Genomic DNA, 72,089 nt, shown 5'->3' with positions numbered 1-72,089 from the left:
TTCAACTCACCAGTACGACTGGTACGTCCGTATCTCCGGCCCAAAGGAATGCCCATTAAAGAATATTCTACTCGGCGCTAAAGCCCACAGCTTCTGAATAGTCCCTTGTGCTACTTATACGTGGCCGCGCGCTCCTCAGCCACCGAGCGTGAATAACTTTTCTCCGCCTGGCCGCAAAACTGTCCCTTTCAGAGGGGCGAGCTAAGTCTGCTGTGTTTCTTTAACATAAATTACTCTCCTCTCTCGGATGTTTAGTTTGACGGCCGCAGACCGGAAAAGATGGCTCCAATGAATTACGTGAGCCAGCAGCCGCGCTCATCTAGGAGGACGGCGAGATGCGGTGCGGTGCTGTGCGCTATCACCAGCGGTCGCTACGCAGGCCACGCGAGAGGCTCTTTTAATTTTCCGCTTTCTCCTGTTGCGTGCCTTAACTGCTGATATATGCATGGGAGACGGACACAATGTGCGCCGCGTTATGAGGCGAGGCACTAGGACTTCATTAAATCCGGTTAAAGATATCTGGCGGCGGCCGGATTACGGTCGCGCCGCAGACGCGCTGCGGTAGGACGGTATCTTGCGGAGCGCCTCAGGTGGCCGCCGGGGAATGAATAGCGCTGTGAGGACCGGTGGGTGGGGTGCGGGTGGGGGAGGGGGCAGTGGGAAGGGTTGAGGGAGGGCTCAGTGCCGGCACCGGCGCGACGCCTGCGGAATTATTAAAGGCAGCCCACGGGCCGCGCGTGCACCCCGGGCTGCTTGTTAGGCGTCGGTGCTGCAACCACGCCACACACCGCCAGCACGGCCGTCACACTCGTTCCTTCCGCTCGCGTATGCCTTCTGCATGCTTGGTGTTGAAAGTACAGAGTGCCCTTCCTGACTTCCAGATGCAATTAAAAAATAACTATGAGACATAGGCACTTGCGGGTTTCGCCATCATGTAGGGCAACTCAACTAGCTTCTTGAGAATTTTTTTTTTACAAACAATTCCGTTTCTTTTCCTTCAGGTATTAGACAATTCAAAACTCTACCATCTGGTGAGCAAGATGTATGAGATAGGCGAAATACCCTCAGACTTCAAGAAGAATATAATAATTCCAATTCCAAAGAAAGCAGGTGTTGACATATGTGAAAATTACCGAACTATCAGTTTAATAAGTCACAGCTGCAAGATACTAACGCGAATTCTTTACAGACGAATGGAAAAACTGATAGAAGCCGGCCTCGGGGAAGATCAGTTTGGATTCCATAGAAATGTTGGAACACGTGCGGCAATCCTGACTGTACGACTTATCTTAGAAGAAAGATTAAGAAAAGGCAAACCTACGTTTCTAGCATTTGTAGACTTAGAGAGAGCTTTTGACAATGTTGACTGGAATACTCTCTTTCAAATTCTGAAGGTGGCAGGGGTAAAATATAGGGAGCGAAAGGCTATTTACAATTTGTACAGAAACCAGATGGCGGTTATAAGAGTCGAGGGGCATGAAAGCGAAGCAGTGGTTGGGAAGGGAGTGAGACAGGGTTGTAGCCTAGACCCGATGTTATTAAATCTGTATATTGATCAAGCAATACAGGAAACAAAGAAAAGTTCGGTGTGGGTATTAAAATCCATGGAGAAGAAATAAAAACTTTGAGGTTCGCCGATGACATTGTAATCCTATCAGAGACAGCAAAGGACTTGGAAGAGCAGTTGAACGGAATGGACAGTGTCTTGAAAGGAGGGTATAAGATGAACATCAACAAAAGCAAAACGAGGATAATGGAATGTAGTCGAATTAAGTCGGGTGATGCTGAGGGAATTAGATTAGGAAATGAGACACTTAAAGTAGTAAAGGAGGTTTGCTATTTGGGGAGCAAAATAACTGATGATGGTCGAAGTAGACAGGATATAAAATGTAGACTGGCAATGGCAAGGAAAGCGTTTTTGAAGAAGAGAAATTTGTTAACACCGAGTATTGATTTAAGTGTTAGGAAGTCGTTTCTGAAAGTATTTGTATGGAGTGTAGCCATGTGCGGAAGTGAAACATGGACGATAAATAGTTTGGACAAGAAGAGAATAGAAGCTTTCGAAATGTGGTGCTACAGAAGAATGCTGAAGATTAGATGGGTAGATCACATAACTAATGAGGAGGTATTGAATAGAATTGGGGAGAAGAGGAGATTGTGGCACAACTTGACCAGAAGAAGGGATCGGTTGGTAATACACGTTCTGAGGCATCAAGGTATCGTCAATGGCAGTACTGGAGAGCAGCGTGGAGAGTAAAAATCGTAGAGGGAGACCAAGAGATGAATACACTAAGCAGATTCAGAAGGATGTAGGATGCAGTAGGTACTGGGAGATGAAGCAGCTTGCACAGGGTAGAGTAGCATGGAGAGCTGCAGCAAACCAGTCTCAGGACTGAAGACCACAACAACAACATCAGACAATTACTGGAAATAACTACAGATCAAGAGAGAGACCAATACATGCTGAAAGAAATCTGCCATAGCTGCCTAATGGAAGTCGGACGTGTCGCGAATTACAAATATATCAACCAGAAGTTAAGACGATAAAGATCGGGTTCGCACTGAGACGATACGATATGCTATAGGACTCGTTGCAATAAAGGTGGCGCGACGCGAAGCTTACCGTTGCGCTACTCCCATTCCGACTGGGATGAAACGATATGTGATACCACCAGGTGATCCATGCGAAATTTTTAAGCTTCCATAGTTTTAAATATGACAGTATTTTGAATATGTGTAGTCGTTGGCATAAGGTTAGTTGTGGTAAAGATGGGAATACATCTTTAAAAACGGACAGAACAACGTTCAATAATAATCATGAATTTATACATATTTCCGTGTGTCAAAAAATGTGTTTTGCAGCGGACGTGTTTGTCCTAGCTTGTACGACGGCCAGAGATCAGGAGTACCTACAACTTTAGCTGGATATACGTTTCCTTTTGGGAAACAAAATCTGTTCAGAAAAGTATGACTGGCAGAGATAATGGATACCACAATGGTCACAGTTATTATCTATGACAATGCTGTATACAAATCATCCAGTTAATAAGCGCTTTAAAACAATTAAAATGGTGTTTGTGATAATATGAAAAGGCAGTCACTTATTCTTGATTAATAAGTTAGCTCCGTAAAATACACTCCTGGAAATGGAAAAAAGAACACATTGACACCGGTGTGTCAGACCCACCATACTTGCTCCGGACACTGCGAGAGGGCTGTACAAGCAATGATCACACGCACGGCACAGCGGACACACCAGGAACCGCGGTGTTGGCCGTCGAATGGCGCTAGCTGCGCAGCATCTGTGCACCGCCGCCGTCAGTGTCAGCCAGTTTGCCGTGGCATACGGAGCTCCATCGCAGTCTTTAACACTAGTAGCATGCCGCGACAGCGTGGACGTGAACCATATGTGCAGTTGACGGACTTTGAGCGAGGGCGTATAGTGGGCATGCGGGAGGCCGGGTGGACGTACCGCAGAATTGCTCAACATGTGGGGCGTGAGGTCTCCACAGTACATCGATGTTGTCGCCAGTGGTCGGCGGAAGGTGCATGTGCCCGTCGACCTGGGACCGCACCGCAGCGACGCACGGATGCACGCCAAGACCGTAGGATCCTACGCAGTGCCGTTGGGGACCGCACCGCCACATCCCAGCAAATTAGGGACACTGTTGCTCCTGGGGTATCGGCGAGGACCATTCGCAACCGTCTCCATGAAGCTGGGCTACGGTCCCGCACACCGTTAGGCCGTCTTCCGCTCACGCCCCAACATCGTGCAGCCCGCCTCCAGTGGTGTCGTGACAGGCGTGAATGGAGGGACGAATGGAGACGTGTCGTCTTCAGCGATGAGAGTCGCTTCTGCCTTGGTGCCAATGATGGTCGTATGCGTGTTTGGCGCCGTGCAGGTGAGCGCCACAATCAGGACTGCATACGACCGAGGCACACAGGGCCAACACCCGGCATCATGGTGTGGGGAGCGATCTCCTACACTGGCCGTACACCACTGGTGATCGTCGAGGGGACACTGAATAGTGCACGGTACATCCAAACTGTCATCGAACCCATCGTTCTACCATTCCTAGACCGGCAAGGGAACTTGCTGTTCCAACAGGACAATGCACGTCCGCATGTATCCCGTGCCACCCAACGTGCTCTAGAAGGTGTAAGTCAACTACCCTGGCCAGCAAGATCTCCGGATCTGTCCCCCATTGAGCATGTTTGGGACTGGATGAAGCGTCGTCTCACGCGGTCTGCACGTCCAGCACGAACGCTGGTCCAACTGAGGCGCCAGGTGGAAATGGCATGGCAAGCCGTTCCACAGGACTACATCCAGCATCTCTACGATCGTCTCCATGGGAGAATAGCAGCCTGCATTGCTGCGAAAGGTGGATATACACTGCGCTAGTGCCGACATTGTGCATGCTCTGTTGCCTGTGTCTATGTGCCTGTGGTTCTGTCAGTGTGATCATGTGATGTATCTGACCCCAGGAATGTGTCAATAAAGTTTCCCCTTCCTGGGACAATGAATTCACGGTGTTCTTATTTCAATTTCCAGGAGTGTATATGTACGAAGGTGCGACAGTTAAAAGTATCTTGAAATTTTCCCCAGCTAGTAAGTTTTGGCGCAAACTCAGTGTGCAATGTCACAAGACGCCCAAAAAACATTTATAACGATGCTACATTCACCATGTATTTATTTGTACTTGTTGAGGAAAAGGACTGTTGATTTGAGAAATAATGCATATGATACGCAATGCAACTCGTCATTCGGCGAGCTGCAAGACAGTACGAATCACGTTTCCGTTTCAGTTTCAGTTGAAACTAAGAGCTGTTCTGAGAGGGCGTTATTGTGGCTATCATGGTCTAAATCTCAATAAGCGGGAGAAGAAGAGGAAGTATTTGGAGTACATGTACAGTGCTATAAAATATTGTTCCGCTTTGGTTTCTCGTGAGCTCTCACAAAACAACCACAAATCACACGAATTCTGTAGAATGAAACCAGACAGTTTCCTCTTTTGAACCAACTTGTATTAGCTACTCTGCTAATGAAAGATACAATTTTCCAACTTGCTAGTCTCCTGTTGAGAAACTACCCACTACAAGAGGCAAGTTGCTGCAAGTGTTTGAGTGGCGCTAAACACGTCACTATGAAAAACTAATTTTAGTAAGACCACCCAGTTATTGTTGTTGTTGTTGTTGTTGATGATGTTGTTGTTGTTGTGCTCTTCAGTCCAGAGACTGCTTTGATGCAGTTCTCCATAGTACTCTATCCTGTGCAAGCTTCTTCATCTCCAAGTAACTACTGCACCCTACATCCTTCTGAATCTGCTTAGTGTATTCATCTTTCGGACTCCCTCTACGATTTTTAACCCCCCACGCTTCACTCTAATACTAAATTAGTGATCCCTTGATACCTCAGAACATGTCCTACCAATCGATTCCTTCTTCTAATAAGGTGCGCCACAAATTATTCTTCTCCCCAAATATATTCAGTACCTCCTCATTAGTTACGTGATCTACCCATCTGATCTTCATCATTCTTCTGTAGCACCACATTTCGAAAGACTCTATTCTCGTCTTGTCCAAACTATCTAATCACCATGTTTCACATCCATATACGGCTACACTCGATACAAATACTATTAGAAAAGACTTCATGACACTTGAATCTATACTCGATGGTGGCCGGCCGCGGTGGCAGTGCGGTTCTAGGCGCTCCAGTCCGGAGCCGTGCTGCTGCCACGGTCGCAGGTTCGAATCCTGCCTCATGCATGGGTGTGTGTGATGTTCTTAGGTAAGTTAGGTTTAAGTAGTTCTGAGTTCTAGGGGACTGATGACCATAGCAGTTGAGTCCCATAGTGCTCAGAGCCATTTGAACCATATACTCGATGGTAACAAATTTCTCGTCTTCAGAAACGTTTTTCTTGCCAGTGCTAGTATACATTTTAAATCCTCTCTTCTTCGACCATCATCAGTTATTTTGCTCCTCAAACAGCAAAACTCATCTACTATTTTAAGTGTGTCATTTCCTAATCTAATTCCCTCAGCATTACCTGATTTGATTTGACTAAATTCCATTATCCTCGTTTTGCTTTTGTTGATGTGGATCTTATATCCTCCTTTCAAGATACTGTCCATTCCATTCAACTACTCTTCCAAGCCGTTTTCTGTCTCTGACTGAATTACAATCTCATCGGCAAACCTCAAAGTTTTTATTTCTTCTCCATATATTTTAATTCCTACTCCAAATTTTTCTTTTTTTCCCTTTACTGCTTACTCAATAAATAGATTGAATAACATCGGGAATAGGTTACAACACTCTCTCACTCTCTTCCCAACCCCTGCTTCCCTTTATGCCCCTGGACTCTTATAACTGCCATCTGGTTTCTGTACACAATGTAAATAGCCTTTCGCTCCCAGTATTTGATTCCTGCAACCTTCAGAATTTGAAAGAGAGTATTACAGTCAACACAGTCAAAAACTTTGTCTGAATACATTTTCTAGAAACATAGGTTTGCCTTTCCTTAACCTATCTTCTATAAGGAGTCATGGGGTCAATATTGCTACACGTGTTCCAACATTTCTACGGAATGCAAACTGATCTGCCCCGAGGTCGGCTTCTATCAGTTTTTCCATTCGTCTGTAAAGAATTTGTGTTAGTATTTAGAAGCCGTGACTTATTAAAATGATGGTTCGGTAATTATCGCACCTGTCCACTTTAGAATTGAATTTGACCACCCAGTAGGGTAATTTATTCGGTGTGGCACGTACACAAAGATACTTACAAATTAATAACGCTAGGAGAGTATTCTTCTCACTGATCAATTTCGCAAAGTAATATATCCTTTGCTTAAGAAGTATTTAGACGAAATGTTCCCGGAATTGAAGAAAGAGCGCTCATTATCGATGGTGTAGCAGTGACTGGTGAATTCTGCATTGGGGTGCTTAGTGTGTCAGAAATATTGGAAGAAGCTCGTGATGTTAAGGAAAATCTCGACGTGTCCTTGTCACCTCCGTCCAGTAACACAAGTTCAGTTTTCAGATCTCATTTACGCCTGTCATCAAGTGTCCTGAAATCAGGGAGTGTAGACTGAAGAAACATCCAATCAGCATCATCAGCTGATAACCCCCGGTGTCTTTTCATTTCAGTAAGTTTTTCATTTCCAACTTCCGCTTGTATCGGTAGCATACGAAAAAGAGAACCACAAGGCGCCTCTCAGCTGACGCCTAGCTGTCAGCCTCGTCGGTAACAACCTCCGGTGTATCCCATGTATTTTAAAAAGAATTTCGGTATGTTAACTACATATACTATAAAATACAACAAACGTAAAGTGGACATTGACCATATTTTCACTACAAGCCTTTCAAAATATGCGCGGTATGTTACTTTCCTTCGAAGTATCACAGTTCACACTAGAGTGTCTGCAGAGGATTCATCAGCCCACTATCACACCATTTCTCTATCAGTCCACTCTCGAACAATACACGGGAAAAATGAACTATAATATATCTCTGTGGGAGCTCTGATTTCCCTTTGATTTCTCCCTATGCAGACGGGCGTCAACAAAATATTTGTGCATTCAGAGGAGAAAGTCTGAGATAGGTATCACGCCGCAACCTAACGCGCCCTTCTTACATACCACATCCGTGACATTCTCTCCCATATTTCGCGATAGTACAAAACGAGCTGCCCTTCTTCGTTCTTTTTCGATGTCCTCCGTCAACGCTATCTGGTACGGATTCCCTACCGCTCAGCACTACTCTAGCAGAGTAAGCAGAAGGTTAAGTATGACAAGTTCCTAGCCACTGGGAGTATAAATAGACGGTCAGGCTCTAGCAAAAAAACGATAGTTGATGGAATGGAGGAGGAGATCGGAGACACCTTGCAAAGAAGCTCCTCAAAGGCAGTTCGACGAGCATCATGAGGACCAAACATCCCTGATTCGAAATTTCACAAGGTGCTGAATAACTATTTCACTTGCACGCTTACAGAGTTCAAATCGTGCAAGCAATGATGCTGAACTACTTGCAGCTTCACCAAGAAGATTCTGTTGAACTTTTGGACTGGACTGGGATAAATCCCAAATATATATGTAAGGTCCTCTCTGATGGAGCAACCTTCCAGACATGTAGGAAGGTTAATCGGCACAACATCGCATCTGTGTTCCAGAAAACCTCACAGTTTCCGGGAATATGTCAGAGATAGAGTAAAGGTGAATGTGTGCTTTGCTGTGTTGAACGACAGCTTACTTAGACGATTTTTCATCATCGAGTTATCAGTAATGGGAACCGTTTATCTGGACATTCCTAAGCAGTTTGCTGTCCCTCAGCTTCTTCCCCTTCAGCCAAATTGTGATCTTCCAGCAGGATGGTGCACCACCGTACTGAAACTTACATAAGCGTGAGTTCCTGAACCTTACAGTTCTACAGCGAAAGGTAGGACTTTGTGAACCAAGAACTGGCCACCTCGGCCTCCGGAAATAACTGCTACGGATTCATTCTTCTGGGACCACGTAAAATAAATTGTAATGTTGGCCATTTCCGCCGAGTAATTGTGGATGCGATAGGCTCCATCACCTCAAAGGTCCTTGGGCGTACTTGTTACGCGTAGAAATTTTGCGGACTTTTGATAAAAAATCTTATGAATTACTTTACACGATACCACAAGTATCTGTGTCTCGCACTTTTTTCAATTACAGTAGGAAATCAGGGGCCATAAAGTGGACATATTGTATAGGACAACAACGCCTCAAGAAGAAGGGAACCAGCAGGGAGTGGAGAAGGTAAATAACTGCAAACTGCTACACTATAAACACTTCAGTGCGTGTCTGATATGTTGATTTACCTTTTAAGTGGAGACAACAGATATGTCCGCTCTCACGAGGTTTCACGGATCTATCAGACCTCAGCGTCCTGGATGCGTAGCTAATGCGAGCGACGAGTTTCATACTAGCAGGTGTTCAAATACTATTTAACGCTGCCTCCAGTACCTCTCGTTAGTAAATAAATGGTATCCATAACATCCCATTAACATTTCAGAAACTGATAACTTGGAAAGTATTAGAGACAGAGAATTGTGGTCTGTTGTGAAACGTTCAGTAGTACTGAAAGTGTCTTTTACTGTGATGCCAGAATTGCAATGTGTACTGTATCCGTAACTTGTAAAACATCAAGACGATATTCGGGTTCTGCCTATTTACAGGGCAGCACTGTAGCATCAGCTGTGTTTTTGATTGAACCGTTGCTTCGCGCACGAAACGTAGTGATGTCATTGACCTTGTGATGTGTAAACGCGATCCTTGACGTAACTCCAGAGAAAGAAGTCTAGTGAAATGTATCGGGAGAATGCCGGGGCCATCTGACAGGACAACACGACCAATCTATCTCAAAGGAAATGTGTCTATCAGCACATGCCGCGCGTTAGGCTACACAGCCATACTGAAAGATGATGGACGGCTGTAACTCTACGATTAGTATGAAACCGCGAATACGTACCGGAGAGAACGATCGTTTAGCTGCAACGCTTGGACTGTTTGCATTTTGTACATAAAAATGATTAATTCCTTATGCTACACTTTAAGGGCAGCTGAACGTGCGTCCTGAAATTCGCGTGATGCACAAAGAATTGACTTCTGGAGGCTCCGTTGAAATGCAGTTCACTTTCCGTCATTGCGCTGGAGATGCAAGACACCATATCATTATGTTTGTCTTTGTAGTGGGTGCCCTCCGATAGTAGCGTCGATAATTCCGCAGTACCGTTGTCTGGAACCGCGCGACCGCTACAGTCGCAGGTTCGAATCCTGCCTCGGGCATGGACGCGTGTGATGTCCTTAGGTTAGTTAGGTTTAAGTAGTTCTAAGTTCTAGGGGTCTGATGACATCAGAAGTTACGTCCCATAGTGCTCAGAGCCATTTAAACCATTTTGAAGTACCGTTGTCACACATAAATAAAACAGTTCTCTACGTCAGTCAATGACTTATTTTGCCGCTCCGTGTTTTGAAGATTCACATCATCTTCTTCAGGAGGCTAATTGTGTGGTTAACCATACCTGGTGTTTGTGAAGAGCACAGGTGCGTATTGCACAGAGCACACCAAGGGTAATGTGGGTTATATTACATCTTTTGCAACTTTTTTTTTTTTTAGAAGAGTCACTTTTGAAATCGAAAAACTTGAAATTGAGAGAGTAAATTTTACTTACAGGGGAGGTAGAGTCGAAAACAATCTGCTTACTGCTACTTATGGCATATGCTTTCCACTGCATATTACCTCCAACTTGTATCACATCTTTGAAGTGAAAGTAATGCTTTACTATAAACTATTAGTACAGAAACTGATATGTTATTGGTCAATTTTAATTTGTTCATTATGGCCACCATATATGATTACGTAGACTTCCCGAGTGTAATGATTGATGATACCCTTCTCGGATATGCAGCCGGATAATGTAGTAATCTTGACACAGTATTTCAACGGACTACTGGCGCCATCTTCAGGTGAGTATGTCGATGCGAAAGCGAAGCGAAATATAGTGTGAGGAGGGCTATGCGAGAAGCATTCAAAGAATTCGAAAGTAAAGTTCTATGTACTGACTTGGCAGAAAATCGTAAGAAATTTTGGTCATGTCAAAGCAGTAGGTGGATCAAAACAAAATGTCCAGACACTCTGTGACCAAAATGGTACTGAAACAGAGGATGACAGACTAAAGGCCGAAATACTAAATTTTTTCCAAAGCAGTTTCACAGAGGAAGACTGCACTGTAGTTCCTTCTCTAGATTGTCGCACAGATGACAAAATGGTAGATATCATAATAGATGACAGAGAGATGGAAAAACAATTAAAATCGCTCAAAAGAGGAAAGGCCGCTAGAACTGATGGGATACGAGTTCGATTTTACACAGAGTACGCGAAGGAACTTGCCCCCCTTCTTGCAGCGGTGTACCGTAGGTCTCTAGAAGAGCGTAGCGTTCCAAAAGATTGGAAAAGGGCAAGGGCCATCCCAGGTTTCAAGAAGGGGCGTCGAACAGATGTGCAGAACTATAGACCTATATCTCTAACGTCGATCAGATGTAGAATTTTGGAACACGTATTATGTTCGAGTATAATGACTTTTCTGGAGACTAGAAATCTACTCTGTAGGAAATCAGCATGGGTTTCGAAAAAGACGATCGTGTGAAACCCAGCTCGCGCTATTCGTCCACGAGACTTAGAGGGCCATAGACACGGGTTCCCAGGTAGATGTCGTGCTTCTTGACTTCCGCAAGGCGTTTCATACAGTTCCCCACAGTCGTTTAATGAACAAAGTAAGGGCATATGGACTACAGGACCAGTTGTGTGATTGGATTGAAGAGTTCCTAGATAACAGAACGCAGCATGTCATTCTCAATGCAGAGAAGTCTTCCGAAGTAAGAGAGATTTCAGGTGTGCCGCAGGGGAGTGAAGTAGTACAGTTGCTATTCACAATATATATAAATGACCTTGTGGATAACATCGGAAGTTCACTGAGCTTTTTGCGGATGATGCTGTAGTATATCGACTCTGAAGAACACACATCGCCATTTGTGATGGTCACACATCTTACTAAGAACTATGACCCTCCTTTTGTAAAGTCCGGAGGACCGTCATAAATCGCGGTTACAGCAGTAATTATTGCCTTTGAATAAACGTGTCATTTATTCCTGTTCGTCTTATTGCGTTTTTCTTTAAGTTACCATGATTTCTGTATTGTAGCAGTTCATTCTATGTATGGTCCAAGTTTCAGCGAGCTATGTTGCTTGACAGTAGTACATCATGCGAAAGCTACATTCGTCCTTAAATACAGTAGTATAAAGCTGTATACCTTTTTGATGTGTACATCATCATCCAGATATCTTCTTGAATAATTCCATCGTTTCCTCTGTATAACTTTGTAAGAAAGCGTTGCTTCTCTCTGGCTTCCTGTTGGCTGGACCGGAAAGAAGACAGGGCGCTGCTGAATTAAAGAAACACGAAATATACTCGAAACTGTATGTAGTAAGTGTAGGTGTTAGGTGCACTCATGCCTCTGTGACGATTACAACGTACATTGTAGCATTAATCTTTCTGTGTAACAAAACTGTATTTCTTATGAATTTGTCAATGACTCGTTCGAAAAAAGTCACTACGATGAACATAAGTGGATTCATTCATTGTTTCGGATTCTGTTGTCACACTGTATACAAAAAAGTCTTGATCGTTAATTCAAAATCAACCGCTGGCTTCTGTGTCAAGGGACATCTTAAGAACATTCGAGTTTATAGGAAATTTATAAATGTAGGACATGTGCTTGACCTGCATATGTTCACCTGCGATGCCTAAAGAGAACTGTAGGTTCGTAAAACAAGCCACACTTTCACTTCCTTGGCAGTCTTGCCTTAGAGATAAATGGCTCTAAGCACTATGGGACTTAATATCTAAGGTCATCAGTCCCCTACTACTTAAACCGAAATAACCTAAGGACATCACACACATCCATGCCGAAGGCAGGATTCGAACTTGCGACCGTATCAGCAGCGCGGTTCCGGACTGAAGCGCCTTGAACCGCTCGTCCACAGCGGGGGCAGAGAGAGTCTCGCATTCCCTGCAGACATTTCCTCCGCGTGCATATGCACCAAACGTCTCCTGTTGCATAACTAAAGGCATAATGTCTACAGAAGACCGCTACCACTTTCACTAGAAATACAAAAACCGTCTATACTACTTTTATATTTTACTGGATAACCGTTTTAGACCGTTCTCTGGTCATCCTCATATCCATTAATTACGAATTACCATGGCTCGTTGGTCATCTGATAGCAAAGATTGACTTAAGCTACCAGCTAACGACCTGCTCTTCGGGATAATTCATAGTTAATGAAATGCTAATAACCAGGAAAGGGTCGAAACTGGTTATCCCATTGACGAAAGTGGCCAAGATGGAATTTCTCTTTTCTTACAGGGAAACGTCCTTTGATATTTTTGAAACAAGCCTTTTCAGTACTTTAATGTTACTTCCATTTTAGATGTATCTGCTCGAATTGTATTCAGTGCACTTTATAACATCTTTTTTCAGTGGGTTACATTAATTTCTTAACTCTTGACTTTTCTCTCGCATTACGAATCCTGTGAAAGCTAGCAGGGACCCGATCTTCACCGTCCAATGAACTACCATAAACCAACCTCTTGCTTTAGCTTACTAGAAAGTGTTGTACTAAGCACTGGAAATGCCCTTGGCACTATAAAAAACAATATAGTGAGAAAAGTTGCATGGACAGGCAAGAGACGAAGCTCAGATGCCACGAAAGAAATTTATCAGAAAGGTCAAGATACGAGGTAGCGACAAGTGAGTGTGGCATACAGGAAAGCCAGAGGTGGCACCGATCCGGCGGGCTCGGTTCGCAGCAGGCGCCAGTGTGTCGCACTCCAAATTGTTTTTCTACGAACAGCTGTTGCTGAACGTGGCGGCATTTCCTCCCACCCATTATCCCTCGACAGGGAGGAGGTTTTCGAAACTCCCTGTTTACCGTGCGAACAGCCTGAGGCGCGAAATCGCGAGTTTTTGAACTGTAAGTACAACCACAGTGAGCTATCTCATTTAATAAACAAAATATAAAAAGGCCTCTAAGCCCCGTAATGAAAGTAGACGCATGTCTCGAGCAAAAATAATGATAAAACATTATTTTTCAGTCTGGGAAAGTGGTCTGGATTTTCCTTGGGAATCTGGCGAAAGCCACCTTCGACTTGGTGGCGTCAAGCAGGCCGCTCGGGATTAGCCGCGCGGTCTCGGGCGGTGCAGTCGTGGACTGTGCGGCTGGTTCCGGCGGAGGTTCGAGTCCTCCCTCGGACATGGGTGTGTGTGTTTGTCCTTAGGATAATTTAGGTTAATTACTGTGTTAGCTTAGGGACTGATGACCCTAGCACTTAAGTCCCATGAGATTTTCACAAACATTTTGTGTCAAGCAGGGTGGACTACTTTATTTTCTGAGGGAAGGTGGTGCTGTCTCGGTGCAGTGATGGCCGTGTGTTGGTTAGAAGGAGGCTAGATGACTGCCAGCAGCCAACCAGTCCGCGTGCTAGAAACACTGGACCTAGACCTCGTATTATGGTCTGTGGTGCGATTTCGTATGACAGCAGGAGCACTCTCGTGGTTATCCCACGCACCACGACTGCAGATTTGTACGAGAGTTTGGTGGCTCGAACTGCTGTGCTGCCATTCATGAACAGCATTCCAGGGGGTGTTTTCCAACAGGATAATGCTCGGCCACAGGCCACTGTTGTAATCCAACATGCTCTACAGAATATCGACATGTGGCCTTTTCGATCACCATATGTATCTCGAATCGAATACCTACGGGGCATCATCGGACGGCGACTCCAGCATCATCTACAACCAATATTTAAACGTCCCTCTATTGATCGACCCAGTGATAGAGGCATGGAACTTCATCACACAAACTAACATCAGACAAATATACAACACAATGCCTGCCGGTTTGCGTTTAACATTCTGGCAGTAAGTAATGTACCAGCATTTCACATTAGCAATGGCTAGTCTCGCGCTTAATTTCATCTACGATTTTGCAATGTAGATCACTTACACATGTTACCTGCAGTAACACATCCCAAAATATATTTACTCTACTTAATTTGCTTGTGGTGTACGAAGCTCTCAACCTTCAAATCAAAAAGAAGACTTTAAATGTGTTATAATGCCCCGATGCGAATAATACAACTGCGAGACAAAGAACTGCAGTTGCTGCGGCATTAGACGGTAGAAGCGCGCTAGTGGGTGATCAGTATGCCTGCGGACAGCGGAGAGCGGCGCAACACAGCTGCGGGGTAGGGCAGGCTATCCAGCTGCAGCTGCAGCGAGCGCGCGACGCGAGGCGCCGAGCTGCAGCGGCCCTAATGCGAAATTTAAAGCGGACCTAGCCATCGGGCTGCAGCCGCCTGCAGTGCTACCTCAGTCCAGAGCGTCATTCCTCCGTCGAACGTAAATTTGCAGTGCAGTGGGAAAATGGGAGGCAGCCAGATTAGGAGGTAACCTTCAGTCGACACTGACGTCATCAGAGGAGCAGCAAAACCAGACTTGGGAGTGAAGGAGGTTCCGCTCATTCTGAGGGAACCATTCTGGTTTGCGGAAAAGTTAAATCCGGGTCTCCTGATGGGGATGTGAAGCCATCTCCTTCCGATCATGACTGTATTTTTTTATTTCTTTTTTCAGGGTTCCGCGCCTCAGTCTGTAAACAGGGGGACCTTATACGATGTTGTCTGTACATCTGTGTGTCTGTCCGTCTCTCGAGCTATTAAACACCTTTTTTCTCAGGAACTGGTTAACGTATCAGGTTCAAATTTATGTCAGGTATTAAGGCCTATGGTCCATTGACCAGTATATTAAATATTTTGATACTCAGAAACTCACACGTCATAACCTATCTCATATTTCTCGTTGGCGTAGAATCCTGAAATTTCCGAAGAAAGGTTTCACAGGACAACTAAAGTAAAAAGTTCTGAAAATTGTTAAATTGTAATTATATCACATAAAAATATCTTTCTGTCATTAGAACATACAATGCTTTCTATCTGTCAAAAGCATAACAGACGAACATTACTGCATGCAACCATAAAATGTAAGTTGTAGTCATGTTTTAGCAAGTAAACAAGAAATATTTTATTAAATTTTCAATGTCATATATATAAATTAAAGTCCTGTGCTTACTTCTTTTCATATGGGCGGAGTAGTCTGTATCAAACTCTCTGCAGTAATTCCTCAGTCTTGGAATTCCCGGGAGCGGTAACTTGTTAGTATCTATATTGAAAACATACAAATATCGTTGAGATTCTCGATTCCCAGGATGGATGAACTATATGTTTACAATCAAGTTCCCTTGAAACCTCAGTGAGCGAACGCTACTCGCATTTGGGGAATTATTTTCCTTATTTCCACAAGGCGCGGCCTTGCCGATTCTCAGGGAATGCAATACAACCTACTGGCCATTAAAATTGCTACACCAAGAAGAAATGCAAATGTTAAACGGGTGTTCATTGGACAAATATATTATACGAAAACTGACATGTGATTACATTTTCACGCAATTTGGGTGCATAGATCTTGAGAAATCAGTACCCAGAACAACCACCTCTGGCCGTAATAACGGCCTTGATCCGCCTGGGCATTGAGTCAAACAGACCTTGGATGGTGTGTACAAGTACAGCTGCCCATGCAGCTTCAACACGATACCACAGTTCATCAAGAGTAGTAACTGGCGTATTGTGACGATCCAGTTGCTCGGCCACCATTGACCAGACGTTTTCAGTTGGTGAGAGATCTGGAGAATGTGCTGTCCAGGGCAGCAGTCGAACATTTTCTGTATCCAGAATGGCCCGTACAGGACCTGCAACATGCGGTCGTGCATTATCCTGCTGAAATGTAGGATTTCGCAGGGATCTAATAAAGGGTAGAGCCACGAGTCGTAACCCATCTGAAATGTAACGTCCACTGTTCAAAGTGCCGTCAAATCGAACAAGAGGTGACCAAGACGTACAACCAATGTCACCCCATACCATCACGGCGATCACGAATACACGCTTCGAATGTGCATTCACCGCGATGTAGCCAAACACGGATGCGATCATCATAACGCTGTAAACAGAACCTAGATTCATCCGAAAAAATTAAGTTTTGCCGTTCGTGCAAAAAAAAAAAAAAAAGTTCAAATGTGTGTGAAATCTTATGGGACTTAATTGCTAAGGTCATCAGTCCCTAAGCTTACACACCACTTAACCTAAATTATCCTAAGGACAAACACACACACCCATTCCCGAGGGAGGACTCGAACCTCCGCCGGGACCAGAGACACAGTCCATGACTGCAGCGCCCTAGACCGCTCGGCTTCATTTGTGCACCCAGGTTCGTCGTTGAGTATACCATCGCAGGCGGTCCTGTCTGTGATGCAGCGTCAAGGGTAACCGCAGCCATGGTGTCCGAGCTGATAGTTCATCCTGCTGCAAACGTCGTCGAACTGTTCGTGCAGATGGTTGTTGTCTTGCAAGCGTCCCCATCTGTTGACTCACGGATCGAGACGTGGCTGCACGATCCGTTACAGCCATGCGGATAAGATGCCTGTCATCTCAACTGATAGTCATACCAGGCCGTTTGGATCCAGCACGGCGTTCCGTATTACCCTCCTGAACCGACCGATTCCATATTATGCTAACATTCATTGGATCTCGACCAACGCGAGCAGCAATGTCGCGATACGATAAACCGCAATCGCGATAGGCTACAATCCGCCCTTCATCAAAGTCAGAAACGTGATGGTACGCATTTCTCCTCCTTACACGAGGCGTCACAACAACTTTTCACCAGGAAACGCCGGTCAACTGCTTTTGTGTATGAGAAATCGGTTGGAAACGTTCCTCATGTCAGCACGTCGTAGGCGTCGCCACTGGCGCCAACCTTGTGTGAATGCTCTGAAAAGCTAATCATTTGCATATCACAGCATCTCCTTCCTGCCGGTTAAATTTCGCGTCTGTAACACGTCATCTTCGTGGAGTAGCAATTTTATTGGCCAGTAGTGTATTACACAACGGGCGACCAAAAAGTTTCCGTTGGAAGTTCGTACAGTCCAGAATCGGTATACCAATCAGGTGCTGCGACACAAATAAGTACAGGCCTGAATTTGGGGAATTCTTGTAAATTTCGCGCACCTATGGCTTGAAGGCAGTAGTTAATGGACCGATTGGCAGATCCCGATGGCAGTAGCTGGCGATGCTGGTGTTCTGCAAACGATTCTGCGAGGCAGGTTCGCGACACCGCTCACAGGCTAGAATGTACGGCGCGGCGGGCACTGTATACAAATGGTTTTGAGCACTATGGGACTTAACATGTGAGGTCATCAGTCCCCTAGAACTTAGAACTACTTAAACCCAACTAACCTAAGGACAGCACACACACATCCATGCCCGAGGTTGGATTCGAACCTGCGACTGTAGCAGCAGCGCACTTCCGGACTGAAGCACCTAGAAGCACTCGGCCACAGCGGCATTGTATACAGATGTGAAGTAATCAGGGCACCGACTTGCTGTAAAGAACCCACACGCTGTAGTTACAACAGCGCCAAGCGACGTTTGTGTAGGGGCTGAGGAAAGCTGACGTCGTAATTATCAAAGAATACGCCACTTTTCCCCTCCAGAGGAACTGCATCAGAGGCGTAGGGGAAAAGCCGTATAAATGAGCGATCATGGACGCTTAAAACTGGCAGTAGTGTCGCCAAATTTGTCCGCGTCTAGAACCGGAGAGAATGAGGATTCTTTAAGGGGGATAGGGGGGTGGTGTGTTGGGTTGTTTGGGGCAGGAGACCAGACAGCGAGGTCATCGGTCTCAACGGATAAGGAAAGGATGGGGAAGGAAGTCGGCCGTGCCCTTTCAAACGAACCATCCCGGCATTTGCCTGGAGCGATTTAGGGAAATCACGCGAAACCTAAATCAGGATGGCCGGACACGGGATTGAACCGTCGTCCTCCCGAATGCGAGTCCAGTGTCCTACCACTGCGCCACCTCGTTCGGTCTAAGGGGGATAGGACGTGAGACGGGCCGACTTGGAGCAGATGAGGCACCACAGGACATTTTAATTTCCATTGTCTATACTTTTACAAATAAATTCACAGAATCTTGTCAGAATGATCAAGAAGGATTCAGGATTGTCATTCACAGCAGTGGAAATTGAAAAACATAACAAAATATTTTTTTTTTGCTCTTACTTACTTTTTTTCTCTCAAGCCTACCAAGGAAAATATACCTATAGCAACAAATGCAGCCAATAGTAAGTGAAAAAATGAAATTGGAAATGCTGAAAAATTATTTTTTCATCTTCTTGAACTTCCACTGTTACGAGTGTGAATTCTGAATCCTTCCTGGTCATGCTGACAAAGTTTTATGAATTTATTCGTAAAAGTATGGATGGTGCAAATTAAAATGTCCTGTGGTCCCCCTCCTGCTCCAAATGGTTCAAATGGCTCAGAGCACTATGGGACGTAACTATCAAGGTCATCAATCCCCTAGAACTTAGAACTACTTAAACCTAACCAACCTAAGGACATCACAAACATCCATGCCCGAGGCAGGACTCGAACCTACGACCGAAGCGGTCGCGCCATTCCAGACTGTAGCGCCTAGAACCGCTCGGACCCTCCGGCCGGCACTCTGCTGCTCCAAGTCGGCCCGTTTGACGTCCTACCCCCTTAAGCTGAAGGCCTACTACGACGACTTTTTGGTGATGGATATCGGTGGGCAACCGGCACGCTGAAACTACTGCCAACCTCCGCTGCACGGATGCGTCATGCTGTGGGGAGGGGGGGGGGCGTCGCACCTTGGAGCTACACCGGAGTTAGAAGCGTGAGCACCGCTAGCATCCGCTCCCTGGGTGGCACTGACCAGCTGGCGGCAAACAGCCGTCTGTAATTTCGGGGCCGCGGCGCGAACTCGTGGCCTCCCGGATACGGAGCTGTCTGTGGGCACTGAAGGTGGTGCCGTGGGCGGACGGCCGGAGCTGCTGCGGCTCACAACAACGACGGCTGTCAGCTGTTTCCCCTTTGGCGCTCTACAAAGGGTGCACGAGTTGCGCTTGCGGGAGATTTCAGACGTGTTCCGGGTTATCGTGTGGAGCTAACGCACGCCGCGGCCACTTAGCGTGGCGTGAACAGGAGCGCTACGTCCGCAAGGCTGTGCGGCCGGGTGCCGACGCTGCAGATTCTGGCGTTGCACGGTGTGCGGCGCCATCGCCGAGTTAAGCAGAACTCCCGCCGTGTAATTTCAATGTAATAAATCCAATGAAACACTTGCCTGTGTTTCTCTGTAAGCTTCGGCATGAGTCATCCCTCTCTCACAAACCATACCCCTCGGTCGGTCTGACAGGGTATTACAACCCCACCGAAGCATCAAGTGGAAGATACCCGTTTGCTAAAACATCCCATCGTGCAGAGCCAAAGAGTCCTTAACTACCTATCGCAAATCCTCGTCCGACAGAAATCGTCGACCCTTCAAGGCCTTTTTTAAGCGACCGAAAGCTGGGTGCTCGAGTATATCCCACTTGAGTTGACGTATCTTCTTCGTTACCACATTAAAGAATAACAGCAGACTGGTCCTGCTTGGACGCATTTCGTAATAACGTCGCCGTAGTTCGCATTACCGCATTTACCGTAAATATGTCGAAGAGAGAGGAATGCCACACTATTACCGTGCCTACATATCGGTGCTTGTATACCCGCATCAGAGTCGTGCTACTTTGCATATACGCTACAGCAACGACCTCAGCCGAAAACTTTTTCATCACCCCTTATTCGTTGACCTAATTGGTCGGCTTATGTTAATTTGAACCCAAATGCTTTTCTTATCTCCCACTGGTTTTAAAAATTATCAAAGGCTTATAGTTTCATGGCATTAGCATGGATGAAAAAAAATACATTGAAGGTCACGTTGCGTCAGTCAGCTCTCTCTTATGTTTGTCACTATGTAAGGAGCAAACGGCTTAACTGCAGAGCGTTATTGCGTCAGCCGCCATTTGCGAGGAACGGTCTGTCATTCGCTTCTCGCAAGCAGGAGGAATCAGTGCTGCCGGGATTATTGCCGATTGTGCCGCGTGTATCGGCATGGCATAAAAAATGGTGGTGTTTTGAGGGATTGATGCAGAACATTGAAAACTGGGTTCATAAGTATGCATGACGAAAGCAGTCCAGGACGACACATGAATGATAAACTTTGTGCAACATGTTGATGACTTTGTACGTATAAGACCTCACTTTACAGCTTCCGATCCTTTTCAATACATGCCTCACATCTAAGCGACGTAAATCTCTAACACTGTCCCAGAAACTTTAAGCTATCGCAAGTTTTGTGCACGGTAGGTACCAAAAACTGTAAGCCGTATTTACATGTTTTGGTATCGCAAAAGAGCTTTGACAACAGATTGGTGGGAGTAACGAGTGAAAATATTGTGACATCATAGGTCCAGTGCGAGACACAAACTCCAAAGGTCAGTGCAAAACAAACGGAGCCAAATAATCACCGAAGGTGTCATGTCCTTAAACGACAATGAGCGACACAATACTATGGACTGAACGAAGGAAAAACTCACTTTCTTTTTCTGGGAAATTTCTCAGTGTTCTTCCCATAGTCCAGACTTGGCACCAAGCGACTTTCATTACCTGCCCAAGATGAATGTATGGTTTGCTACTCAGCGCTTTAAAACCGAGGATAAGCTCACAGATGCCGTCAACAACTGAATGGAGTACCAGACGGCACCATTGTTTAATGAAGGCATGAAGCAACTGCTGTCACGGTACGACAGATATTTCAATTTGCGTCGTGACTATATCAAAAAGTGATATAAATACTGATTATATTCAAAAAAGTTTATCTACTTTTTCCTTAATTTAATAGCGAATCGTATGTAAATTTATGAATAGCAGGAGTAAAATGCATTTGGGTGTTAGGTAAGAGAGAATGACAATTAACTGGAACATTTAATTCATGGATTAATTAGGCGATGAGATTCTGTAACGCGAATGAGTCGCAAAACGCGCTTGCGGCCTACTATGGGTAAGAGGATTATGTATGTGCAATTATTAATTAATTACATTGCTGCAGCAAGTCACCTCACTGCGATAGGAAAAGGTGCAAAGGTTCCAAATACCAGTTCCAAATACCACTGGCTGACCGGTAGCAGCCACTGTGCGTTCAACGCCCAAAGCAAACCCTGCCGTGCACTGCCGGGACAGGAGAGCTAGCAGCCTAACGGAACCTGAGCCCCTGGGCTCGAAGGAGACAGCTGCACGAATTCCGCGCAAACCAGGCTCGTGTGTTATCGAAGTTTGAGCCGTCGCCATAGATCTAGGCTAGACATTCGTCTTCTTGTAGAAGAGCGAGCGAAAGTTCACAACAACAATGATTCGTAGATGATAACGCACGGAGGTGGAGATAACTGCTCTGCGTAACTGATTTCTAGTTCAGTGTCTACAGCTAGCTACGGCAGTAACAATTATTATAAGTAGTAAATGTAGTCTTTGGCCGACAGAATAAACCCCAAGTTAAAACAATGCATTTTCCGTTTACTTCGTTGATGAGTCCTCTTACCAAATTGCCTCCAATAAGAGTCTGATGACGATCCTATACAGCTACTGACTGTTAATATGTTCCGTTTTCAGGAACTTGCTTTCGATTCAGACCTTGGCGTCACAGAGTCCGAAACAAAGTGACTTCCACCGACATGCCGCTACCATACAGTGGTTTTAATAGTAGAATTGCCAAAAATGGGTTGGACAGTGTTAGTGGACATGGGCAGTAACATAAAAGGCATTTGGAACGGGGTGATTCGCAACAGATTCCACGTCATACTTTATTTCTCGACTCGGCGTTCACGGAAAACCAAATTACTATTAATGTCGTAGAGTAATAATGTAACAGACCGACTATTAAATTCAGTACTTCTCTCATGAACAACAGTTGTCAATAACAATACAATTTTGTTAGTTCGTAGATAGGTAAACGTTTTGTATTTGGAACACTTGATCACATTTGGAAAAACCTTAGTTCTTTGGAGTAATTTTTGTAACTTCATAGAAACAGTTTAGCCCACTAAAAGCGAAGGCTATCATTTAAAACTAAAATAAGAAAACACATTAAAATTCTTTTGTGAAGATGACTAAAGGTGAAAGTCTGAAAAATGTTTCGTGGTACATTACTCTCCCCTACTAAAAGAATGTGATAAATACAATCATTCAAGAACAAATATACTGAACAATATTTTAAAAATTAATCATTATTTTTCTCGTAGCTCTCAGTTCCCCGGTTTCCCCAGATGTAACAAACGTTTACTACACGTGCATGCGTTACTTCAGTCGTTCATTTTGTTGAAAGACTCTATTGTGTGCAGCACGTGTAGGTTCTGTGTACCAGGGAATTCAGTTTCTTATGCTGAGGTAGCTGAGTGCAGCAATCTAATTAACAGCGTGCAGTTTATAGTGTGATCACTGATTAGTATTCAACTGCTGGGCTGTATTTCAATCACCTGTTTTACTCGTAGTATCTGGTTTGTAATCACCTCAAGACTTTCGGCTATGTTTCTTTAATGATCATTATAATAAAGCTGGGGATGTACATAATTTCGTCCCCCGAGTATTTCCAGTTTTTGTCACAGAGACGTAGTTTGAAGCTCTCATTAAAAACAGATTTTATTTGAGATTCCTGTTTTCGCACAGGGATACGTGGAACGGAGAGAAGTGGTTTCGTTGCTCGAAATACTTGGTTTGTTATCACGAAACATGCTCTTTATTTACACAGACGTACAAAGTCATGTGGAACATATATTTAGAAGGCTCAAACTTGAAAACATTATTCGTTCATGGCCTTCAAGTGATTTATAGTAGTGAAAGTGACTGTCAATGTTGGACTGGAAAAATACATTCAAATTAATTGAAGCGTGCGCAGGAATAACGCTGTATGGCACATTTTGCAGTTGGAAAATTGACAAAAACTGTTAGTTCCAGATAATTAATACGATATAATAATGTAATAGCAGATATGTATTGTTTGTGCAAACAGACTGTGGAAAATATTAATTTCTGGTTTTTAAAACTGCGCGAAGCACATATTTTTCGAAAATACGTAAGTTTTGAAATGGAATAACGCTGTATGGCAATGGATATACAGCGTTATTCCACATCAGTCAGTGCTCTGCTGTAATTATAAGGTGTCTAGAATCCAAAAATAGTAAGTAAGAGATTTAAAACAAGATACTAAATAATATTTATTGGAAACTGAATTGCTTGATCTTAAAAAAAAATAATACAACATTAGTTTATCAAGTTTAGGCTCAAATGTAGTACATTATAGTCAGTTGTCACACTGCAGGTTTTCATAAAACTGCCTGTATTTTGGTTCCATATATTTCGTCATGTACAATAGATCCCTTTTCTTCTCCTTCTGAACTTTCAGTGTCCCGTTATAGAGCAAACCGGAAATCAGAAGGCAATGGACAATTTTTTACTTGATGTTCACAACCATACTTTACAATACAGTGTCAACCAAAGTACATCGGTAATTTTCAAAGCAGGCGGCTTCTTCAAAAGCAACTCGATGGATCCTATGTCCTTGAAGTCTTCCATCATCATCTCGTGAATGGTCAGTTTTGAAGGATCGACAAAGGCCTCAGCAATGACGTTCTTCCATTCTGAAGGAACCATAACTTTTGACACTTTCTTTCTTTTCTCGATGACTGCAAAATCCCTGTCACAAGGTAGGAAACTGTGACCCGAACATAAAAACTTCTGATGTATTTCTGTAAAGTACTCACAGCTGATCAGATAGAAATAATGCGCTAAAACTCTCCAGTTGTTGTTCTGCCAGACACAGCGGTCAGACCTAACAATCAGTTTTCGTTCCATACCTTCTTCAAACTTATCGTAATTGTGCGTCACAAATTTAAGCAGACAGGAAACTATTTGGGCTGAACCTCTCCTTGCGGTGGATTCATCCCAAAATTTACAGTGATGTGTCCAGTACCAACGTCATGAATCGTGAAATTATACGACGACAGCTGTCTCTGGTAGAATACCGTGGAATGAGTGAATGTAGGACAAAGTAAAACCTGTTGTAGGTCAACACATATAACATGTATATTGTTATTCCTCTTAGCCATTTCCGTATCGTTTTTTAGGGCTTTGTATGCTTGGTCTGCCCTTGAATGATGTAACTGACTCTCAATTTCGATCTTGTGCAGTTCTATTTCATCTGAAGCTGCAGTCATTTTGTTAAACAACAAATCGCACAGTCTGCAAGTATCTGATCTAGGTGTTCCGAAACGCAGATTAAAATCTGTTTGAAACACACTATCTTACTTGAAATTTTATATTTCTTTGTAAAAGAAAACTTTTCAACTTGAGAATATGTTCTTATGTTTCATTTCGCATAACTGCGCTCTTAGCACACTTTTTCCGGTTTTTAGGGAGGATTCGAATCGAATCTGCCCTGAGGATTAACGACGGTCGCCGGTCAAGGAAAATGTTTAAAGGAACAGACCTTTCTATTGAAGAAAAAAAATAAAAAATTAAAAATGGGTCGTTGATAATTTCACCCGTATTCTTCAGCATACAACATATTTCTTTGTTTAGTTAAGAGAAATTATAGTAATTAGAATTAACAGTATGTATGTAGTCTAAGATACGCAACAAGTAAAGATCTCTATGTGTCATTGAAACTGACAATCACATATTCTCGTAAAAAACATACTTATTCTGGTAGCATATACATGGTTCAAATCTTAGCACTATGTGACTTAACAACTGAGGTCATCGATCCCCTAGAACATAGAACTACTTAAACCCAACTCCCTAAGGACTTCACACATATCCATGCCCGAGGCAGGATTCGAACCTGCGACCGTAGCGGTCGTACGGTTCCTGACAGAAGCGCCTAGAACCGCTCGGCCACTCCGGCCGGCTATTGCACTGCACAGTACGCAAAAATAGTGAACTATTTCTCGAGACCAGCTCTTCAGGATGTACGTAAACATGATAGTGACAGCCTGTAGTGCAACTAGAGGAGTTCTGACACACCATCGAGAATCTCAGGCGGATGAAATACTTTTCGTTTTGTAAGTACTGTTTAGCTGTTTCAGTGCTCGTGAGTGTCCAATTGCTGTCAAAGTTCAAAACTGGGGACAAAGAGACAAAAGTAAATTAATAGGAACTGTTAACCGGTGGAAATGCTATGTCGACTTCGACACAAATTTACTGCTTTATCAATTAATGGAGTCGCGCAAAAGTTGTCAGTGTGATAGAGATACAAACATAAATGAGGTAACGAACTGAAGGCATTATTTTGTAGCTATTCACTGGAGATTAACGATTCACTTCATCAAAATAGTTTGCAAACAATGCTATCAAACTCTCAGAGATTGTCAATATAATTCTGAACTATGACTAATCCCACGAAATGATGAAGAGAAGTGTCAGTACGATGGTTATATTAAACTGATTGCTATAAGATGCAAAAGAGTACCTCCTCAGTCACCATACAGTTTCTTACGAGAATGTCAGAACAGGAGTAATACTGCACCGATGGCAGAGCTAACCAGACAGCTATATAGGAGTGTAGTACTTGATATATAGCCATACCGCTGCATACCATTAGCCAGTTCTATGCCTGAGAACAGCCGGTGACTAACGATAGCATCCAGAATTAATCCATCGTTGTGGCACACGAAAATCTCCACCCCATACTTCTACCTCTGGTCACCGCACGTCAAAAAGGAATACAGAATAAGATAGGAAAAGCAAGACCAGAATTACAAGCTCTGAAGCTAGAAACATGTCAACTGGAATGATGATTTATACATTGAACGCCCAAAAAACAATGGTATACACAATCGTATCCAAATACAGAGATATGTAAACAAGCAGAATGCGGCGCTGCGGTCAGAAACGCCTATATACGACAAAAAGTGCCTGGGACAAATGTTAGATCGGTTACTGTTACTACAATGGCAGGTTATCAAGACTTAAGTGAATTTGAACACGGTGTTGCTGTTGGCGCACAAGCGATGGGACACAGCATGAAGTTGGAATTTTCCCGTAAGACCATTTCACGAGTGTACCGTGAATATCAGGAATCCGGTAAAACATCATATCTCCGACATCGATCTTACCGGAAAAGATCCTGCAAGAACGCGACAAACGGCGACTGATGAAAATATTTCAGCGTGACAGAAGTGCAACACAAAGTCAAATGGCTCTGAGCACTATGAGACTTAATATCTGAGGTCATCAGTCCCCTAGAACTTAGAACTACTTAAACCTAACTAACCTTTGGACAGCACATGCATCCATGCCCGAGGCAGAATTCGAACCTGCGAAAGTAGTGGTCGCACGGTTCTAGACTGAAGCGTCTAGAACCGCTCGGCCACAACTGCCGGCTAGTGCAACACGTCCGCAATTTGCTGCAGATTTCATGTGTCAGCTTGCGAACCATTCAGGGAAACATCATCCATATGGGTTTTCGGAGCCTAAGGCCCATTCATGTACCCTTTACGACAGCACGACACAAAGGTTTACGCCTCGCCTGGGCTCGTCAACCCCGACATTGAACTGTTGATGACTGGAAACATGTTGCCTGGTCCAACAAGTCTAGTTTCAAATTGTATCGAGTGCATGGACTGTACGGATATGGAGACAACCTGACGAATCCACGGACCGTGCATGTCAGCAGGGGACTGTTCAAGGTAGTCGGGACTCCATATTCGTTTGGGTCGTGTGCAGTTGGAGTGATATGGGACCCCTGATGGGTCTTGATACGACTCTGACAGGTAACACATACTTAAGCATCTTGTCTGATCACCTGCTTTCATTTATTTCCGTTGTGCATTCCGACGGACTTTGGCAATTCCAGCAGAAGGACATGACACCCCACACGTCGTGAATTGGTACAAGGTGGCTACAGCAATACACTTCGGTGTTTGAACACTTGCACTGGCCACCAAACTCCCCAGACATGAACAATATTCAGCATATCTGGGATGCCTTGCAACGTGCTGTTGAGAAGAGATCTCCACCCCGTCGTACTCTTACGGATTTATGGACAGCCCTGATGGATTCATGGTGCCAATTCCGTCCAGCAGTACTTCAGACATCACTAGAGTCCACGGCACGTTGTGTTGCGGCACTTCTGCGTGCTCGCGGGCGCCCACACGACATTAGGCAGGTGTATCAGTTTGTTTTGCTCTTCAGTGTAGAAGACGTCGGAAAACCTCTAGGGAGCAGAAGATTGTTCAGGAACATGCTAATGGTTTCCTTCGTGTGGAGGATTATGTGAGACGATATGGGGCTTGTAACCAAGGCCTGCTTAAGATCCAAGCGACCCAAGCCTCCACTTTCGCTCGAAGTTGAGAGGGGTGCCATGGGTGTGCATCACAGTTAGTAAGAAGGAAAAGGGAGAAGGGCGGGGAGGCCAAGTGATAAGCCGCTCTTGTCGAAAAATGTTACCGAACCGGTCCTGCTCCTGACACGCCTCCCATCGCTTGTGACAAGCCAACGATACATAAATCCACCGTCCGTTGCCTAATGTCGTGTGGGCGCCCGCGAGCACGCAAAAGTGCCGCAACACAACGTGCCGTGGACTCTACTGATATCTGAAGTACTGCTGGACGGAATTGGCACCATTCGTGTGCCTGCAGCTGCTCAGAGCAAACGTATAACTCCAAAAAGACAATTCACCACACCATCACTTCTAAACAGTCGAAGTCGTTTCAGGAACACGAGAGTGCTTGTGAGGTCGTCAGTTCACGTTATTCCAACACAGTTACATGTGCACTTCTTAGACTTAGTGCCGATCAATCTCAGTGACCTGTAGGCTACAGTTGAATAGGTTAGGATAAGGGTAAATCGTGAAATTCATACCAAGACTTCTTTCCGTCGTCCTCAGATAGAATAAGGGTGTAATGTTCTACTGTAATGGTTAATATCATGCTTAAGTTTGCAGATGAAGTGGTGTCTCAGGTGAAAACTAAGGCAGACGACTTACTTGACTAGAAAGAAAAATTAGTTCGGTTATTTTGTTAAGATTCACAAAATTGAAGTGTAAATGATAAAGACTAGTACAAAGGACTACAGCTATTTGCGACTTATCGAAATTTGGGAGTTATTTTATCTACAAAGTGATATCACAACATATAGTAGAATCAAAGAAGATACTGGCAGCATGTTGACTAAGACTCGGACGAATTTCATGAACAGTGCAACTAAACTATAGTCAAACTTTCATATGAAATTGAGAAAAAATTTCTTGAAAGTTTAATTCTGGCTCCCACCATTGAATGTTCGGGAACCGAAGATCGTACAGAAAACATAGGGGAAGAAACTAGAAGTGTGGTTACGTGCATTAATGTACAAATGCCAGACTACATATCCAACGTCTGGAGGTCGACCCGCCTTGAGTCTAAAGATTTTTCCAAATTTATCACGTCTTTCACCTTTGGCAATTATTTGTTACTAATAAAAATTACAAATCACATCATGGTTAGGAATCTGTGTTAAATTGTAGATTCTCGTATCAATTCAGGCGTCAGATAAAGAGAAGGCACACCACATCAAATAAGACCGTACTTCGAAAAACACTTCGGTGTTCAAACCGAGCCTCACGTTGCTGACAGCTTTACCTGATTTTGAGGCACGGAACTATTGCATACTCTCGGCGTCTTCCACGGGTGTTCTTGAAAGCTGAAAACCTGACCAGAGAGCTGGTCGTCTGTGTCACGTCAGGCTGGCAGCCACACGACACGCAGATGTTGAGTCAGTGTTTCGTCAATGCGAATGTTCTCAGTGGCACTCAGATAAGCCATCCCTGAGGCTTTATATACAGGGTGAAGAAGAAATGCCGTACTTGGACGTCGGCATGTGATTCTACATCCACATTAGAGACAAAAGTTTATGTAGCAAAATCAGCTCGAGTGCATTTTGAAACCACATTTATGAGAACGAAGATTTGGGAACACTGTCGCATCGTGCAGAGCATTGGGATGTACAGAGGAACGTGAATCACTCCGCACTACAGCACCAAACGTCGTACATCACTGAATAGATTGATGGGGCATCACATGCACATCTGCCGCGGAGCTGTGCTTCGAAGCCCCGTTAGATTCCTTATTTTTACTTTTTAGACGTCCATTCCATAGTTCTAATCTTTTATCTCAGGACGTCGTCTTGTCACACGACAAAAAACTATAAAATGACAGAGGGATCCCTGTTACTAATGACCGCGCTGTGTCAAAACATAACTGGTCGTGTCAAGTTCATGTAGGGCAAACAGTAGAGTTCATGGAGTACACAAACGATGAATACATCGATATTCTTTTGGTGCTGGGTGCATCCGATATCTAAGCTGCTGCTGCTGTTCGTGCGTATGCTGCAGAGGTATCTCCAAAGGAGACATCCCGATAAGAATGTTTTTCGTTGCCTGGAGCAACGCCTTCCGGAAACTGGTAATCTTCGTCCACAAGTAATGGACTGAGGTCGTCCAAGGACGAGACGTTCTCCACAAACCGAAACCAACCACCTCGCGAAGTACACATGATATTGCAAGGCACTTCCGGATATCTCAGAGACTGGTTGTTGAAGTATTGCACGATGGAGAACTGCTGAATATCACTACACTTTAATTCAACAGCTGCGGCCAGAAGACCGCTGTCGACGAGTGCGGTTTTGTGAATGACTTTTGCACCAAGTGGAAGATAACGGTCACTTTCTAAATAAAGTAATATGGACCGAAGAATCTAGTTTTTTTTGAGAAGGTATTTTAAAACTTCACAATAGCCATTATTGTTCAGAACATGACCGACATGTCACTCGTGACCGCGGCTTTAAGGTAAGCTTTGGCATAAACCTTTGGGCGGGAATTGTGGGAGGAGTGTTTTCGATCCCTTACATATTGCCAGAAAAGTTAAATGCGCCCTTGTATAGTATGTTTCTTTGCAATGATGTGCCTGACGCATTAGAAAACATTCTACTTCGTGTTCGACGAAAGCAACGGTTCTAGTATGACTGTGCATCACCACGCCTTGGAATGAATGTGAGTAACTATTTCAATGAAGCGTTTCCAGAGACATGGATTAGTCGTGGAGGTGAATTGTTCCGGCCTCCACGTTCTCTGGATCCTGTTTCATTAGATTTTTATTTCTGGGGACACTTAAAGGAACAAGTCTGTGGTACTCAACATATGTATGTACACAATCTAATAGCTCTCGTGCAAGCCATTTCGACAGTGGTGGATGCAGGTGTTATGTGTAGTGTCCCGTCTGGATGTCAAACGTACGGAAAGGAATTGTTGTGCGTAGCATAACGTATAATCTAGTGTAGCCTACGTATTGTGTTTCTTGCTCCTCATCGAATGAAGACGATGTTACTGTATCCACTATTATTTTCTATTGGGATTATTTGTGTCTTGGACGAAACAGAGCAGTCGTCTACGTCTGTAAGACTTTCATGTTAGTTCTTAATGCTTGGATAAAGATAACAGCAATAGAAAGAAATACACAAGATACGGCACTGTGGAGGTGTGAACCTGTTACAATTGGATGCTTTAATCGAAAAAAAATGTTTGGTGCGAAAGCAATTTGAACATCTAAACCAAGACAAAGCAGACCTCATGTATTGGCGGACAGGGACAGTCTAGTATTGCTGAGGATGGCTGTAAATAATCGCAAGAAATCAACGGAAGGAATCACTCGTGAATTCCAAAGTGTTACCAGCAGTTCATCTACCACGATTACTGAGACTACAGAATTAAAAAGAATGGTCTACAATGGGATCCTCGTAAGCGACATATTTCTGAAGTCGGTGTTAAGCGACGCTTGAGGCGGTGTAAAGAGCGCCGCCACAGGATACTTGATGACTGGAAACGAGAGAAAAGGGGTGATGAATGACGGTGTACTGTGTGCAACAGCGAAGCATGAAGGAGGTAATGTTAGGGTATAGGGGTGTTTTTGGTTTTTGGGGTGCGGTGCTCTCATTGAACTTTTGAAAATATTAAATATGGAAGTTTACAGCATTATATACTGCAATTTTGTCAAATAAAGATATGTATGGAGACCGGGGCTGTTATATGAAATAAACTGTTCATGGAGTACAGCACCCAGCCACAAATTAGCTTTAGGTTACTTTATTCAAAAAATACCGTTTCCGGTTTCGGATTTACGCATCTCATCCTCGGACAGAATTCTTGTTTTCGCTCAAACAAATGACATATTGGTTTAACAAAGAGTTGCCCCATGATAAACAATAATTCACAGTTACAACTGTGTGACAAGGATAGCTGTGCTACAGTAACTGTGAGTTACTGCTTACCCTAAAGCAACTCACATGAGAACCAACTCGTCATTTGTTTTGACGAAAGCATAAGAGACGTCTGAGAATGAATCGTGTTAGTTCGAGATCGGTAACGTTACTGTTTAAATAAAGTAACCTAAAACCATTTTGTGGCTGGTTGCTGTATTCCATCAACAACTTGTTATACACCACGTATTGCTGAGAAACAGTTGGGAGGCGATGACTATTTTGGCAATATGATAATGCACCGTACCTTGAGGCAGCATCTGCGAGACATTGGCCTGAGTACCTCAACATTCCTGAAATAAACTGACCTGCGTAGAATCCCGACCTGAAGGCAATGGAAAAGCCTTTGGGATAGGTTAGAACGTCGAATTCGCTCCACGCTGGAGCATCCAACATCATTACGTTTTCTGGTTCAGGCGGCAGAGGAAGAATGTGCTGCTCTTCCTCCAGAGTCATTCACACACCTCGTTGAAAGTGTCCCTAGCTGACGTTAAGCCGTTATGAAGGGGAGGGTTGACACACCCCACGCTAATGTCCCCTAATAGTTGTCCAGATACTTTTGATCACATAGCGTAGATATTGGACGATCAACACAAGATAGCCGGCCACTGTGGCCGAGCGGTTCTAGGCGCTTCCGTCCGGAACCGCGCTGCTACTACGGTCGCAGGTTCCAATCCTGCCTGGGGCATGGGTATGTGTGATGTCCTTAGGTTAGTTAGGTTTAATTAGTTCTAAGTCTAGGGGACTGACAACTTCAGCAGTTAAGTCCCATAGTGCTCAGAGCCATTGACTGATGACCTCAGATGTTATGTCCCATTGTGCTTAATGCCATTTGAACCAAGATCGGAAGAGATGAAGGATGGCATTAAACCCACAGAAAGAACTGATACGCTTTTCAAAAACTGCTGAACTCACTCGATGTACAAGGCTGTGGTCTCTAATTTAGAGATCAGGGCATGGACGGTAGCGGAAAGGTACAAATAAATTGGCGCCTCCACGCACCGCGAGGAGCTTGCTCAACACGGATGTAGACGTATAACCAATATATGGTTAGGAACAACAATAGCTCGTCACGGTATTACAAAAAGATAGCGATCAGTGGGAGACAAGGATCTCTTTCAGAGGGGTCGCAGTACAGAAGTTGCGTGCGCTTGCCGTTCGGCACCGGTGTGAGCTACGGCGCAATCGCCGTTCCCTACAGGCCGTAATGACGGCTGCCCTGCATTACGCCAGTGGGAGCAGTGGGGGCGGCGGGGGCGGCGCCGGAATGGCCGGAGGCACGCGACGCCGCACACACAGCCGTCGGCGCAGCCGCCGGCACGGCCAGAATTGCCTGGGGGCGCCAAGCCGCCTCGTAATGACCCAGGCTCACCTCACCTCACCTCGCCTCGCCTCACGGGGGCGCGCAGGCGCCGGAACGGGCGCACTGTTCTTAATGACGCGGCGTCGGGCCAGGCGGAAGTTTTCAGCTGTTTGTACAGGGACGCTTGCCGACACAAAATTACCCTGCATCGACATTCCGAGTCATGCTGATAAGCGCTCGCGATAGGATCTATTGGTGTTCTGCATAGATTATATAGTCGATTGAAGTTTGCTTTTAAAGTGATTCAAATTCAAATTCATAAATATCATGAAAACATTGATAACTCATGGAAACAAAACTGGTACTACGTAATGTTCTCGTCACAATACTGCTACATAAAGTTACCAACTGCAAAGCAACAGCAATTATTATTTACTTATTTTTTTAAAAGTTCATCAAATGGACATCACAATATCTATCTCCTATCTGACTTCTTCTATACCTACACAGGGAGTCCCAGAAAAGTTGTGAGAAAATTCTAGGAACTCTAGAGGGTGTCTTGAGGAACGTCCAGAAAAGATATCCGCCGACACTACATAGCGTCGAAGTTGCAGGGGCGGCGCCTGCTGCTAGGCCACCCAATTCGCAGGAAACGTGACTTCGCTGACGTACCATACACGGATCGTCTCGCAATATTGTTTATTATTCATTAATCGCGACTGATTGCCGCGATCGCCAGTGGAGAAGATGGAGCTAGCTGCTGCGTAGAAAAGCTTTGTCTCCTAAGAATGCGATGCTATGTTGCCTCGGTGTACGACGCTTCATCCTGGAAGCCACTAAAATCTCCGGTGTTTTACGGTATACAGAAGAAAAATTAACTGCAAGATGGAACCGTCAACTATCAAGGCAACAGAGCAACGCATTCTTAGGAGACAAGGGCTGTCTACGCAGCAGCTAGCTCCATCTTCTCCACCGGCGATCGTGGCAATCACTTACGATCACTTAATAGCAAACAATAGTGCGAGAAGTTCCGCCGACGGTTCAAAAATGGTTCAAATGGCTCTGAGCACTATGGGACTCAACTGCTGAGGTCATTAGTCCCCTAGAACTTAGAACTAGTTAAACCTAACTAACCTAAGGACATCACAAACATCCATGCCCGAGGCAGGATTCGAACCTGCGACCGTAGCGGTCTTGCGGTTCCAGACTGTAGCGCCTTTAATCCGCCGACGGTTCTTCAGAGTAGAAAGTCAAGTTAGCTGCCGAAGAAATGGCCTAGTAGCAGGCACCGGTGCCTATAACTGCGATGCCCTGTATTGTCGTTGGATGACGCTTCTGGACGTTGGTTCCTGTTTTCGATTTGTTCCTCAGCACAACCTCCCAAAGTATGTCTCAACTTTTATGCGACATCCTGTATGCAGGATGAAGAAAAATTCGCGCTCCCGGACTTCTCAGAGCGATTCCGGTTTCAGCTGACTTAGATCTGGGAGGATACACAAATGTGAAATAGTTTTCCTAAGCCCTTTGTAATACGCTAGATTGTAGCCTATGTTTGTACAGCTACGCAGCCTGGTCCGAGACGCCTGCTTGGCAGTGTTTCCAATGCAAATCCCGTTTCCGGCCACCTTGCTCTCACATTCTACGTCATTTCTCGAATTCTTTTACGGCAAGGATCATTGTCAATATTAAAAAATGGTTCAAATGGCTCTGAGCACTATGGGACTTAACAGCTGTGGTCATCAGTCCCCTAGAACTTAGAACTACTTAAACCTAACTAACGTAAGGACATCACACACATCCATGCCCGAGGCAGGATTCGAACCTGCGACCGTAGCAGTCGCGCGGTTCCGGACTGCGCGCCTAGAACCGCGAGACCACCGCGGCCGGCTGTCAATATTAACAAACACCATAATTATAGTCTCAAGAGCTATCGAATGCATTTATAAAAAGTGTACGGTTCTATTTAAAGAAACACACTTGTTTCAATATCTCGGTTGATACCAGTTTTGGAAACATTTAACCACACAACAACATTCGTGTTCCTTAACACTCCAACATTTGTCCAAAACAGCGCTTCGATATGTGTAAGTTTTCACGAAATAAGAGGGATTTTACGTCATTAAACCTGTATACATGGCGAAGAAAAATTCTCGCACCCGGACTTCGCAGCGTGACATACTGGCAACACAAAAATGTCTGTCACAAAATTTCATCCTGTTCGTATTTCGGGCAGTAAATGGACGTTAAGGACAGGCAATCTGGCAACACTGTAATCACGTGTACGGTAACTACATCTGTCAACAATTCTGGCAGTGTTGTGCAGTTGATGCAGTGGATAGTGTTTTAGGTTGGCATTCAGGACGTGCAGGGACCGATTCTGAGTCGAGGCATATTTGTTTTTATTTGCGAAAAGTAGTCTGCGTGCTACGGTATCTGGTGTCTTAATCATCTCAGTATCGGGCGTCTCGGACCAGGCTCCGTAGTTCTACAAACATAGGCTAGAATCTAGCGTATTACAAAGGGCTTAGGAAGACTATTTCATATTTGTGTATCCACCCAGATCTAAGTGAGCTGTGACAGAGAAATCAACTGTTTGTTCTTCAAAAATAAAAAAGGTCTTCTACGCTGCAAAAAGCAACTATTCTATGAAACATCTAAATGCTAGAAGGAAGATCATCCTATCTTTTCTTGTGCATAGCTGTGTGTTTCTAAGAGTTACAATATATACTGTCTGACAACTGTCTACCTACACTACTCTCAATTATATCATATAGAATACATTCTTGGAAATAAGTAATTTATCAAAAATATGTTGACGACCACCTGTGCATCGCAAAATAAATATTATTCTTACGAAACGTCGTTTCATGCTGAACGTAAGCGCATGATGACAGTGTTACCAGGTACGGTCAATACACGCTGTGGACTGTATTGACACTGTGGTGCAGTTTCGTACACACGTAAATGAAATAAAAACAATTTACTAACAATGATTTGGTAAACACCCGAATCACATAACATAAATTTTGTCTTCCAAAAAGTAACTAATTTTAGCAGGTGTTCAAATTGTTGACCATGGACTGAAAGGTACATTCGCAATCGCTGTTCGAAAGAACGATCTACAGATGTGACTACACTAGATGACATTGTAGAGCATGCACTGGCGATTCGACGAGACATATTGTCTGGCGAAGTCATTTACTGAATCTTTGAATGCTCCCCAAAGAAATAAACCATGAGTAGTGAAATATGGGGACCTCGCAGGCTATTTGACAACAGAATTTCGTCCTCCCCAACTTTCTCATATAGTATTTGCGTTGCAACACGGAACTAGTGAGCTGGACAATCGTCGGGTAGCAGTCACATACATTGTCGAATATCCAGTGGCACCTCTTCTAGAAGAACCGACAGAATCTTCCTTAGAAATTGAGCCTACGAATACCCATGAAGTGAAGTCCCATGGTGTAATTTCCTATGATGCTGCACGTTTACGCTCCACGGCTCCTGACAAAATCAGTGTGGATTTTGGGCTGTCCAGTAGTGCATGTAATGCTAGTTTACATTAGAGTGAATAGTAAACGTTGCTTCATTCGTGAAGAGTACACTTTGGGAAAAAGTTGGGTGGCGTCTCCGTTGCTAAGGGTAAAACGAAAAAATTCTGTACGACGTTCGAAATCACGGTCGTCGAGTGCTTGATGTAGCGACAGATGACAGGGATGGGAATTCTGTCGATGCAAGATGCGAATGACACTTGTCTGGCTGATTCCACATTCCTTGGAAGTATGATTCGTACCAATGTGTGTATTCATTAGCTTCGTAGTCACAACAGCTTTTCCTGTTCTTTATCAGTTGCAGTCTTCTTCCTTCTCCTCTCTTTGACGTTCATGCAGCCTGCCCGCTCTAGCGTCTTGATAATTCGTGCAACAGCCTGGAGTGTCGGACACTAGTGATCCGGATAGGTAGCCCTATACCGATGTAATGTTGCTACCCCGTCTGTTTTACATTCACCATAGAAAAGTAGTGTATCTAACCTCTTCTCATTGTTGTACATGACTGCACGGAACGAATGTTGAAGCAGAAACGAGCGGCCTGCAGTGCAGACAAGTAAACAGGCAAATGTGTTGACATTGTGACAGCGTAGCGCGACAGCTGTGCTTGGCGCTGTTTGCACGCTAATGCCGATTCCGGCCGACGTGCTCTCACATTCTAAAACATAGCCGGCCGAAGTGGCCGTGCGGTTAAAGGCGCTGCAGTCTGGAACCGCAAGACCGCTACGGTCGCAGGTTCGAATCCTGCCTCGGGCATGGATGTTTGTGATGTCCTTAGGTTAGTTAGGTTTAACTAGTTCTAAGTTCTAGGGGACTAATGACCTCAGCAGTTGAGTCCCATAGTGCTCAGAGCCATTTGAACCATTTGAGCCTAAAACATACCTGAAATCTTCTCGACAGGTTTCAACGTCAGCATTAACGGCTGTATGAGCCTTCTCAGGGGCTATCGAGTGCAGTTATAAAAAGTATACCACTCCATTGAAACAAACGTATTTGCTTCAATGTCTCCGTTGATAGCAGCGCTAAAAACATTGTCCAAACAGAAACATACACGCCCCTCGACGCTCTAACATTTGCTGAAACCAGCGTGTCCATAAGTCTAACCGTTCGCGACATACATGGTGTGTTACGTCTTACGTAACTCACCCTGTATAAATTAGAGTCCCTCAGAGAAGATTCTGTCTGTATGTTTGGGCTAGTCTCAGAAATTACTGTACCGATTCTGAGATGGTTTTCAGTAACAGATAAACTGACCCATGAGGAAGGCTGTGTGTGCAATTTATAAACATTTCCCGTAAATTATGTAAACTGTCCTCAGTTAAAGACTCCCATTACTGTCAAAACGATATCACTGCCGTCTCATGATAGATGCCAGAAATCTTTGGAACCGTATAAGACCGACCGATGGCGGTGCCAGGCGGACCACAACAGGGAGGCTTGGTCGAGCTACTGCCAAGTTCCTGACTGATCTGCGATGCAGTATGTGTCAGTCATTAAGCTGATGAGAATACATCTTATTGGAAAAGGGTTAATGTTCAGGAAAATGTAGAAAAAGATCACATAGGTAGTGTGGCTCTTGCTGTAACGGCACTGCATTCAGGTGGCCGGCGGATGGCCGTAACTCGCTCTGAACTGGTGCTGCAGTCAGGCAAACTGGGAGGCAAGCTCCTCGCAGTTCCCTCCACTGCCACCAATCTCACTCCAAAGTCCGCATAAATATGGAATAGGTAATATGCAGTCCCGCTGAGAACTTGCCTGGCGTGCGCTGCTTAAACCGCATAATTAATGTGGAAGTGATGATATTCAGTTAACTAACTTTTTTGTTCTCTGACTTCTAATCATAACTGTATGCTGTGGCCCTACGTCACACAAGTCATCCGGCTGGGGCGTATCGCTAATCTCGTCTTTTTACATAAACGTTCATTGATACGCAATAGACAAATTAAATTACATCATAAAGTAGAGGTAGGCATGTTCCTATGGGACCAAATTTCTGAGGTCATCGGTCCCTAATCTTACACACTACTTAATCAAACTTACACTGATGACTACACATACACCCATACCCGATGGAGGACTCGGACCTCCGACGTGTGGACCCGCGCGAACCGTGGCAAGGAGCCCCAGACAGCGCTGCTACAACGCGCGGCAACATAAGTAGCAGTCACATTAAGTAATATGAAACACTGTACACTAGGGATAAATGTATTTTGAAAGATTTGAAGGACAAATTGTCTTCTATAATGCAAAAGCTGCTAATGATATTCATGCACCTGACACTAATACACTAATGCGGTAACAAGGTTACCTTAATCTCCAGTGTGCAGCGCACACACACACACACATAGTACATATATATATATATATATATATATATATATATATATATATATATTTATATATATTTATATATATATATATAATATGTGATGAAAAGTATCATGACACCTGGCTGGCGTCCTCCATCGGTAATGCTGGAACTGAATATGGTGTATGCCCACCTTTAGCCTTGGTAACAGCTTTCACTCTCGCAGGCTTACGTTCGGTCAGGCGCTGGAGGGGTTCTTGGGAATGGCAGCACATTCTTCATGGAGTGCTGCACTGAGGAAAGATAACGATGTCGGTCGGAGAGGCCTGACACGATGTCGGCGTTCCAAAACATCCTAAAGGTGTTCCATAGGATTCAGGTCAGGACTCTGTCCAGGCCAGTCCATTACAGGGAAGTTATTGTCGTGTAACCACTCCGCCACATGCCGTGAATTATGACCAGGAGCTCGATCGTGTTGAAAGATACAATCGCCATCCTCGAATTGCTCTTCAACAGTGGGAAGCAAGAAGGTGATTAAAACATCAATGTAGGTCTGTGCTGTGATAGTGCCACGCAAACCAACAAGGGGAACAAGGCCCCTCCATGAAACACATGACCACACCATAACACCACTGCCTCCGAAGTTTACTGTTGCCACTGCACACGATGCTAAACGACGTTCACAGAGCATTCGTCATACCCACACCCTGCCATCGGATCGCCATATTGTGTACCGTGATTCGTCACTCCACACAACGTTTTTCCACTGCTAAATCGTCCAATGTTTACGCTCCTTACACCAAACGAGGCGTCGTTTGGCATTTACCGGCGTGATGTGCGGCTTATGAGCAGCCCCTCCACCATGAAATCGAAGTCCCGCCTAACTGTCATACAACTTGCAGTGGATCCTGATGCAGTTTTGAATTCCTGTGTGATGGTCTGGACAGATGTCTGCCTGTTACACGTTACGACCCTCTTCAACTGTGAGCGGTCTCTGTCGGTCTGCAGAGGAGGTTGGCCTGTATGCTTTTGATCTGTACGTGACCCTTCACGTTTCCACTTCACTATCACATCCGAAACAGTGGACGTAGGGATGATTAGGAGTGTGGAAATCTCGCGCACAGACGTATGACACAAGTGACACCCTATCGGCTGACCACGTTCGAAGTCCGTGAGTTCCGCGAGGGGCCTTATTCTGCTCTCTCACGATGTCTAATGGCTACTGAGGTCGCCGATGTGGATTACGTGGCAGTAGGTGGCAGCACGATGCACCTAATATGAAGAACGTATATTTTTGGGGGTATCCGCATACTTTTGATCACATAGTGTATAGAGGGGTGGTCCATTGATCGTGACCGGGCCAAATATCTCACGAAGTAAGCGTCAATCGAAAAAGCTACAAAGAACGAAACTTGTCTAGCTTGGAGGGGGAAACCAGATGGAGCTATGATTAGCCCGCTAGATGGCGCTGCCATAGGTCAAACGGATATCAACTACGATTTTTTAAACAGGAACCCCCATTTTTTATTACATATTCGTGTAGTACGTAAAGAAATATGAATGTTTTAGTTGGACCAATTTTTTCACTTTGTGATAGATGGCTCACAATTTTAGACGAACAGTTGGTAACAGGTAGGTTTTTTAAATTAAAATACAGAACGTAGGTACGTTTGAACATTTTATTTCGGTTGTTCCAACGTGATATATGTACCTTTGTGAACTTATCATTTCTGAGAATGCATGTTGTTACAGCGTGATTACCTTTAAATAACACATTAATGCAATAAATGCTCAAAATGATGTCCGTCAACCTCAATGCATTTGGCAATACGTGTAACGACATTTCTCTCAACAACGAGTAGTTCGCCTTCCATAATGTTCGCACATGCATTGACAATGCGCTGACGTATGTTGTCAGGCGTTGTCGGTGGATCACGATGGCAAATATCCTTCAACTTTCCCCGCAGAAAGAAATCCGGGGACGTCAGATCGGGTGAACGTGCAGGCCGTAGTATGGTGCTTCGACGACCAATTCATCTGTCATGAAATATGCTATTCAATACCGCTTCAACCGCACGCGAGCTATGTGCCGGACATCAATCACGTTGGAAGTACATCGCCATTCTGTCATGCAGTGAAACATCTTGTAGTAACATCGGTAGAACATTACGTAGGAAATCAGCATACATTGCACCATTTAGATTGCCATCGATAAAATGGGGGTCAAGTATCCTTCCTCCCATAACGCCGCACCATACATTAACCCGCCAAGGTCGCTGATGTTCCACTTGTCGCAGCCATCGTGGATTTTCCGTTGCCCAATAGTGCATATTATGCCTGTTTACGGTACCGCTGTTGGTGAATGACGCTTCGTCGCTAAATAGAACGCGTGCAAAAAATCTGTCATCGTTCCATAATTTCTTTTGTGCCCAGTGACAGAACTGTACACGACGTTCAAAGTCGTCGCCATGCGATTCCTGGTGCATAGAAATATGGTACGGGTGCAATCGATGTTGATGTAGCATTCTCAACACCGACGTTTTTGAGATTCCCGATTCTCGCACAGTTTGTCTGCCAGTGATGTGCGAATTAGCCGCGACAGCTGCTAAAACACCTACATGGGCATCATCAATTGTTGTAGGTCGTGGTTGACGTTTCACATGTGGCTGAACACCTCCTGTATCCTTAAATAACGTAACTATCCGGCGAACGGTCTGGGCACTTGAATGATGTTCAGGATACCGAGCACCATACACAGCACATGCCCGTTGGACAATTTGATCAGAATAGTCATACATCAACAAGATATCGACCAGTTCCGAAATTGGTAAACGGTCCATTTTAACACGGGTAATGTATCAAGAAGCAAATTCCGTCCGCACTGGCGGAATGTTACGTGATACCACGTACTTACACGTATGTGACTATTGCAGCGCCATCTATCACAAAGCGAAAAAAGTGGTCCAACTAATTCATATTTCTTTACGTACTACAAGAATATGATTTTCCTATTTAAAAGAAACGCAGTTGATATCCGTCTAGCGCCATCTAGCGGGATAACCGTAGCGCCATCTGGTTTCCCCCTTCAAGCCAGACGAGTTTCGTTCTATGTAGTTTTTTCTCTTGATGCTTATTTCGTGAGATATTTGGCCCGGTTACTATTAATGGACCACCCTGTATACGAGGGTTTCCCAGAGTATAAGGCACTTAATTTTTTCTTTCTCAGCCGAAAAGAATGCTACGAATACGAAACGTTACGTATGTATTATTTGAAGTCTCCCGGCGAGCAGAGTTGCTGCGTGGATTGAGACGCAATGTCACGGACGGCGCGGCCCTCCTGCTGGAAGTTCGAGTCCTCCCTTTAGCACGTCTGTGTGTGTTGTTCTTGGCATAAGTTAGTTTAAGCAGTGTGTACTCTAGAGACCGAAGACCTAAGCAGTTTGGTCCCTTAGGATTTCACACGTATTTGAACATATTCTGAAGTCTCCTGAGTGAGTGTGCAAAGTTTCCATCACTTCCGGCAGATATCGTAGCTGCAGGACAATTTCAAAATGGCGTCTGTAGGTGATGTACGTTACAAGCAACGTGCCGTCATTGAATTTCTTACTGCAGAGAAAGAAACTGCGGGGAATATTCACAAACGCTTGTGCAAAGTCTATGGAGCATCTGCTGTCGACAGATGTACAGTTAATCTCTGGGCACGGATGGTGAGGTCATCAGAATGCAGTTAGGCCTGACTGCACGTTTTGCAGCGGTCGAGGAGAGCATCCACGGTTAGCCCTGACCTAGCCCCCTCGGACTTCCACTTGTTTGGGCCATTAAAGGATGCCGTTCGTGGAAGACATTTTGAGGACGGTGAGGAGGTGATTCACACAGTGAAGCACTGGGTCTGCCATCAGGACAAGGATTGGTACCGACAGGACATACATTCCATTGTTTCGCGCTAGAGGGAGGCCTTAGAACTAAATGGGAAATAGGGTGTGTAGATAAGACGCCATTCTTTGCCGTGTGTAATTCACATTATGTTCAGTAAAGAAGTGTTGATAAAAAAGAATGTGGTGCACTACTTTCAGGGCAACTCTCGTGTGTGTATATATATATATATATATATATATATATATATATATATATATATATATATGTGGGTGTGGGTGGGTGTGTATGTATGTCTGTCTGTAACTACAAAAGATCGTCCCGGAACACAATACAGAGCTGCATCGCATCAACGTCACCACAGATGTTCAAAGTGGCCTCTTTGGGATGCAATGCACCCTTTCATTCACAAGTCCTATCGTGGGTTGCCGCAATTTTTCGCACGTTCCAGCCTTTCTCCAAATAGCGTCGCATACGTCGTGAGCACGTTGTTGGAGGATGTGCACATCAGCAACTGGTTCAGCATACACAAACTTTTCAGATGACTCCAGAAGTAAAAATCCGGTGAAGGTGTTGCTGAGGTGTCCGCGAACTTCAGTGTGGAATTGGCGTGATACTCCGTCATGCAGAAACCATATAACATATTCTTGTGCCAAAAGCACATTCTAAAGCAACCAAGTCATAGTATTTCGCAGGAAGTCTAGGTACGTTCCCCGGTCGAGGTGTTGTGCAATAATAACCGTAATAACCGGTCCAAGTACGTGATCGCCAAGAGTCCCTGCCCATGCAGAGATGCTGAACCGATAACGATGAGACACCTCATCTATTCTCCAAAGGTTGTTGTAGCACACATTCTGCTGCTTACAGGACTCTTCGTCAATCAGACAGCCTGAAACACACAAGGAACACACGGTCAGATGAACTTTCATTCGTCAGCGCCACACACCGTGGCAACGGTGCAGTTCCGGACACATGTTCATAGAAAGTTTCCATTCCGTTTCCAGTCATGAATCCGTTCTTGCAGTTGGTCAGTTTTATTGATGTTCGCCCTGTACATATAGTGCGTTTAAAAAGCCCGGAAAAACATTAAAAATTTTACTGTAGCCGAATGAACCGTATTACAACATAACAATTACACAATTTGAAAGAAAAAACTAGTAACGTTTTTCTTTCTCTTTGCAAGTGTGACGTGTTGTTTCATGTATGGTCGCTAGGTGGTTTCATAATCAAGATGACGCTTTCGGGGTCTCAGAAGGCTTCATGTGTGCTATAATTTGGCGAAACAGAGGTATTTCCAACGAAAATTTAGGATGAAGTACGGAAAGCAGCACCGACCAAAAAGACAGTCTACAATAGGCGTTTAAAGTTCGTTGACAAAGTATGTTTGTGTGACAACACGAGAAGTTGTCGAGTAGGCGTGAATGCAAATGACGGTAAACGAGTGAGAAACTTTCACAGTCTGTCAAAATCTGTATGATGAGCTTCATCTGACTTAGAAATCTCAACAATGGCTGTGTGACGTGTTCTGCGTAAAGAGTTAATCTCGAAACTATAGAGACTACATTTAGTGCAAAAGTTTTATCCTAAGTACAAAGTTCAGTGATTCGAATTTTGCTGTGCATTGCAGGCCGAAGATGATGGTTTCGTGAATTCGAAATCTTTTTCGGAAAAGGCAAGATTTCACATAAATGGAAAGGTAAACAGGCTCAATAGTAGTATTTGGTTCAAAAATGGTTCAAATGACTCTGAGCACTATGGGACTTAACTCCTAAGGTCATCAGTCCCCTAGAACTTAGAACTACTTAAACCTAACTAACCTAAGGACATCACACACATCCATGCCCGAGGTAGGATTCGAACCTGCGACCTAGCGGTCAAGCAGTTCCAGACTGTAGCTCCTAGAACCGCACGGCCACCCCGGCCGGCAGTAGGATTTGGAAAACAGAATACCCGTGAAACATTGCAGAAGGGGAGAGAGATTCTCCGAAGGTCAATGTTCTTTGTGCCATGTCTCGCAACAAACTTTATCAGTCTCTCTTCTTTGAAGAACAAACTGTTGTTGGTGGGTCCTTCCTTGAGATTTTCCAGAACATACTTGCAAACAGAATCAGATAACTTTGTCCATCAGTTAGATGGTGCACTTCCACGTTTTCTCCGTGATGTTAAGGCATATCTGAACATAGTGCTGCCCAATTATTGGATTGCTTGTGGTGGAGCAAATTACCATTGTCTGTTACAACGGCCTCCGAGGTCCCCGGATATTACCGCTTGCCATTTCTTTTTATGGAATTATGGAAAGGACCTTGTTTATGTCCGTCCTCTTCCAGATGATGTTGTGCAACTGTAAATGAGAACTGAACAAGTAACAGTCACAGTCTCGGGTCATATGCTGGCCCATGTGTGACATGAGTTCCATTATCGGGTCTATGTCCATAGGATCACACATAATTCACACATGGAATGTGTATGCAGTGAATTATGTTAAAAAACATGTGTAGTTTCAAATTATGTATATTTTTCCTTTTCAGTGCTACTCGTTCGGCTAGAATGGTTTTTAAAGTGTGCATATATATAAGAAGAGAGTTTTCAATACTCGCAACCTGCTGGGCACCACTTATTCAGGATATTTTTACCATTTCGCCCTCATATAAAGTGTAATTCTTAAATCTCGTTCCATGACTGATGTTTGTGACTTTCAGGTCATTTGGAAGCAAATTCATTCAGACCTGGATTACTAAAAGTAGTGCTGCAAAGTACAGATTGGAATCAAATGCGGTGTATACATCACACGGTATTTGTTATTGATAATTGCACACTGAATCAAAATATGTTGTCAGCTGAACACCTGAATTACTGAAGACTCATGTGCTGCTAACTTAACTACGAAATTTTCAGTCACAATTATTACACAGTCAGTCATAAGGGTCTACGCATTGAACCTCGAACACTTCAAAACGACACCTTTCATCATTGAAAAGTGGTTCACAGTTTGCTTTCATTACTTGGCTTATAGTAATGAAGACAAATAATATTCATACACATTCCAGAACCCACCATATGGTGTATGGCTCAGGATACCTTCTAGCACTAGGTGACGTCTCCAGACACATCTTCGCTGGTCATCGAAGTTCAGCTCGAAGAGAGTCCTATCACTGAAGATTATTCTTCTCCTGTCAATACGTTTCGAGGACGAAGACATGTCTGGAGAAATCCCGGTCAGTGGTGGGATAACAACCTGACTCTCGGCCGCCATACCGAGTGATGATCTAGGGTAACATTTCTTTCCATAGCAGGACCCCTTTGTTTGTCATCCGCAGCACCTTTACAGCACAGCGGTACGTCGACGGTATTCTACGCCCAGTTTTGCTGTCCTTTATGGGAAGCCTTCGTGGGGTTATATTTCAGCAAGATAATTCCCGCCCGCACACGGTGAGACTTTCTACTTCTTGTCTTCGTGCTTGCCAAACGCTACTTTGGCCAGCAAGGTCGCCGGATCTCTCTGCAACTGAGAACGTTTGGTACCCACTTGCGTTGTGATACTGAAATGGGCACGCCGAAGCTACATCGTCCCGGTATTTTATGAGAAGTCTGCTCACTCAGGCTGCATTTGCGTAACTGTGTTAACTTAAGTGCAGTAAAAACAGGTGTATTTCATGTGAGCAATGCCAGTTCCTTGTTCAAATTCTGCTTTCGTTGGAATCTAATTTCCCTTGCGTCATCTGAGTAGAGAAGTCGTTTATGTCATTATCTTTCCGTTCTATTAATTTTATAGGCATTTGTGTGGATATGGTGTTATTTTTGTCTCTTTTGAAATGAGTGCTCCTATAAAGACGCATGGCACATTAAAGGACATTCGTATGTGTTATTCATAGGGTTTGTATCCGTCTTCTCGACAATAAAACTCGGGTTGTCTGGGAATTTTTCACTCCACCTGAAGTAATTACGAGGGCATGTTGAGAAATAGTCCTAAGAATTTTCTATTTTGTTTTCAATATCGGTTGAGGTATTACATGTCAGGCATGTAACTCGGTCGACTTTCTCGCTTCATTGGCGCAAGCTGCAACCCTCTGCCACGAGTGGGCTCAGAATGGTAGCGCGTAACGTAGCGATGTGTAACGTAACTACGTCTGTGCGTGAGTGACAGTGGGCTGTAATCGAGTTTATAACTGGAGATGAGTTCGTCTACGTGCTGTGCTCCCTCTCCTGCAGCATTACAATGGCAGACGGCTCAAGAGCGCTGCATCTGCAACAATGCGATACCTTGGGTTCACTGTCATCGATTACTCTGCACAGAGTCCCGACTTGACCCCATCCTATTTCATCTGCATTTTGACGGTGATGAAGAGGTGACCTTGTGCCTCCGTCAAGAACGTCAAACATTCCACAGAGACGGTATCGACAAGCTGGTCTCTCATTGGGAGAAATGTCGCTAGTGCGAGTATGTTGATAAACAAATATGCAGACGTGAAGAATAACGATGTGGAATGTTATATTGTATCGTATTGTATGTTAACCGGGGACCTAGAAACGACGGAGTGGCTCCGTCCCCGCCGCAGCCGCAGTGGTCCGCAATCCCACGACGTCTACCGCAGTCCACTTCACCCCTCCGCCGTCCCACACCGAACACAGGTTTATTGTGCGGTTCGCCCCCCCCCCCCCCCCCCAGGGAACGTCTCATACCAGACGAGTGTAACTCCAATGTTTGCGTGGTAGAGTAATGGTGGTGTACGCGTACGTGGAGAACTTGTTTGCGCAGCAATCGCCGACATAGTGTAACTGAGGCGCAATAAGGGGAACAGGCCCGCATTCGCCGAGGCAGATGGAAAACCGCCTAAAAACCATCCACAGACTGGCCGGTTCACCGGACCTCGACACAAATCCGCCGGGCAGATTCGTGCCGGGGACCATGCGCTCCTTCCCGCCCGGAAAGCCGTGCGTTAGACCGCACGGCCAACCGGGCGGGCATGTGGAATGTTACCTGAAAAGCTTTCACAGTTTTCAAATTTCGGAGGCGCTAGTTTTCAGCACGCCCTCGTATTCAACAACTTGTAAAGATTATGGGTTCACTTTATATTGTTCTAGTGTATGTTAATTTCTCTTTGGTTATCACGCTGTGTTGTGAGAAAATTGATTCACCATAACATATTCGCTGAAAGTAGTCAGATGGCGCTATTGTTCATTTGAGGGCAAGATTTCAATCAGGGTGTACCAGGAGAAATGGTCGAAAAAGTACAGTAAACTTGGACTCTAAAATGCATACTTTAAGAGTTATGAACACTCTTCATCTTCGATACTGTGAAAGAAGTATCTCCTGCTGCAAGCTCTTTGCTTTCCATATTTTGGTAGTGGGTAATGTGGGCCGAAACAAGAAGAAACTGTCTGGTAAACATGGGCTCCAAAATGTATACCTTAAGTGCAATGAATACGGGTTCAGTGAAAGAGATGTGTTTCACAGTAGTGGAGATGAAGTCTAGTATACAGTTTGGAGTCCGTGTTCATTGTTTTCTTCTTCTTTCGGTCTATACTACAACGTCAGAAAGTCGGGAAAGTCGGGTGTGCACTTTGGAGCCCACGTTACTAGACATTTTTCTTAAAATGATCGTTCGTCTCATGTCCCTGAATACTGACTTTTTTTTCGTGGGACACCCTATGGAAAATGGAATGTTTCAAAACATTAAAGCTGGCCGGAGTGGCCGAGCGGTTCTAGGCGCTTCAGTCCGGAACCGCGCGACCGCTACGGTCGTAGCTTCGAATCCTGCCTTGGACATGGATGTGTGTGATGTCCTTAGCTTAGTTAGGTTTAAGTAGTTCTAAGTTCTAGGGAACTGATAACCACAGTAGTTAAGTCCCATAGTGCTCAGGGCCATTTGAAACAAATCATTAAAACCGGTATCATAATGTGTTGGGTGCTCAAAAGTCAAAGAGTGTATGAGGTGACCGCTTTCAGTGTCAGGAACGGCAGACAGCCTGGGCAGGGATGCGTGGAGCAATCTGAGGCAGAATCCGTCCGCTCCCGACTCGGCTGCACCGCGTGGCAGAGGGAGGGCGTGACCATAAATTGGCGGACGTGCGCGCGTTGTCAGAGGGCAGGGAAGACAAAGCGGGCCTCCGGGTGGCCGCGGTGCAGCAGGCGGACAGCGCGGTGTAATCGGAGCGGCCGCAGCCGCAGCAGCGGCAGCCGTCGTCCATCGCTGCCCCCCTGCCCCCAGTCCGCCCCCCTCCACAACCCTTCTCCAGGCATGATTCACTGTGCAGGTCGCCGCGGAATTCATTACGGCGCCGCGTTTCATCGCCTCGGCACACAACAGCCGCACGTGCCGTAAACACGCGCACACTACATCACTTGCAAATGCTGCGCGTTTTCTGGTGCTTGTAAGCATGTGTTTGTCACCACGGTTTTTACAAACGACCACTACGAGGCGCTATTGATGGTCGACTCACTATTGTTTAGTAATCGGCAGACAAAGTGCACCTCAGATTTAAAATCCACTAGTGCACCAGATATATGGTACACCTGCGAAATATCGTGTGGGGCCCCACGAGCTCGCGGAAGTGGCACAACACGACGTGGCATGGACTAGACTAATGTCTGAAGGTGTTCTGGACGGAATTGACACCATTTATCCTGCTAGGCTGTCCATAAACCCGTAACAATACGCCGGGATGGAGACCTCTTCTGAACAACACGTTGCAAGGCGTTCCAGATATGCTCAATAATGTTCATGTCTGGGGCGTTTGATGGCCAGCGGAAGTGTTTAAACTCAGAAGAGTGTTCCTGGAACCACTCTGTAGTAATTCTGGAATTGTGGCATGTCGTGTTGTCCTGCTGGAATTACCCAAGAACGTCGGAATTCACAATGGACATGAATGGATGTAGGTGATTACACAGGATGCTTACGTCCATGTCACCTATCAGAGTCGTATCTAGACTATCAGGGATCCCATATCACCAACTGCACACATCCCACACCTTTACAGAGCCTCCACCACCTTGAACAGTCCCCTGCTGGCATGCAGGGGCCATGGATTTGTCTCCATATCCGTCCACGTCCATCCACTCGACACAATTTGAAGCGAGACTCGTCCGATCAGGCAACATGTTTCCAGTCATCAACCGTCCAATGTCTGTGTTGACGGATGCAGGACAGGCACAAGGCTTTGTGTCATGCAGTCATCAAGGATACACGAGTGGGCCTTCGGCTCCGAAAGTCCATATCGATGATGTTTCGTTGAATGGTTCGCAGGCTGACACTTGGTGATGGCCCAGCATTGAAATCTGCAGCATTTGGCGGAAGAGTTGCATTTGATTCACGTCGAAGGATTCTGTTCAGTCGTGGTTGGCCCTGTTCTTACAGGATCATTCCCCAGCGGCAGCGATGTCGAAGATTTGATGTTTTAAAGGATTCCTTATATTCACGGTATACTCCTGAAATATTCGTACGGGAAAATCCCCACTTCATCGCTACCTCGAAGATGCCGTGTCCCATCGTTCGTGTCCCGACTGTAGCACCACGTTGAAACGCAAATCTTGATAACCTGCCATTCTAGTGGCAGTAACCAATCTAACAACTGCGCCAGACATTTATTGACTTATATGGGCGTTGCCGACCGCAACGCCGTATTCTGCCTGTTTACATATCTCCGTATTTGAATACGCATGCCTATACCAGGTTCTTTGGCGCTTCAGTGTAGTATGCTTGCCGACAATGGGATCACTCTGTTGAATTTGGCGTACAAGGTTTTATCCGGAATGCTGTACACCAATCCCACACGTGGAAGGTGTACTGTGTGCTTATCAGAGCGGCTTTAGGCCTAATCGATCAAATGTGAGCCTAATATTCGTACTGACAAGGGAACATCCCCATCGCACCCCCCTCAGATTTAGTTATAAGTTGGCACAGTGGATAGACCTTGAAAAACTGAACACAGATCAATCGAGAAAACAGGAAGAAGTTGTGTGGAACTATGAAAAAATAAACAAAATATACAAACTGAGTAGTCCATGTGCAAGATAGGCAATATTAAGGATATTGTGAGCACGGGGGCGCCGTGGTCCCGTGGTTAGCGTGAGCAGCTGCGGAACGAGGGTTCTTTAGTTCAAATCTTCCCTCGACTGAAAATTTTACTTTCTTTATTTTCGCAAAGTTATGATATGTCCGTTCGTTCATTGACGTCTCTGTTCACTGTAATAAGTTTAGTGTCTGTGTTTTGCGACCGCACCGAAAAACCGTGCGATTAGTTGACGAAAGGAAGTGCCTCTCCAATGGGAACCGAAAACATTTGATCGCAAGGTCATAGGTCAACCGATTCCTCCACAGGAAAACACGTCTGATACGCCTATACGACACTGGTGACAGCATTTGCGTCACATGACAGGAATATGTTGTCGACCCACCTAACTAGTACACTTGGCGAATGGGTAAAACGATTCTTATACCTTGCCCGATTTAGGTTGTCTTGTGGATGTGATAATCACTCCCAAAAAAGTGATGAAAACATAAGAGTTTGTCACATAAACTGAAAATAAAAAAGGACCACGGCGCTCCTGAGCTCGCATTGTCCTTAATATTGCCTATCTTGCGCATAGACTACTCAGTTTGTACATTTTGCTTATTTTTTCATACTTCCACACAACTTCTTCCTGTTTTCTCGATCGATCTGTGTTCAGTTTTTCAAGGCCTATCCACTGTGCTAACTTATAACTAAATCTGAGGGGGGTGCGATGTGGAGGTTCCCTTGTGAGACATATAAACGAAAACGCATATGGATATAATAAAGAACTCCTCAATATTTACATGGACTTCAAGCAGGCTTCGCTACTTCTCTAAATAGTGAAGAGATGTCAGAAGATACAAAACTACTTGGGATATCATCCAAATATATCTCGGTTATTAAGGCAACCTTGGCAGATTCCAAGGCAATGTGAGAGAAGATGGAGAGTTAACCGACTGTTCCAGTATCAATAAAGGAGTCAGACAAGGAGGCGCTCTTTCGACAATGCTTTTCAATTTGATGTTAGGGTCAGTTATCCGGATACTGCAAGTATCTATGCACATAGGTAAAAGGACAACTCTGGTGGCTGCATAAGCTGTTGATTTTGCATTTATTAGTTGACGGAGGATGTCGCTGGAGAAAGTAGTGGTGAGACTGAAAGATGTCACGCAGCATAGGGACTGGAAATTAATGAATCAAAAACTAATGTATGGAATTGCATACAATACGATTCAATAGTCTGGATAACTAGTTAGCAGCAAATTTTAATTTTCGGCACGTAGAACACCTAGGGATTACTACTAACAAAGTACATTTCATATCCATTAAAATAAAATACGCTTTTTAAGTGTTATCTTACATTGAAGAAGCTAATGACGTCTATGATGGTAATCCGACGGTTCAAAATGATTATCTATAAGATTATGATTAGACCAATGGTTAGATATGGATGTGAAGCATGGACGCTAACCAGCAGTGATGACAACAGTTCAGAATATTTGAGCGAAGAACACTACTGAAAATTTATTGGGGAATACAAAATAATAATGGTACCTGGAGAGCAAGGAGCGATTATGAGTTGTATCGTCTCATACAAGGAGGTGATATTGCATGGCTAATTAAAAGCAAAAGAATAGCCTACCTGGAGTATTTCCTAAGGATGGAGGAGACAAGAATTGTAAAGAAGATCTTCCAGCGGAAATCTACAGGACGAAGATTAGAAGGAAGATCAAGAAAACGATGGTTGGACAACCCTGAACTAACGAGAGAAACCTAGGAGTCGGAGGATGGAGAATGAAAGTATACTAGAAGATAGATGGAAGGAAATTTTGAGAAGGCAAAGAACCACGCAGGTTTGCGAAACCACAAGAGGAACAAGATATCGTGATTGCTGACACGTACCACCAGACAAAGAAATTTTTCCAACATCTAAATTCACGCGACAGTAAATTTAAGTTTGCGATGATGTAGGGAGGGGACTCGTTGACTTCTTAGACCTTACTGACACGTGCGCCGTGTGTATGTCAAATCTAAAGCGCGTTTCAACTTCTTTGCCAGTAGGTGAGCAACAGCCTGCCTCGCTTCCCGCCTGCCGCGCCGGTTTAGTGTCGATCCCTATTGGTTCGCCCACCGATAACTGGAGGATCAAAGACTATTGCTGGCAGTCGCGTGGGACTCAGACGCGATGAACAAGTGCGGGAAATTAATATTATTCGGAGCACGTCAGTCTTGGCGTTAAAAGTTAGATGCCCATGAAGTACGTCGCTCGGATTTGGTGGAAGGTAACTCTCGGACAGCTTTTTCAATACCTGAGATAAAAGATGTTAACGGCAGGGGCTTTGGCGTGGGAGAGTTGTATCATTTACATCTGAAGATAGCAGCTAAACTCCCACCTATTTCTTGGGAATGGACTGATGGCATAACATGGGCCAAATCGGACTGGACTCATTAAGATTTCACTGCAAGACAAGTGGCGAAATTCGACCGTCTGACTACTCAGTCGCAGCAAGATGTGTGTTTTAAATCGTCGTTTTTAATTTTACAAATAAGGACTTGGACAATGCGACTATGTCAGTTATAGAAAAGGGTCTGAACTTCGCTCCCACGCCAAAGCCCCTGCCGTTAACATCTTTTATCTCAGGTATTGAAGAAGCTGTCCGAAAGTTACCTGGTGATTCCGCCGAAGAAATAAGACGTGAAGTGTGCCGAACTCTTAGAAGATCTCGTCTACAAAAAACCAACTTATCCTTAGCTGAGAGAGCTGCACTCCGTAATCTCCGGAATGATTCCCAGTCTTTGGTCCTTCCTGCAGACAAGGGTAATGCCACAGTTTTGCTTCCGAGAGACGTCTATATTGAGAAGATGCACAACTTACTGGATGAGTCTGTATACCGTAAGATTGACAAGGACCCCACATCTCGGGATGAGAGGAAAACTGCATCGCTTCTGAACTCCAGTTCTCTGCCTAAAGAAGTCGCCAACAAACTGAAGGGACACAGCTCTGTGCCCCACAGATTATATGGCCTTCCCAAGGTACACAAAGTTCTACGAACGTCCAGTTCAGAAGAAACTGAAAACCTTTATCCATGTTTGGAGCAGATTTTAAAAGTGCTGACTTTTCGACCAATAGTTAGCAATATAGGTGCACCAACGTAATCATTTGCAAAATATTTAGAATCTCTGTTGAGACCGTTTGTGGGGAAATGTGAACATCATATCCGTAACTCGTCGGATTTTATCAGTAGGTTGAAAGGTCTGAAGCTCAATAGCACAGATTTATTAGTTAGTTTTGACGTTGTCTCGTTGTTCACCAAAGTACCTCTGGCTGGTTCCCTGTATCTCTTTAGCAGCAAGTTTGAAGAAGATATAACAGCTTTGTTTAAGCATGCACTAACCTCCACTTATTTTTTATTTGATGAACAATATTACGAACAAATTGACGGTGTCGCTATGGGGAGCCCTCTCTCTCCCCTGGTGGCTAATTTGTTTATGGAGGATTTTGAAGAGAATGCCCTCAACTCAGCAGTATTAAAACCGACGGTCCTCTGGAGATACGTGGATGACACTTTCATAGTGTGGCCCCACGGAGAGGATAAACTGACAGAGTTTTTGGAACATCTCAATTCCATTCACGGAAACATCAAGTTCACTATGGAGCGAGAGAAGAATGGCTGTTTACCATTTGTGTGTGTGCTGGTTCGCCGGAAAGAAGATGGATCCCTAGGTCATTGCGTATGCCGTAAGCCCACACATACAGACCTGTATTTGCAGGCGTCTAGCTACCACCATCCGTCGCAAATTATGACCGTTCTGAAAACTTTGGTCCACAGGGCTCATGTAGTGTCTGATGTTGACAGCCTGCAGGATGAGCTTGTACACCTGGAGGCAGTTTTTAGGAGAAATGGCTATTCGCAACAGCAGATTAAGAAAGCCCTGCAAATAAAAACTGCAGAAAAATCACAGGAAAAGGATAAGGAAGTGGAAAGGGAAGTGAAATCTACAGCCTTTCTCCCATACGTGGGTAATGTTTCTTCTAAAATCGCTAGAATCTTGAAGAAACATAAAGCGGATGTGATATTCCGCCCACCAGCTAAGACTGCCGCCTTGTTGGGATCCGTTAAGGATGATCTGCTCTTGCGAAAGGCGGGAGTTTATGAAATCCTTTGCGAGTGTGGCAAACGTTACATAGGGCAAACCACGCGCACTGTACAGGAACGATGCGTCGAACACCAGCGGTACACACGTCTTCTTCAGTCCAACAAATCAGCAGTTGCCGAACATTGCATTTCAACTGGCCGTGCCATGGATTATAGGGATGTTAAGATTTTAACCACTACTTCATCTTTCTGCGACTCAGTTGTTAAGGAAGCTGTAGAAATACAACTAGCCGACAACCTGCTTAACCGTGACGAAGGATTTCATCTTGACAATGCTTGGAAACCGCTTATTTCACACCTTCGTTCGGAAAGAATTTCTGCATCTTCACTTCCGACAGATGTTAACACTTTTAAAGATTAATTATTTATTTACAAGCACTGTGGATTCGCAGCAGCACTATTTTGTTTGCACTCTGCGCTTATATGTTTATCTTTGCTATACACATCTTATCTATGACTAGCGCAGTAGTGGCGACTTTGATATCTTTGACGCATGCGCTTTCAATCCTCAGCAGCTTTGTATCACGTGACTCTCCGTATAAATAGGCACGCGCAAACTCTATGAACTCCATCTAGAGGGTTGGATCCCCTCCTTCGAAAGCGTCAGATTGCAAAGCCTGGGCTACTCTCAGGGTGGAATCTCCGTCTTCGAAGATTGTGTGTGTTTGTCTGTGTGCCCGCCGCTTGTTGCTGTCGCTGTTCGTTCGTTCGGCCGTCCGTCCGTCCGCCTGCCTGCCTGCCTGCTCGCTGTCCATCGCCGTCGTCGTAACCGCTGCCGCCGCCGCCGCCGCCGCCGCCGCCGCCGCCGCCTGCTGTTCGCCGCCGACCATCGCCGACGCCGACGCTGACGCCGCCGCTGCCTGCTGCACATCCGTCTGTCCGTCGCCGTTCGTCTGCAATGAGTACTCCCACCTCCACCGTCATCTACACCTCCCCCTCCCCTTCTCCCACAGTCACTTCCTGGAGTGCCGCCCCTGGCCTCCCTCCTTCCGCCTCCCCTTCCCTTCCCCCGCTCCCACATCCTCCTATCTCCTCCCCTGCTGTATACCGACACCTCTACACCCTTCCTCCAGCTTCCACACCCTCATCAGCCCCCACTCCTACCCCCGCCCTCACGTACGCCTCTGTTGCCGCCTCCGCTGCCGCCCCTCAGGTCGTTGGCTTCCCCTCTCTCACCGACCCCGTCGCTTCGTCTTCTGCATCTCCCGCACGCATCACGTCGCGCCGAGCCACCATCGCCACCACTGAACCAGCTGCTTCTCCCGGTGCCTCCGCTACGCCACAGGGATCTGCCACCCGCCACCTCCCTGTCCTCCCCGTCCCTCTCCCCTCCTCCCAGCCTCCAGTCTCCAAAAAACCCCAAAAGCGTGTCCTTACCGACTCTGCTCCCGAGACTTCCCACAAAAAATCAACACCACCTCCCCCTCCCCCTCCCCCTGCCGTCACCATGGACACCACCCCTCCTCCTGCCACCCATACCTTGGCCCCCACCCTCCACACCTTCGTCCTGTCAACTCCCGATCCTAAGTTCCTCGACGCTCGTACCCTCACCAAGGAAATACGAAAGTACTTACCTGGTGCTCCCATTTCCCAACTCATTCCCCGCAGGGACTCAGTCCTTATCAAGTCCCCGTCCCCATCCTTTCACACAGACCTCCTGCGAAAACTCCCACGAGTTATGTTTGGCCCCCACGCCTCTCTGACACCCTTCCTTTCCGCTTCCACTCCTCATCAGCCCCAGCCTCCCCGACGCCCCCCCACCTACACCGCTGTGATCACCAAGCTCAGCCCGGTGATCACAGAGGATGAAGTGTTGGTAGAACTGAACTCCCACCCGGACTTGGAAATCCGCTCTGCCCGCCGTATCCACAATGCCTCTGGTCCCACCTACCTCATGCGGGTATTCTCTGAATCCGCTCCATCCATAGACCATCTCCTCACCCAGGGTGCCCTGATATACCACCGTCGCCACCCTGTTGAATCCTCCAAATCCCCTCCCCAATCCTACCGTTGCCAGCGGTGCCTGATGTACAATGACCACCTGACTCCCAACTGCAAAAACCCCCCACCTGTCCCCATTGCAACGCCTCCCACTTTCTTAAAAACTGCGCCAACCTCGCTGCTCCTCCTTCCTGTAATACCTGCAATGGCCCCCATCCCACATACTCCCACAAATGTAAAGCTAAACCCCCTCCAGCCACCCCTGAACTTACGGTCCCAGTTCGTCCCGTCGATCCCCCTGTCCATCCCAACAATTCCCTCCGTCCACCCCCCACGGCCGAGGACACCATCCGGTTCATTACCGTTGTCCTCCAAAACATTCACCCTTTTCAGCGCCCCCACACCTTCCAACAAATATCCCTTGCTGCTCGCTCTGTTTTCCACCTGAACGCCTTCGCCACTTACTCCCACAACCAAGCCCACTTCACCTTCACCCGCCTCGACACCCTAGTTTAAGTCTCTTCCCTTCCCTCTCTTCCCCCCCTCCTTCCCGTCATGGCGCGGCACGAGTCTCGCATCCTCTTCCAGAACATTCGCTCCTTCCGCTCCAACAAATACCTCCTCATGCACAACCTCTCCCACCACCAGGTCGACACCTTCCTCTTGAACGAAACCTTTCTCCAGCCCCACCATTCTATCCGCGCCTCCCCCTATATCCTCCACCGCACTGACGCTCCTGGTCCTCGTGCGCAGGGTGGAGTCGCGATTGGCCACCTTAAGCATATCCCTGTCCGGCCACAACCTCTCCTCAATGACCCCACTGAACACCTTATCCTTAGCGTCTTCTTCCCCTCCCTCACCATTACCTGTGCCACCATCTATGTCCGCCCCACTGCTCCTCTTCCTTATGACTTCATCTCACACATTGACCACACCTTCTCCACCTATGTGATTGCCGCCAACCTCAACATCCATAGCCGCACTCCTGCTGCCCTTCGGCGGTGGCATCAGTTCCTCTCCACACTTCAAGGTGACCTTGTTCCTCTTCCCCAGCACACCCGACCTGAAAGTAACACCACCCCCGATGTTGTCATTGCCTCCGCCAACCTCCTTGGGCGTATCACTGTCGCCGTCCTTGACCCCACAGGTAGCGATCACCTCCCTGTCCTTCTCACCATCACATCTGCAAACCGCCCCCCTCCGGCTCCGCACCCTGCACCCCCTCCCAAGGTCGTCCATGACTATCGCCGTGCCAACTGGGATGCCTACCAGGACTCCATCTCCGCCCAGGTCGAAAGCCACCCTCTTACCTATCACCATCCTGACGACATCAACCACGCCTCGTCCTTCCTTCAGCAGGTAATTACTGACGCCGTGGGGGCCCATGTTCCTACTAAAACCATCCACCCACACCGTCCCACTCTCCCTCCGCGGGCTGTCCTCCTCCTCCGTGAATCCCGCCGCCTCTATCGCTCCTTCCTGCGCACTCGTGACAGGGATACACTCCAACGCCACCGGCAACTACAGCGCCACGTACGGAACCTTATTACAGCAACGAAACGCCGAGAATGGCGCCAGACCTGCACACGACTCAACGCAACCCTCCCTATCAACTCCTCCAAGTACTGGTCCGCCTTCCATCGTCTTACTGGTTCCCTTTCCGCTCCCCGCTACCCCCTTCTCCATAACGATCGCCCCCTTCCTGACAACCTCAGTAAGGCCAACCACTTCGCTTCCCACCTTTCCGAGGTCTTCTCCATCCCCGATGATCCCCACTTTGATTATTCTCTTTTCCCCACGGTCATGGAACGTGCCGATACCTTGGTCGCTCCTCTTGCTCCTAGTCTCCAGTACTTGGGGCAGTTGCCCCCCTCCGACATAAACACTCCCATCACAGCACAAGACATTAAACTTATCCTCCGGTCCAAACGCAACACGGCCCCTGGTCACGACTGTGTCACCTACCGTCACCTTCGCGAAAGCCCCTATTCCTTCCTGACTGTCCTCGCCCATCTCTATAATGTCGTCCTCTCTACTGGCTTCTACCCTGACCTGTGGAAGACCTCCCGTGTCCTCTTATTCCTCAAACCCAACAAACCCCCTTCTGCCGCCTCTTCCTATCGTCCCATCTGCCTCACCTCCGTCTTCAGTAAGGTCTTTGAATCCATCCTCTCCCGCCGTATCCATCAGCACCTTGCTCAACACCACCTCCTCCCCCTTACCCAGTGTGGCTTCCGACCCTCCTTCTCTGCTGACGACCAACTCCTCAACCTTGTTCACCTTCTGTCCCTCCAGCTCAACTCCCGTCGCTCCGCCATTTTTGTTTCCCTTGACCTCCAAAATGCCTATGACCGTGTATGGCATCCCGGTCTCCTCTTTAAACTCCAAACCTATGCCCTGCCTATCAATTTTGTCCGTCTGGTCGCTTCCTTCCTCTCGCACTGTCATTCCTATGTCACCCTCCACAACACCAACTCCCGTATCTTTTATCCCACGGCTGGCGTCCCCCAGGGTTCTGTCCTCTCCCCTCTCCTTTATCTCTTGTATACAGCTGATATGCCCAAGCCACCCCCACCAGTCCACCTTCTCCAGTATGCTGATGACACCGCCTTCCTGGCTCTCTATCCTACCCTTCAACGGTCTCAACGTACCCTCCAAACCCACCTTAACCAGTTCACCACTTGGTGTAACCAGTGGTTCCTCCGTCTCAACCCCTCCAAAACCCAGGCAATCATCATAGGCCGCACCACTCGCTCCTTCCGCCTCCATGATTTCTACCGCACCCTTTATGGTCGTCCTATCCAACTCACCCCCACCCTGAAATACCTTGGCCTCACCCTTGACCGCCACCTCACCTGGACCCCTCATCTCCTGACCATCCAGCAGAAAGCCCATTCCCGCCTCCGCCTTCTGAAACTCCTGTCTGGCCGGACATGGGGCTTGCATTCTTCTACCATCCTCCACACCTACAAATCCCTCATCCGTCCTATCCTCTGTTATGCCAGCGTTGCCTGGATCTCTGCCCCCACCCGCTTTTACAAGGCCCTCCAAATCCTTGAATGCCATGCGCTCCGCCTTGCCTTCCGTATCCGCCTTCCTTCCCCCACACGGCTCCTGTATGAACTGATCCCCTTCCCCACCTCCTCCTGTTCCTCCAACATCTCCGCATCCTTTACATTGTTCGCAGGCTTGATCCCCCCCACCCTCTGGTTTCCTCCTTCCTCTCCACCCCCCGCCCGTTGCCGCGCCTCTATCGCTGTATCCCTCCCTCTCTCCACCTCCACACCCTCCATCTCCTTGATCAGGGCAATTTCCAACGCCTCCCCCTCCCGGATGACGAACTTCGCCGTGACATCTACCCTTCCTTCCAACTATAACCTGGCCTTGTTCCCCCCCCCCCTCCCCAGGGCCCCTTTCCCTCTTTCCTCCTTCTCCCAGAGCGGATTTTCCTCTGTCCCCCCCTCCCCTGAGACCCTGCACCCCATACTTGCCTCTCTCCTTCCCACATCCCTCCCTCCCTGGCCCTCTTCCACGCGCCCCCCAGTCACCTCCCCCATCTCTTCCCCTCCCTCCCTTCTTCAGGTCTCCCTCATCTCCTAGCGCCTGGCAGATCCTCTGTGTTGCTCTTCATCAGTGTGCCACATCAATGTTGTTTAGTGCTGTTTCTCGTGTGCGTCAAGAGGTGTGATTTTAATTGTGTCCTGCCTTGAGGTTCGCCGTCAGTGTTACATTATGTGCTATGCCATACGTCGCTACCTTTATGCTCCAGTCATACTGTGCCTCGTGTTCTTTTAACCATCGCAGTGTGTGGCTTTTTGTGTGTGCTACTTTTAAACAGTTTTTTATCTCCATTTTAGTCACCCCGTTTTTTGTCTATTGCCTTCCATGATGTTCCCCTTTTTTATATCTATGTTCACCTTATTCTCTCCTTTGCTGTTTTAACTGTCTTCTATTGTTTTGTTCTATGTCTTTCGGCTGAAGAGCAGCGCCTATGCTGCTGCCAGCCCGCCCCGATTGGGAATTGAAATACAATAAAGGAAAAAAAAAAAAAAAACTCTATGAACTCAGTCTCCGACTCGCCTTGAAGGTGGCTGGAGGTTTCTAGCGGAAATATCGCAAGAAGAATTGTCACTGTCCCGAGTGCACGCCCGAAAGATGATGGAACATTATGTCCGCCGGGAAAACTTCAAGAATCAATATTTCTCTGGTCTAAATCTCACATTATTTAACAGTCGTATCTTACCTGTTCTCACTGTTTTCATCTCCTGTCTTAACAGGTGTTAAGTACACCATTACCGAAACTTTTTTGATGTTTGATGTATATTTTTTGGACAGGTGTTAATTTAAATCATTTTGTGTGTTTTACTAGCAACTGAAACCATATTGTGCTATGTTGGATTTATATATTGGGGGGAACCTGGTTAGTGAGGTTAAGGTTTACTCTATCTAACAATTTCTAATTTCAACTTAAAATTCAAATATTAAATATTTGTTGGTCATTCCTTGCATTTATCTGAGTATGTTAATTTCGCTTGTTAAAGAAAATTCCTAACGACTGTTTGCAGCCACATTTATTTAAAAAAAATGCATTTTCTGAATGAAGTGTTATGTTTTATCGTGGCTTGGCACCTTATCATTCCTAGCTCTTGGCTTGCAAAGTTATTTCACTTACTGTTGACACTGGCAAGCAAAACTTTTATTTAAAATTTGCAGGAAAGTACTTTCCACAGACACAGTAATACCTTCGAATGTCCCAGCTGTCTGTTAACTGAAAAACATTCAGTCTTCCTCGACATGATGCACCTGCCTCCTGTGTGTACCACAAACCAAACCAGTGTCTGAAAATGGAATAAGAATATTTAACGAAGTTGCTCACAATAATAGTTATAATTTCACTCTATCAGGTACGACACTTTGTAGAAAGAAGAGAGAGAAGATAACAGCAGTTCTATATCCTCCAAAAAAGACGGTAAATTAAACTGTCAACAAATGGGTCGCAGTGCTATCTGTAAGTGGGACTATACAGGTAGTTGCCGAAAACCTAAAATTCAAGAAATATACACCATCTTTCTATACTACAAATACTGTTACCCCTTCTGTGTTCAAAACTAATAACAATATCACACCCTCAGAACAGAGAGGAATTTATAGGACTTCCTACAATTTGTGTGGCGTATTATATACAGGTCAATTAGGTAGGGCTATAATTACTAGACTGACTGAACATGAAATCAATCGGAGATTCAAAAAGAAGGATTCCATCTTTGCTGAACGAGTTCTGGTCGAATATCATTCTTATGATACTGAATGTAATACAAGTAATTTTCGAGAACTGAATATGCCATCATTTGCTGCTCGCTCGTCTTTCTGTCCATCTCCTCCTCCTCTTTCTCTCTGTCCATCTCTTCCTCCTTTATCTGTTCGTCTCCGCCTACCGACTCTCACTGTCCATCACGTTCTCTCCCACTCAACCTTCTCCTCTCTCACTCTCTCTCTCTCTCTCTCTCCTCCCTCCCCCCTCCATCTCCCGTTGTCCTCTTCCGTGAAGAGCCAAGACTGAAAAAAAATTGGACAAGCTCGATCCCATATGAAGGTTCTTCTCATTGTTTCCTTCGATTACAGCGGGATAGTGACTTAAATGTCCCACGATTGTAAATATAACGCAGCGGGAAACAAAACGAAACTACTAATTTTCAGTGAACAGCAAGGATTTTTTTTTTCATCGTTGTTTTTAACGAAGAACCTGTACATTGTGGCTTACAAAAATATACTGATGATGTCCGTCCAGTTATTTATTAGAGTATTGTGTAAAACTTTAAAGTAAATTGGTCAAAAACCTGTTGATATTTTTGTTGACAACGTATCCCTATTATATATTATGTTAATTGTAGTAACATGTACAAATTAGAAGTAAATCAGTCGACAAATATTGGAAATTTTTGTTAACAACTTTTCCGCTTCATATTAAAATATGTAGCCTTTGTCCGTCTGAATGTTTATCAGGCTACTGTGAAAAATTTAATGTAACTCAATCAAAAGCTTTTCAAAATTTGTGCCAGCTGTGTTTCCCTGCTGTACAGAATGAATCACCGAAAACTTACACCGCAAATTTTGTGGAAACAGAAAAAGAAATGAGGTGTGGATCTAACAGAATGTATTGGTAGTCAGTGGCTCGTAATGTTAGTGAGTCAACAAAATGTTATAATACTTAGAGGGTATAATTTTTGTGCAAACACATTCTTTTTTAAAATGGATCGATGCCTGTTGACATTAACGACCTACAAGTAGAGAAATTTAGAATGTCACTGGTGTTTGTTGCAGGACTCTATGTAAATCGTTTACGAGGCATCCCGACGCTTGTATATGAGATCTGAACAATAACGAGACAACTGACCATCATAGGTTGTGTTCAAAATGACCTAAGGCAATACACGTTTCCAGTCTGGTATGGAACGACTGCTGCACGCGTTATAGCATTTCAGAGGAAATGTTCGAGCAGGCTGCAGTAACACGTCGTTGCATATCATCGGGTGTATTTGGTATGTCCTTGTAGACAGCGTCTTTCAGCTTTTCCCACAGGAAAAAACAAAAAAAAAACAAAAAAAGAAAAGAAACTGCAGGCATCGAATCCGAACAGCAAGCCGGCCAAGGTACAGGTATTGTGCGTCCAATCCAGCGATCTGGAAATAATTCGTGAAGACACGCTACAGTATTTCATGCACTATAGGCTGGACAGCGAGACATTCCTCCAGTTTATAGAGGAACGTCTTCTAGCACCTGTAGAAGGCCGCCTATTATGAGGTTGTCATACTTGTGTGTGTTCAGTGTTCCGTCTGTGAAAAACTGGCACTGTCTCTTTTCATACGTTCACACGTAATGGACGCTGACGTTCCACCTGACGAAGCAAACGACCATTTTCAGCAGACGGTTTTTGAATTTCTCAGCAGCTTACCTGGCCAAGATTGGCAAATATTGCTTCATCACTAAACAAGATACATGATAAATGTGGAGTATCCTGTCTTAATGCGCATGCACAGAAGTTAATACGATTCTCATAATCTTTCCCAGGCAGCTCTTAATGGAGGGAGATGTGACAGGGATGGAGCCCCATATCGATGGATAATGGCCGGCCGGGGTGGCCGAACGCTTCTAGGCGCTACAATCTGGAACCGCGCGACCGCTACGTCGCAGGTTCGAATCCTGCCTACGGCATGGATGTGTGTGATGTCCTTAGGTTAGTTAGGTTCAAGTAGTGTCGGTGTGGGAATTTTCAGAACATGGAATCTCTTAAACGACCGCATTAGAATCCTGCAACAAACACCACTGACATCCTAGTTTACCTTATCATTATTTTGTTAATATCAATAGGCATTGTTACATTTTTAAAAAAATTCATCTCTGCACAAACATACACTTTGTAAGTATTATTACAATCTATTGACCAGAAAATAATAGTAGCTCATAACTATCAGACTACCAATACATTCTGTGAAACCTGCATATCAATAGCATTTTGCAAGTTTTATGTGATTCATCCTGTATATTATAAATATTTATATTTACGTTCAATACATGTCGCTACAATAGATATATAAAACCCGGTGCGTATTCAAATGTAAAGACGTGTCAAAATTTCAAAGCAATCCATGAAGAACTCTCGGACATTTAAGATTTTCAGTCAACGAGCATTCACATTTTTATTTATATAGCTTTGTTTCACTATCGATATTTCAGCCGTAGTGCCATTTTCAAGCTCTAAAGTGGAAACTGAAAACTACAGAATGTATGGATAATATAGTGCAAGCCATAATCTGACAACATTTGAGAGACACACTTTAAGGAGCGTTATTTGCTACAGCATTAAATATCAGATATATCTAAATGACATGTCGTCCTCGAAATACTACGAAATATATCTGGACACTTAGTCTGTACTACTTCAGAGTGTTTTATATAGGTAACGACTTCGCTGGTAACGGCCGGTGTACGAGCTACATAATCCTTGGAGCGCCACTCCCTATTAAGAAAGGAGAAATAGACATTCGACGTTACTCATACCGTGTAAAGCAATTGGGAGTACTGGCAATACGACATTATACAAAATTTCAAACCCCTCCGGTAAAAAGGAAATTAAGCTTCAGAGAAAAATCTCATCGATCGTAAAGTAATTAATTACGGTATTCTTCCTACATTGGAAAGTAATTAAGAAAGATATAGAGTGTGGAGTTGTCAACGGAACTTTTTCTCTGTTTTAGGGCAGTCAAGTGAGAAATAAATGAGATTGGCTGTACTTGGACTTGCATAAGTCGAATTTTTATACATGAAATAGAAGCAGTGGTTAAGCAGGGAATGAGACGAAGTTCTAATGTATTCCAAATGTTATTCAAATTGTACATTCTACAAATGAACGTAAGTTTTGCCTTTTCAGTTGTTTACTACTGATTTTATATATTTTAAACCAACTGGCTGAAGAGTTGGACGTTTATCTTCGTTCTGTTGTGTGACTACAGTGTTAATATTGCGTCCAGAAAGCTTCAAACAAAAATTTAACAAAAAATTTGACAACATAAGTTTACTTTACCATCAGTTGTTGATTATGGACTCATGCTGCTTGTAGCAAATCAAGTGATGTGAATAGTTACAGATAAAAAAAGTCTAACCAACCAGGTGATGAAGCTTTAATTTCACTGATCTAGTATTTCAAAAACAAATCATAGCTAAATATGCATGTTGATATTTAGAATATTACAGTCATTTTGGCTACTATCACTTTATTGAATATGTCAAGAACTTCTATGTAAGGAAACTTGCACAGAAAGAATAATCTAAATTTGATATAAATCAGAAGTAGGACTGCAGACAGAGACGCTGAATGAAAATAAGGGCAGTTCATGTAACTTTTAACAACTGTTGTAGAAGAACATAATCGAAAGACCACTCACAAACCCCAAATTAATTTTGTTTCCATTTAAAACCTGTTAGTGGCACCAAAATTAGTGCCTAGAGCCTCGTGGACGTAACTGAAACTGAGGGCAGCAAAATGTAGGCAGAAGTGTTGAACTCCGTTTTAAGGTATCATTTTGCCAAAGAAGAACCAGGAATATTGCCCCAACTTAATTCTCGCGCCACTGCGAAGACGAGTGAAACACATGTTAGGAACTCCAGTGTCCAGAAACAGATGAAATCATTGAAATTGAGCAAATCTCCAGGCTCGAGGAAGTACCTACCACATTCTGTACCGACTCGGCAACTGAGTTAGATTCTATTTTAACCATAAAATACCGCATATCTCAGGGAAAAAAACCCATGCCTAGAGATTAGAAGAACGCTAAGGTCACATACGTATATCAGAATAATTTCAGAAGTGTGATACGTCCCTATTGTTTAATATTCAAAATCAAATGTGTATCTTGAATAGAATAACCTCCTTAATGCCAACCATCATGGATTGTGAAAAAATCTGTCATGTGCAACCCAACTACCAATTTTCTCGTATGATGTCCTGGTAGCCAAGGATCAAGGCAGTCAGTTGGAGTATTGGCTTTCGCATATCATCTGATTGAGCATTAAACCTATGCTAAATATAGAAAGTACGGTCATATGGGATATCAAGCGAAATTTTTGTATAGTTGCGGATTTCTTGGCACGAGGGGCAGTATGTATTCTTTGACGGAGAGTCAACGAAAGTTGTAAGAATAACCTCGGTGTGACCCAGGCATATCCTCTGATTAAAATATCAGTGAGTCACAGCTGGAAACAGACAACTCACTGGTGCAATCCAGCCGAGATTACTGGTCATGTGTGACTTGTACCAGTATAAGACTAACAGGGAACATTGAACATACCAAAAAGAACAGCACAAATGGTCACAAGTTTTTTGACCCATGAAAGGGCATTACAGGGACACTGAACAAATTAAAGTGGTACATTCTGAAAGACAGAAGCACACTATCCCATGAAGGCCTCCTTACAAGAACCAACTTTAAGTGATGGATCTAGAAGAGATCAACATACGCTTGTAAATCATTAAATCACTGTGTGAACAATCGTATTTAAGAGAAGGTTCCTAAAACCCATCAATAAGGGCTATACACTTGAATAATGAATGTCTTGTCAGAATTGTGTTTTATGACAGCACGCGGAAATTCATGACTGACTGCTGAATTCGTTTGTTCCAGGTAAGCCTCCATGTGCTATGGAACAAAGTACGTATGACTCGCGTCGATTGGCATAACAGTCCTAGAATCCCGTCTATTCCAAGTCAAAGGTAAGTTGTATCAAAGAATACTCACTGTCACCTATTCTTTTACAAAATAGTAAACAATGCATTTAATGATACTGTCCGAAGAACACTCTTCCTTGCAGGCAAGAAAACATACCGCTTCCCTTCTAGTGATGCACAACGCTTTTTTCATGTTCAGAAGAACACTATTTTTCTCTCCACAGTTTTCTACTCCAGTTGTACCTCTAGTTCGAATGGTGTATTCAGATAAAATTTTCTTCCATTCCGTATGTGACTAGATAATATGCCTGGTGATATAAAGTCATTATAAGCAACCAGAAGTAAATAAATTGTAATTATTAACAGTACAATGCATTTCGGCCCATCTTCCTCTAACCGTCGCTCCCACATTTCTCAAAATACTCGCCCTCCTAACTCTTACAAGCCTTTCAATTTCAGAGAGCGCTGCTTCGCAAAAATCGTATAGAATCCCAGTCGCTTCATGACGTAAAACAGAACACGTAAACATACATCACACATCCGTTCGAATCGTACGCCCATTCTCTCCTCTTGTTTGTCGATGCAATCGCCTACCAGTAGAGGTAAGAATGCGCCTTCTCTGAACAACAGTAATCATTATCTTCAGCGTATGTTAAAAATAATACTGATATTCAATAGAATGTAAATATATGTGAGAATATCCTTTTTAAATATTTAACTGTAAGACACGAAAAGTTACGTATAAGCGAAAGATGCGGTGAATCGCACTAGGATTACCAACCCTGAGACGCTTCAGTAAGATTTCCGACCATATCACAAGTTTCCCTTGGTCGGTAGTTCAGATTTTGCTCTATCTGTAACACTAAACCTTTGCAATCATCTAGTTCCAAAAAATATTTCGCAATATCAATCAACTGTAAATGCTTTTCGCCGTTTGGCATTTAGCATTAAGTAAAAATTCCATAAAATCCTATTTATGTGAAATTATGATAAATTATAAAATGATCCTAAAGACGGTGTGAAATACGCTCCGTTCTTTTCGATTTGATGCAAGAATTTGAAAACTTATTCCAGAATTTACGAAAAAATACGAAACTTCTGTATTTATGCGAGACCTTTTACAAACAATATAACACATTACCAGAAGAGCTTCCGATGGAACGCAAACAGTTGCATTCTGAAGAAAAATTTTGTAACATATCTTTGTTGGACTTTTACAAATGATACCTGCCCAGAGGCACATACACCGTGCTGCATAGTCAAACGTTATATTTGTCGTCGTTGTTTTGAAGTACGTACGTTTGCGAATAGTTATTTTCAAGCACACATAGAGTAAAAATAGTACCAAAATGTTGTATGAACATACAGAGAATTGCAACCGCTTCGATCGAATCTGATATTGATACATTAATTTCCTAATTCAAAGTCAAATGTCACATTAGTTCTGTGATTTGTAATCACTTACGTATGAAATTATTAATGAAACGCCACGTGTCAAATGTCCGATTAATTCTATTTTTTCTATTTTTACTCTATGTTTAATGTTAGTATTAAGTGTATTATCTGCGGCTCTAAAATACCCGTATTCTTACAATGTGGCCCAGGTAGGCTAAAGGGTTGGTCACCCCTGTTCTAAGGCTTACTAAGTACAATAACATTGAGATGATCACCTAATAGAACACAACAATACTTATAAATTTTGTGTTTTTGGGGAATTTTAGATTTCCTTGCAACACTGAGTTCATCGGAGATATTTATCTATTGTATCTAGATTTTTGACAAAATCTAGTGCAGTAGCTGTTAATGCCCATGTCAGATTTGCAATGATATCGTAGATACGTCAACTGGAGGGGGCACTTAAAAATATTGTGGTTGGTTGGTTTTAGTCTCCTAAAGTGGAATGACTTTAATGGTGTACTTTCCTTTGCTCAGCAGTATTGTTGATTTTATTTTTATCCACAATCTTCCATTATATTCTGGATATATACCTATCTCTGTCTCCCCTACAGTTTTTCCCCTCTACAGCTCCATCGAGTACCATGAAAGCTATTCCTAGATGCCGTAGCACATATTCTATCATCCCGTTTCTTCTTCTTGTTAACGTTTTCCATATGTGCCTCTTCTCACCGAATCTGCAGAGAATCTCCTCATTTCTTATCAACCCACCCAATCTCCAACATCGTCCTGTAGACGCAAATGTCGAACATTTCTATCGTCTTGTTTTCGGAATTTCCAACAGTCCATGACATACTTCCTAGATCATTGTACTTCAAAAGTACATATCCAACAATTAGTTCCTCAAATTGAGGCCCATGTTCGATACTCCCTGCCAGGAATGCATTCTTTCCCTGTGCCTTCTTTCGCTGTTACACCGTAAAATTCGGTATTTTTCAGCAATCATTTCAGTATCTAACAACCCTACCACAACAAAGGTCAAAAATTAATTATGATTGTAATGTTGCTCACGCTGCTAAATACTGCATTTTCGGCCAACAACATAGTTATATTATGTAGCAGCTGTCATAAGAGCACAGTTATTAAAGTCATTTCTTGAAATAATGGATAAACTAGGCACTCATCTTTTCGTGTTTCCCATTCTGGTCTCGTTGTGAACTCATGGCTCAATCGTCGAAACTCTAGGTTGTGATGATTCCAAGCTCGGATGCAAAGAGGCCTAGGTGTTATTCTACGATATTCAAAAGTTTTATAGGTGTGTTTCATAAACCATTCTTGAAGATTAAACTTTTGCAAGTTAGGACAATGGTGATGTAAAAAAAGTAATCAGCACTCCGAATTTAAGTTACACTTCTTTTTTATTACTTTTGATGCAATATCACGTAACTCGTTCCAAAACATCACTACACAATATAAAACATACTTTAAAATATCTTCCTCACTGTTAAAGTTCACATTTAATAAACTGACTACAATTTGCGTCTTTTTAACATGACGACCAAAGCTTGACTCTCTCATAACAGCTTACGCACCGAAAAATCAGAGTTACAAGTACGTCAAAGATCGTAGTGACAAAAGAAAGAATACATATAAGAGTAATATCATTGCAATATATGCATATCCATGTATCGAAATACCTCTACATTAATGAAATCAGATCTGAATGTTGTCACAGAAATGTGTTAACTATTTTACAGAAACACAGGTTGAGGTGAGGTGCCGTAATGGTTACGTAATTCAAGTACCATTACAAGTACTAGTAACAGACCACAGCCTATCATGTATACAGTTTCGTGTTTCATCTTTATTATCAGACTTTCCAGACAAGTTGACTAAGTACGGTTCGAAAATGTTTGCTCAGTTTTGCGTTAACTACTGTTACTACAGCGTTATGCAGATTCTGGCAACAACGACTTCTTATGAGCCTATGACATTTGTCATTACAGACGTAGTATGCCGACTGCAAGAGTATCAGTCAAGCCTACAAGCAGGTTTTAGTCGTAGCAGCTATTTCCCTTTTTTGGGGTGCGTAATTTGCCTGCAGAGAATTTATTTATAGCTCCAAAATTGGCGTCTGCGACGACCGACGCCACGATACTGAGTGAAATATCGCCGTTTCTCTCATGAATAAATCGACGTCGTCGTACAAGGCAGTACGCTGTACAACAGCAACGACATTCGTCTTCCACCTTTGAAGTCAGTCTCCTTCACAAAGGAAGTTCTTATTCTGAGAACACCGTGGAACTTATTTAGCTTTCTGTTGTATTTGAGGGACGACTGGTGCGCGGCGCTCGCAATTTAATAATTTTCAGAACAAAACGTAATTTCAAAAGAAATTTTATATTGCTAAGCAATTCTATATCGGAGTCAAGCTCTTCTGTGAAATCGTCTTCCATTGAGAGCATGTATTTCTCCAGATGACAATTCATTATGAAGACGAGTCTTTCGTGGCAAAGGCCTTTCAGAACAGTGCACGGTGCAGGCGTAAGACGTGGAGATATAGACTGTAGTTATCGGAAGCACCTATGAGAACGGAAATTCAACACTTTCTTACCACCTATTAACGTTCGAACCATTTTGTAACTACACGACTGTTTCTTATATTCAGGTCTATGTGGAATTAAGTTTAAACGGTTGACGTCATATTTTCTCCAGCGGCGAACTGTTAATAACTGTACCTTTTTTAATGAGTGCATGTAACACCTACAGAGAGAAAATCGACTGTTAAAAATTAAAATTTTGCAGTAGCTACAAATCGCATGTAACATTCCTTTATTGACTTGCTTCACTCGACAGAGAGGTGTATCTTCAGAAATTTAGTAGCCAAACGGAATACACCACCTAGTTGAGTATCACGAATAAAATACTTTTGTTGCATGTGTTGGCGGCACTACGCTCAGCCAGATATAATTTAATGTACGTGCCTTGGCTCCTAAATTTCTGAAAATACTCATGTCTGTCGAATAAAATATGATGATAAAGGAAAATAGTACAGGACTTGTAGCTGCTCCACAATTTTGATTGTACGTTTCTTAACAAAATACAGCTGTACGAGTGCGCGTATCAATAGTTACACTACTGGCCATTAAAATTGCTACACCAAGAAGAAATGCAGATGATAAACGGGTATTCATTGGACAAATATATATTACTGGAACTGACATGTGATTACATTTTCAACCAAATTTGGGTGCATAGATCCAGAGAAATCAGTACCCAGAACAACCACCTCTGGCTGTAATAACGGCCTTGAAAAACCTGGGCATTGAGTCAAACAGAGCTTGGATGGTGTGTACAGGTACAGCTGCCCATGCAGCTTCAACACGATACCACAGTTTATCAAGATTAGTGACTGGCGTATTGTGACGATCCAGTTGCTCGGCCACCATTGACCAGACGTTTTCAATTGGTGAGAGATCTG

Source organism: Schistocerca nitens, chromosome 1 (assembly GCF_023898315.1).
Source record: "Schistocerca nitens isolate TAMUIC-IGC-003100 chromosome 1, iqSchNite1.1, whole genome shotgun sequence".
Classification (NCBI taxonomy): domain Eukaryota; kingdom Metazoa; phylum Arthropoda; class Insecta; order Orthoptera; family Acrididae; genus Schistocerca; species Schistocerca nitens.
The sequence above is the reverse complement of the archived record's forward strand: the minus strand, read 5'-3'. Positions refer to the sequence as shown.